The sequence below is a fragment of the Phaethon aethereus genome, assembly GCF_964289735.1.
Source record: "Phaethon aethereus genome assembly, chromosome: 11".
Taxonomy (NCBI): Eukaryota; Metazoa; Chordata; class Aves; order Phaethontiformes; family Phaethontidae; genus Phaethon; species Phaethon aethereus.
The window spans coordinates 23,501,124-23,573,212 of NC_138587.1; the positions used below are offsets into that span (position 1 = coordinate 23,501,124).

The 72,089-nt window shown below is 45.3% G+C and overlaps 1 protein-coding gene across 1 annotated transcript; it reads right to left on the bottom strand.

Annotated features, from left to right (window-relative positions):
• Positions 1 to 17,200: 17,200 nt before the first annotated feature.
• On the bottom strand, positions 17,201 to 51,811 carry WNT7A (Wnt family member 7A; the record flags this gene model as incomplete). Its single annotated transcript, XM_082004720.1, has 4 exons — positions 51,724 to 51,811; positions 50,801 to 51,027; positions 39,162 to 39,433; positions 17,201 to 17,680 (listed from the first exon to the last, which is right to left on the bottom strand). The coding sequence occupies exons 1-4, from the start codon at positions 51,792 to 51,794 to the stop codon at positions 17,201 to 17,203; spliced, it is 1,050 nt and encodes a 349-aa protein (XP_081860846.1). The 5' UTR covers positions 51,795 to 51,811.
• Positions 51,812 to 72,089: the final 20,278 nt, after the last annotated feature.

A 72,089-nucleotide genomic window follows, 5' to 3' on the forward strand; every position in this document is an offset into this window, starting at 1 on the left:
AATTTAAGAGTTACTGAATATTTTGTTCTGGTATTGAATGCCCTTCTGAGAAGCAGAAAAATCTGTATAACTCTATTTTGACATTTGCTTTTGGTTGAAACTCACCCTCCTTCGAAGGTGACTAAAAGCCCGTGCAAGTATGAAGCTCTGGTCAGAAGTACACTTTGTGGATGCTACAAGCTTTGTTCTTGAGAGTACCATTTTTGAGCAAATATCCATAGAAAAAGTTGACTGAAATGTCAATGACAGCAAGAACTCACATGGATTAACTGCTGCATCCAGTTTCACATCTAGGGCTGAAGGAGAAGCGGTATATACAGCCTGTGGTAGCTGCCTTGCTCCACTGGTGAAAGTAAGTCACTACTCCATTGCTGGGAAATAGAGGAGGCGAAGAAATTATGATTTGGTTTTCTTGTGAAAATTATTATTGTTGATCAAGGTAGATCCACCTGGGTTAATAGGAAATAGGCTTTTGGGCGTAGGACTGGAGAACGGTGTGTCCTAAGCTTTTACACAGTGGAAAGTATTGCAAGTTTTGGTTTGATCATCCACATGTCCCTTATCCAGAAGAAAGCGTGGTATTTTTGGTTCTGCAGCTTATTAAGATACACTAATGGGACATGGCTTGCTTTCTAGTAACCCAAACTCTGCACTCTCATTGCTTTCCTATTATTTGATTAGATTCATAGAAAAAGATCGGCTTTTACTCCATAAGAAAGAAAATCATAATATTATAATATAATAATAATAATAATAATAGAGGGAAGTGTGTTAGCTTTAAGAGTGGAAGAGCTACCGAAGGACCCTGTCCAAGTCTTTCCAGAAATGTTAGGCGTTTTATCTCCTTGTTGGCTCTCTTGCTGCTTCTAGACTCTCAGGCAGTTTGGTCTGCAGCTTTCCCCAGAAGCTGAAATGCCGTCACCACTTTGTGACTGCTCTCAGGGAGACTTCGTGGTGCTTAGTTGCTGGCTGGGGTTAAAACACAACAGTTGCCACTAGGCATTCATTCTCCCCTCAAGTCAACAGAGAAGTAACGCATATATAATGTGTTTCCTGACACGTGGTTGCTGGTTACTACTCCATGATGTGGGTTCCTAAGGGTGTTCTTGCAGAGAGCTACTGCATGCTCCGCTAACGCAGCTGGGAGCAGCTAGCGTGTTCATGCTAATGATTGACAGCAGTGAGTTTTCAAGGGTTCTGGCAGAGGTTTCTTGGTGTCAGGCACTGAATGTGTGTACACGTGTGTGAGGAAATTGGATTCTGACTACAAAATGCGACACTACTCAACTCCCACGAAATACAAGAGGAGCTGGGTTTCACAGATTTTCTTCGTGAGGTAGCTGCGTCGTGTGTTTTTGAAGACAAAAATCCTGCCCCCAGTCCCATTCTCTTGTTAGTCATCTTTATTTATCCAGTGGTCCCACTGGATGTGGTGAGCCAGACTGGATTTTATATGGTGATTCTGTCCGCAAATCCTTTCAGAGGATTTGAAAGTGATAGCAGCAATAATAGTTACTACAGAGTGCATCCAATTTTGAAAGCATTTTGCCAGAATACCTGTCCTAATGCAGTGTTAATGTCTTCATTGCTGCTGGTGTTTCAGAGCATTTGTAATGCACGGCCTGGCTAAAACAGAAGCTCAGTGCAGGAAGCTGCTCACAAGAAAGAGCTTGTTGGCTAGATTTCCCTGCGAGAAACTCCAAGGTGCCTTTGTACTGTAACCCTTTATTAATGATAGAAATTGAGTCAAAGTATTGCAAGCCACTGAGGTTAACCAATATGCCACTTAAATATAACTGGACTTTGTGTTATCTGTAACTGAAGAAGGTCATGGGATCTATCGTTTGCCGTGGGAGTCTGCAGTGCCAACAAATTAGCATGAAAAGCTCTGGCTTGGCATACAGAACAGGGCAATAACTACAGCCTCTGAAAACTTCTCAAGAGAGCTGCGAACGGAGAGGAACAAGCTCCCTCAAGCTTGTGATCCTACTGTCATTTATTACAACAGCCCCGCTCTTGTTGCCAGCCTTAATGTGCTTGAGAAACTGTCAGCTGAGCCTTAGAAAGCAAACGGCAGAGATGGCAATGCCAAGGAAGCCAGTGGGAAACTGAACCCACATGAAGTGCACATCTCGGTGGAGCAGCGCTACGGCCATTCACGGGGCAGACACGGCTCTGGGGGCAAGCAGACATCTCGCCTCTTTTTGCTTTGAGGATGAGGAAGGCAACAACGGGATAAGCCTGGAAGAAAAAGGACTTCTGAGAGGGTAGAAAAGAAAACCAATTTACTTTAAGAGCAATGAATTTAAGTGCTTTTGCCCTTTCTTAACAAGACTGGCCAAGAAGGAGAAAAAAGGGAGAAAGCAGTCTCCTTCTTCCCCTCCCCCTTGCAAAATCCTACATGCCCTTTTGGCAGAGATCCATCATTCACTTAATGTGTCCTGCTGAAATCAATTCATGTGTCAAGATTTGGAGAGCTAGAACAAAATTTGTTTGCTGATCCCATCCACAGATCACTCAAGAGGATTCATAAAGGTTAGTAAAAAAAAAAAAAAACACCCACATTCCATTTACTATGTAATGCATTAGAAAATTACAGATTCCAATAGGGAGGAGAAAAAGTCTGATTGTACAAACCAGTTGGCTCAAAGTCCATGAGCACCTTCAAGCACATGCAATTACACGAAAGGGATGGAGAGCAGCCCTGACGACAAGGACTTGGGGGTACTGCTGGATGAGAAGCTGGACAGGAGCCGGCAACGTGCGCTCGCAGCCCAGAAGGCCAACTTATCCCGGGCTGCCCCCAAAGCCACATGGCCAGCAGGGCGAGGGAGGGGGTTCTGCCCCTCTGCCCCGCTCCGGGGAGACCCCCCTGCAGTGCTGCGTCCAGCTCTGGAGCCCTCGGCACAGGAGAGACATGGACCTGTTGGAGTGGGGCCAGAGGAGGCCCCAGCAATGCTCCGAGGGCTGGAACAGCTCTGCTGGGAGGACAGGCTGGGAGAGCTGGGGGGGCTCAGCCTGGAGCAGAGAAGGCTCCGGGGAGACCTTACGCAGCGGCCAGGGCTGAGAGGGGCTGATGAGAAAGATGGGGAGAGACTTTTTAGCAGGGCCTGTTGCAATAGGACAAAGGGTAACGGTTTTAAACTAAAAGAGGGTGGGTTTAGACTAGATCTAAGGAAGAAATGTTTCACCACGAGGGTGGTGAAGCACTGGCCCAGGTTGCTCAGAGAGGTGGTCGATGCCCCATCCCTGGAAACATCCCAGGTCAGGCTAGACGGGACTCTGAGCAACCTGGTCTTGTTGAAGATGTCCCTGCTCACACCTGGGGGCTTGGACTAGATGGCCTTTAAAAGTCTCTTCCAACCCAAAGTATTCTACGATTCTATGACAGGAGCAGTTCCCTCTGCCTCTGCCACTGGGCTGGTGCTCTGAGACAGAGCCAGCTCCATCTCCCTCTTGTCTGCAGGCTTTGGGATTGCTCCTATGTCCAGATTTCTTCTGGGGCATGTGTGGAGGAAGTGTCCCATTGCATACCCCATTCAGGGCAGGTGGGGAATTTTGTCCTCCAGCTGCTTGTCCTCACAGACCTTAGGCAACCTGTGAAATGACCCCTGTTTTAGGATTCCCTGGTGTCGGTCTGCACTGACACATTCAACTAATGTAAAACATACTGGCGCAAAACTAACCTTTTGTGTGGTAAAACTTCAAGGGCAATGTGTGGTACAAAGAAAAACAAAGATGCAGTCCCAGTGTCCATAACTGTCTGCTAATGAGAAGTTCTCAAGATATAGGCATGAGCTGACTTGGCCACAGCATGCCGTTTTGTCTGCTGATGTGCTGAGAGGGTTCACTTCATGCTGTTGCAACAGATACAAGTAGGACCTTGCTTTTTTAAATTATTCTTAATTAAAATACAATTAAATGCATTATATAGAAAGCGGTTTTCTCTAACCTTGCATTTGAATTAAAAGGATTGCTATAAATGTTAGTCAGCAGAGCGCTCAGGAATGTGTAAGCTCGACTAACAACCCTCTTGCTCTCCTAGGTTCACACAGTTGCAGCTTAATAAAGGATATTAGATTGGTAGAGTAGGATTACACTTATTCTAACTGAAGATCACACCAACTACATTAACGTACTCACGGACTGATGAGCTATTTTATAGCCTCACTGTATGTAGTTCCTCTGGTAAATAGTGTGGGGCATGATGTCACACTTGCTTAAAGCAATTTGTTGAGTTGTAAATATCACTGATCAATTCCTATGACTGAATCCTGTGACCTTGGGTGTAATCCGTGACAGCGCTGACTTTAATGTATCTTCTAGCCCCAGCAGAAGTACTTTTAGCTGCCCTTTCCCATTAGCTTCCCATCTCACTAATAAAATACGGAGAGAATTATATTCACCACTTCTGCCAATTTTAACCGGAAACAATTCTGACTAAGGAATAGTACATGTTGCACATTGGCAAATTTGATCTGCTGCTAGCCCTTGGGAGGATCGGCAGCCACCTCCTCGGCCTTTTCTTAAAGCCAGACATACTTTGCAGCACAGGGTCACTTGACCAGGGTGTCAAACTTAAATTTAAGGGGCTTTTTATTTATGCCTAAAGCAGCACAGGGTACGTGATCTCTGTCTGCGTGAGAGGTTTTATTGTGAGACTCTTCCGACTTGAAAACTTCCTTCGCTGAGTCCAGAGTCTCCTTCCTGCTTCTCCTCCCCTCCGCCAAGCTTGCATGCAGACACCTTTGAAAATGGTTGGTATTTGTTTCCACTTTATCGTCTCCTAAAGTGGGGAAAATACTTTACAGAGTGATTTTTTTTTTTTTTTTTTTTTAAAAAGGTTTTTGAAGGGTAGTTTTGGGGAGGATGATTGAGCACAGGACATAGCAACTATCTGACAGGAAGGCTATTTGCATTCAGAGGGGTTTTTTTTAAACATCTGAGACTATTCCAGTAGCACAGGCCCACATCCTATCAACTGAATTGCCTTCACACTATAGATCACAGGTCAAAAATTGGTGCAGAGCAGCTGACCTGGCCGGGTTTCTCTGACTCAGGGCTGCTGAGCTCTGACGCTATTGCAACGCCACGCACACGCAGCGTGTGTTTGAAATAAGGGCGAGAGCTCAGGAGCAGAATGTGATCTGCCAAAATCACTCTCCCTGTCTTTCCGTAATGACATGAGAAATCTCCGCGTATCCGTTTTTCTTCTAGGCTTGTGATAGGAGCGTAGGCATGCTCAGTAGCAGACACAGCCTTGTGGGGCTCTCGATCTCTGTAGTCACCATGCAGATTTTACACCTGTAATTCTCAGTTCTGGGCTTTAACTGTCTTGCTGGCTACAGCAAAAATCCTCATTGCTTCACAACATCTTGGTGAAAACTTGATGCTGCAAACTCGTCTTTCATGTTTCCCTGTACTGCTGCACTACCTTCAGCATCTCCAGGCCTCCCGGCAATTTAATTTCAAGGGTCTTGGCACTGTAGGTTTCGGCAGATGCGTCAGGCTCGCTTTTGTGTTGTGAACACGATGGGCAAATCTGCAGCTCTGAGGGTCACTGTGCTGAGTGACGTGGGCGTGTGGGTGGCAAGGAACTGCAAGCAAAGGCTGACAAAGTTGTTGGAAAGTCTGGTCCCTAGAATCTGAACTTCGGATAAATCGTACATGCTGGCTGTAATTTAAATTCAATCAATATTCAGTTAAAAAATAAATAGAAAGCTTTTTAGATCAGTGATGTAAGGGAATGTTGGTTCAAGGAAGTAATTACATATTATGCAGAAAAAGTCAATTTAAGTTCTCAATAATTTACTTAAGTGATTTACTTGACTGATGTGTTGTCTTGACCCAGTAGGGCAGAGTAACAGACACTAAGTTATGGCATAGTTCCAGCAAAAACAGCCGTTGTTACTGTCCAACATAAATCATTAGCTACTGTCTTGTTCCAGGTGTACACAGGTGCTATTTAAAAAAAAAAAAAAAAGGTGATAAATTTTATGTTTGTAAACATAACTCTGTCAAAACTAATCCTGTTTCTGGCAGATGAAGATGTTATCCATACCTCTTGGTAAGGCAATACACATTTTCAGGAAATAAAGTTCCTAGTGTATAATTAGCTTAAAATGGCCGTCCATAGGGCAGCAGGGTTATGTGCTGGTTTTTAGCTGGATAGCTGTGAAAGAAGCCGCCCTCTTTGCTAACGGTGCACGTAAACATGGGGGACAGCTGAAAGAACGGCTCTTGGTGTGGGCCGGCGGTGGCCGAGGGAGCGTGGCACCCGCCGGCGCTGCTTCGCTGGCCACGACGGCTCCGGGGCCGAGCGGGCACAACCGCCGCCGCTTCTCGCTCCGGGCTCTGGGCTGCGATCAGGTGTTAGTGACTTTTTAAGGATGCTCTTTGGACTTTTCCTGGATTACAGACCGTGCATGTGGAAGATAGAGATTTCAATTTGTAGTCACGACAACGATGCTAGCGAATACTGCCTTTCTCTTTGCTAGCCGTACCTGTGATACACAGAGTCCTTTTAAAAACTACCTTTTGTGTTGTGTTCTTTCTTTAAAGTTGAGAGTGAGCTTCAGCCGTGGAAAAGATGAAACCCTGAGTGAATCGCCGGTGCGTTGGGTAGATGTGCTGAGCTGCTGAGCTTAGTCTTGAGCTGCATTAAGTCTAAAAGAACGGCACCGAGTCCCATATGCTCATTCCAAATATTATGTGAGACCAACCAAAATCTGAGTTCAATCCACCGCTCAGTTACACTAGAATGTCTGCTGGTATGCCTGGGTAAAGTTGGGAAGGTATGATCCAAAGTGTTAAAAAGCTTCAAGCAACCCATTAGTCACCCGTTACACACCTGTTTCCCCGTTCTATACTTATTCTCGTGAGTGCTTATAGCAGCAGTGCTAGGGATATGTCTCCTCTCGTGCTTCAGAAGTGCCTTCCCCGCGCGATGGGGACAGGCAGTGCTCAGAACAGCGGGCGTCGGGCATGGCTTCCTGCAGCCATCAGCTTCTGAACACAGTTTTCCACTGGCAATTCTGAAGCTCTGACTGTACGATGAACTAAAACAAAAACAAAAAATACCCAACCAAACAAACAAAAAACCCCAAGCAAGAACCAAAACCAAACCCAAAACCTACTTCCTTGAATATTAACATTCCATGGGTAAATAATTCAACTAGTGCTAATTCAGCATTAGCGCTAGTATTCATGATCTCCCTTTAGTTCCCACGGACTGAAGGTCAGCAGCTCTAGGAAGAATCTCTGGAAGAAGCAGAAAGCTCAGGACTGCGGAGGAAAAACAGATATATGGTAGTTAGACATGATGGTGGTGAGCAGAAAATACAGGTGCACTCTTCATTTAAAAATATGATTTTGCAATCATAACATGAAAATGTCTGTTAAAAATAATCCAGCTGGCGACACGTAAACCCAGGAAGCCGCTTTGGGGGGGGAGGGCACTAAAACAAATGTTTAGAATGTAGCAAAAATGGCTACTGACGATTTTCCACACATATTCTTCCAGTAATCAGTAGCTTAAAATTTCTGGAGCTTGGTTATGTAACTAGATCATAAAATTAACGTTTGGGACCCATTTACTGTGACAGAAAAACAATACACCTATGATCTCCCACGGGCTGGTTTTAGATTTCGAACTCCAACGGTAAATGTGGTTGATAAAGTTGCAGTTAAATTAACATGATAGCCCTGAAATAGTAGTACTATTTTGTGTTTTACAGATAAGAATAGGTGTTGAAATTAGTTCTTAAGCAATTCACCTGCACTTCAGTCCTTTCAGGTCTTCAGTCTCTTCATAAAGCCTATAAATACCACAGTCAGGGCTTATGTCATTAGTCTCTTAATGTTATAAACATTTAATGAAGTTAAATTTGAAGTACAACACATCGTAAAATCGATCTGATCTTGCTGGGGAGACAAAGGGAAGAAAATTGTTTGAGTCATTTGGAAAACAAATCAAGAATTATATTCACTTAACTTTGAGGTGGATGAAAAACTATGACCAAGACAGATAGACCCATTCTATTTGAAAAGAAAGCAGGGATCGGGAGCAGGGGAAACCTCTCCCGTGTTAGATGCCATCCGACATTTGTTACCACCACCGTCAGTGGCCGGCAGCCAGCCGCGAATCCCCTGGGAGGCTACAAGCAGCGCTTCCCCAGAAACCGGGGGAATTTCACGCTAAACATTGCAGCTTGGACGCATCTTCCCCAAAGTAGCTACTTTAGCAGCTGGAGATCTCGGTGCTTTTTGACCGTTACGTCTTCGCTATGCCAGTTAACTTACCGGGGGACAATCACCTGCTCCCAGCATTGCTCCTGTCCCCTCAGGCATGGCGTGCCCTGTTTGGCTCTCAAAGACGATGCTGCTTTCTTTGGCTGGAGGACAAAGCTATTCCTCCTGCAAATGCTTTCCTGCAATTGGCTTTCTGAGGAGTATGTTGGAGTCTGAGGTTCCCTCACCTTCTACTGAAGTGGGAGCAAGGGACTTTACTGGCAGGCAAATCAGTCTCCTAGCATGGTTTAACAGCACCTAGTGTCTCCTCAAAGCACTAAGTGGGAAGAAAAGAAATAAATAAAAATAAATAAAACCCTATTAGCAAAGGATTACTGTGTAAAAATCTAAGACAATGAACAGGAAAAGTGAAAGGGCAACGGACGTGTTAAAATGCTGCAGACAACAAGCTGCTCAGAGGAAAGTGTATTTGTTCTTTCTTTTTAAAACTCGTTATTTATTTTCTCTGTTCTTCAGGCCTAATGTCTCACTAATGAATTCCAGGGGGATTTTTGAATCATGGTGATATCATGGGTTAAACCCCTCCTCTACTTTTTGAATGTAAATTCTTTTTGACGTTCTTACTTATTGCGGAGCACTGACTTCTTTCCTACAACAAAACCAAACCCTATTTGGTTTTGCATAGTTAACATTTTGCTAATGGGTAGCCAAGATTCTCTCAGCAGCTCAACAACATTTTCTAAAGCACACTGGCGTTGTTGTAGCAACTGGTGGCTGATCTGTGAATAAAGCAGATGTCATTGTGGCAGGATAAAGAGAGAATAATCTATCACCCAGCCACTACCACTCCTGCCCAAACAAGTCATCAAAATGACAACTTTGGTGTGCAGTCATTAATTAAGGTCTGTGTATCACCTTATCTCATCTTGTTGTTATATAAACCAATGTTATGTTATAACCGCTGAGAATTTCTCAGCCCCTCACCGTGGCCTTTCTCATGGAAGAAGCGCGGTTAGGATGTGCTGAGGCACTGACAGTTTGCCAGCTTCCTTTTAGGCTTTGATTGATTTTGCACTTTCGTCCAAGTTGGTCTGGCCTAAATAAACACAATATATATTCTGGGAAGTTTTTTTTTTCTTTACTGTTTAATCTGAATTCAGCACCTGTGGCTTGCAACTAAAGACAGGCAGGCATCAAAATATTCTGACTGGTACCCAAGCTGAGTACAAAAGGAGAGACAGAAGCAGATAAATTGCCTTTCTAACTTCTCAGAAAGGCTTTAATCCATTTATTTTTTTTTTTAGCTTCTATTCCAACTCTCACAATTTGTACTTGGTACAACTCATTGACCCACGTGAGCCACCTCACATTCCCCTCCTTTGGTGGCAGAAAACACAGCGTGGTTTAGCACTGTGCTATTAAACGCTTTCCATTAGAATATTTGACAACTTTTTATATGTTTTCAGTGATGAAAGCATCACAGCAACTTGTCCCTGCTTTATGGAGACCCGCAGACTTTGCACCGAGTTCCAGCTTGCCAGAGGCTATTTGTTCCCCCTGCAGAACTGCTGTCCACATCTTCTGACTTCAAAAGCCTACGCTCTGCCACCTCCTTTGCCTCACATCTTTGTTAACCATTTGACCTAAGGAGACAAAACAGGAGACCAGGTTTCTACAGTTTTCCTGGTGCATGACTCATGCTAAATGTGGAGGCTATATTAATTACTGAATGCTTAGCATTTAATGAGGGTGAGAAGAAGCATTCCCCTCACTTCAGCTATACACAACACGCAATGAGCCTGCTACATGCAGTGAATACATTTCCAAAACACTAAAATCTCGATATGTATTTTATAAAAAGGAGGCAAATCAGGCATTGCTCAAGTTCCTTAAAAGGAGATGGCAAAAGCTGAGAAATCTGGGCTGGAGTCCTAACTCTCTCACAGACTTCCTTTGTGCCCACTGGCCAACCCTCTTGTGCTTTGTGTCTCCCCATTTCCTGTCTGCTTATGGGGACAATAGTGCCTGACTTAGGCCAGGCTCGGTGCAGAACATTTGTACTACTTGTCACCACAGCATTATAGAAGGCCAAAAGGAATTTTCATGATTTTTTTAAAAATCTAGGAAAAAACTTCTTTTTTGTAGTGATAAATTATATATCTTTCAGTCATGCGTGATGGCATTATGGTCTAACGCTACCACCTGTACCGCATCTTCTCTGCCCCTCTTCGATAACTTCTTTCTCAAGATGTCAGGTATTTAATACCCTCTGTAGTTTAAAACAGTTCCCATCAAATTTAAGTAATTTCCAAAATAAGCTATATGTGTAGCATATACAGATGTGTTGCCCATAGCGCATCTTTCCTTGGCCCCACGTGCAAAAGAAAAGTTGCTAGGAAAGAAATTAAGTGCGAGAAACAACTCACAAAACAGGTTTCTTGCTGGTTCAGTGGAATAGATGTTTGGATTTGGCTTGAGCCAAAAAAAAATTGCACTATGAGTGTGTAACAACTAGGCAGCTTTAGCCTGGGCTAAAATCTGTCCGTTTAGTCAAGCCCTTGCTGTGTTCCCTGGTACACTCGGTCGTGTGCCTTCCATGCATTGAATTTTTCAGGGCTTTTCCTCCTTATGTGTATTTTCCTCTGTTTTCCAAAGCATTTCTGGGCTGCACCCTACCTAACGTAATGGGCCATTGGCTTCTTTATCTTTCAAGTTTCTTTATCTGTCACCTAGTTAGACTAGTTCTGGTCTGAGGAACTGCTTTTCTCTGACCACACTAAAATGCAGTCTGATGGATTTTGGTAGAAATTACTTTTCTGCAAGATACTGTTGCTGTCGCTTCGAGAATCTCTATGCTCCACTGCTGAAAATGACTCAAAGTATGTGATAGTAAAATGTAACCCTTGGGACAATACCAGAAACCTCTCTAATGGATTTTTATTTAATTTATTCTGTAAGTTCTACAGGGCCAAAAATAAGTTTTGGGGGGTTTTGTCATTGAAGTGCTGGGAGCGTTATAGCTTTTATGGCCTCTTACTGTGTAAAAGGCTTTCAGGGTAAAAGTAGAAATGGCATAAAGGATCTAGGAGGGAATCTGCCAAACTAATTTGTAAAACGTAATAGTTAAAGCAGTGTTTGCTGACATCGTGTGAGTGAAGCAAGCTCAGTAACATTAAGAGAACAAGAAACATCAGTGACTGGAAAAGGGCTGTGAACAACGAGTAAATGTGATTAACCAATAATATTAAGCACTACGTATGGTGCAGTTCATGTGAAGTCCCATTTGAACTGATGAGGCTGCCCGAGGAAGAACAAAACTCAGCACTGTCTCTTTACAGGTTTTGCTACAATTTCTTGTGCAAGCTTAGCTGATTAGAGAACACCTCGTCTGGTACCCCGCTCTTTAACTTTGTTTTGAAAAAAACATCAATGCAGCTTTCTCAATAATAAACACTGCTCAGCAACAACCCAAAACATCAGCACGTTATCAACAGTTTCTCATCCCAAATCCAAAACACAGTCTCACACTGGCTTCTGTGAAGAAAACCAGCTCTGTCCTGGCTGAAACCAGGACAATAGGTTTTTGTATGCTGGTGGTATCGGGCTTGTGATGTACCGCTAGTGAATGCTGTTTGTGTCAGCAACCACAAAATCAGCCGTGGATCTGGTATGATATATACAACAGGTATTTTGGGGTATGGGGAAAGGATGCAAGCTAGCAGAGGAAACACAAAAACTAGGGTTACGTTTTCTGTGCTGAGAGTCTGGCTATGTGTTAATAATCACAGGTAAGTGGTGCAATTCTTATACCATCCTCTTTACATAATTTTGGGGGTTTTTGTGCACACACAACCCCGGAAACATTTCTCTAAGGTAAATATAATCTCATCTTCTCCCAACCTCTTTACAAAGCAGGCATCTTTCCTAACAGGAGCGTGATGCAGTGGCTTTGCTAACAAAAATACAAGATGAAAGTAAGGAATTATGTGAACCTGAGAGCACCTTGAGTAAATATATTGTGCGACACTTAGAAGTGAGATTTCTTTGGGACTTGTTTCTGACCGCCCAGTTGCAAATTACATGATACGTGCTATTGATGAATCTATGAATATGTAATAACAACGAAATGGAAAAACTAATAATTTCATAAAACTCCAAAGCATCAAAACAAGCCTTTAGTGTTTTACAGCACCACCTCTGAACAAGAGAATCATGAAGTTCTGGTATCCTTTTTCAAACACCTGGGGTCCTTTAGATCCAACTACATCTCTCCATCATTTTGACTGAATCATATGTTATTGATCGTTTGGTTCCAGAGGAAAAATTCCCTTAATTTTTGTTCAGGAATAAAATGCCTGCCTTTGAGGAATTATTGGTATGATTTAGACCAGAAGAACATGAACTGGGTTAGCAGATTAGGTCACTTGCCATAGTGACAACTATCTGAGATAACTGTGAATTAAAGGGGGATGTTTTGGAATCTAAATGAGCTTCATCATCTGAGGTTCTGCTGTGTGATAAAATCCCTGTACTTGGTTCAATTTTGGGCAGTTTTGGGACATTCAAGCCTGACTTGGACTGTATCCCTGTCGGTTGACAGCAGCAGCATCTTCCAGATTTGACCAGCCCTGTCTAGGCATGTCAGTCACTGCATCTCCAGTTTAGTCCTTCTACCAACAGCAGAGTTGGAGAGCTGCTTGCTCAGCTGACTTCTTGGGGTTAAAGTTGGGGGCGGGGGGCTGTATTCGTTAATACACTCATTCTGGACGTTCATAGCGCATATTTCCTGATATTTATTATGGTAACAAATGTAAAAATGCTGTCAGAGATACTTATGCCAAGTCTTCATTTGAATATGTGCGCTCTGACTACAGCCTGCAATGTTTCTGCATTCAGCAAATTGATTTTTAAGTGTGGTCAGTTAAAAAGAGTTTTCTAACCCACAAGATCCACAAGTTCATTAAGAGCCTTGTGTAATATGGTCTGTGTCCATTATTTTCCTTTTCTAAGTAACTATATACCCTTACAATAACTTTACCAAATGAGCCACTTAAGAGTGTGTTTTAAGGATGTTTTCAGTTTAATTATCACTGTTAAAAGACATATCTCCATTAGGTTTGTGCATACATGGCAAAGAAAACTTAATCATTGACTGATTCATGTTCTATGTAGGTACATTGAGTATTCAAGCTAATTTTATTCAGGTTAGTTGTCCTTTTAAAAAGGCCAAGAGGTAAAATCCTTAAAACTTGCTTAGGAATTCCAAGGCAGAACTGCTTCATTTCCATGAATCAGGGTTCCGCTATCAAACGAGGAAGTGAGATTTCATTAATAATAGCTTCCCAGCTTGCAGTTACGCTTGTTCTCTTATGCTTTCTACCTTGCTACTCCTCTTACTCTTCCTGCTTCTTGAATGTATGTTTTGTTTAAAAGCCCCAGCCAGATTATTAATGGGGACATCTTCCCTTGGTTAGTAGAGATGAAAAGATGTATTTCTTTTGCGAGCTGTATTGTTCTGCAGTTGTGTGCATTTCACTCCCATTGTGTGGTTCTTCACCAAGTAAAAACAGAGCTCTTCGATCCCTGAGGACAAAGAAAAAACTGTTGTTGGGGGGAGGAATATGTACAAAATCGTCTTTCTCCTTCTCCTGCTTGTTCTTCATGCCATTCAAGTCCATTTAGAGAATGACCAATTAACTCCAGACTCATGGCAGATTCTGTTGGGCCAGATTTGTCCTATCTAAGATGACACAGCCAAATTCCCAAATACTTTCTAGTTGAATGCAGCGTTTGGTTTTCTTTGCTCTTTAATTCCCAAACTGTTATTCCATTTATCAAACACATGGACATTTTCTCTAATTAACGCACTGATCATCAGCAATACTGTACAATATAGGGAAAATGTGTACCAAATTCATTTCATTGTGCATCCAGTTCTTTATTATTGTGAGTAAAACTGTTTAAAGATGTTTGTCCTTCAATAACTAATCTGCTAGCTGTACATTGCACATCACTGCATACTGGAATACACAGGAAGCAGGAGTTTTACAGATTCCTTTTCTATGGTAAAACATACTGCAAAAATAATAATTTGTAAAATAACTCTAGTCAGTGAAGAAAACACACTTTTGACTATGATATGGTATCCACTAAGTAAAAAAACCAACACAAATTGGGGAGGAGGGGGAAGATTCCAAAATTAAATGTTAGATCTGAATTATTTAAATATAATAATATAGCGTTGTAACTAACATCCATACTGCATGTACTTCATTGCATTTTGTGTCTTATCAATTCTTGATGTGTGGAATTTAAAAGGACTAAAAGCAGTGACTCAATTACTCAAAAAATAGTTTTCATATTGCTTTATATTGACAAGTCATAAGTGTGAAAGTAAAGTATGTTAATCATTTTTCTTTGATATCTCATGCTGGTGTCTGAATTCCATACAAGTTCTATTTTGTGTTAAGTGGCAGGTCTGCAAAGAAACTGTATCCTAGTTGTACGCTGCTAGGATCAGGTACTGCATGGGCTTGTGTTCTTACATAAATAACGAATGCACAAGAAGTGAGTTTAAAAAAATCACCGTGCCACATTCAGACAAGTTCTAAGGTTTTTGCAGTCTTAGGTGGGAGTTTTGCCTCAGAAAGACCAATGGACACAGATAGATCTGTACCATCTGCTCCTTGTAACACGTGCTCTTATCGAGAGGAGTCAGTGAAACGCGTGTTGGGTGGTGGTTTTTTCGTTTATTGATGCCGCTCTTCACCTCATTAAAGGCACGAGACCCTGTAGTCTGGCAGCAGGGAAGAATCTGGCCTGTCCCAGACAGCGCACGCAATATCATCGGTAGCACTGGGGCGTGTTTCTTACCCAATCTAAAACAACACACAAATTGGATTACTTTTTCATCGGTCACAAGCGAGGCAAGCAGGAGGAGCAGAATGGTTCTAAAAACAGAGAGATGTTTGCCACTCAAATATCTGAAGAAATTAGCAGTGATAAAAAGGAAATACTGTAAGGGGAACGCAAAATGGCCTAGCTGGGCTCTGAAAAACAAGTGAGCGGTCTTTAACTTTGCCTAGATGTTTTTCTGGATTTTTGAGCTCTCTGGCCTTTTGGGGGGAAAGAATAATGTAAATGCCAAAAAGAGTTGGACAAAAAGTAAGCTTTGTATCCTATCTATGAGAATCAGATGATGTGTGGCATGCTAGTTTTTACAGTCATAGTCTACAGTCTTCCACTGATTAAAATCAAATTTGACAGTAACACAATATAGAGGTTTAACTGAGAGCACACACAGCACATTTGCTAGTCATAACGCCACAGTTTAATGACTGACGCATGTGGGAAGCTAATGCGGATTTTTTTTTCTTGAATGGGATAAATGAGCATCCAGTTAATACCAATCATGAATTCAAGCCATGTGACAAAATTGATGCTACATACCCTGTTCTTGTTTTGCACATTCTGCAAATTGAGCTGCAGGAAAAGAGCCAGTTTGTACACGCATCCGGAGAGAAAGTTCATTCTGCTTTCTGACACATCCACCAATTGCAGCTGAATGTATCCAGCTTGCTGCTGTTGTGTCCACAAACTAATTACCCTTTCTCCGTTAAATAGCCTAAGAATTACAAACTGTATGCCTGTTTTGAGAAAAAGTACAGGTTGAACAAGCAGACGTAGTATAAATAAAATATTTATATAAAAATAGTCTCTTACAAAATATACTCTCTTATCCTATGGTTGATTTTTTCCAAAAGATGGAAGTTTGTCTGGATTTTTTTATTTTTAGGCATATTCCAAACAGGATTTTATTAATGTTTCTTTCTTTAATTGAAGAAAAAATCCCAAAACCTGGTAAAGATTTGTAACCCCTACCACTTGACTTTTGTTCCAGACAACTAGCAGCAAACAGGAGAAAAAAAACCCAAAAACAAAACAAAACAAAAAACCAAAAACAAACAAACAAAAAACAAACAAACAAAAGAAAAACAACAGTGTGTGTTTGTGTATGTACATATATATAAAGATGCCAGCTTTTGTACTTAAACATCTAGTACTGTAGAACATATCCTGCAAGTCCAACTAATAGAAATATCCTAGTTAAGAATTATATATACAGCTCCAGTTTTTCCTTACTCTTTCTACAAAATTATTCCACAAAGAAAGCCAGCTATCTACTTTAATTGCAGAATAGTTCCAAAAATGTTGGTAGAGTTCTTTTTAATTAAATAAATTAATATTAGTTTTATCTGAATAAATTGTTAAATATTGCTATTATTATGTCCAAGTGTCCCAAATCCCTGTGCTAAAATCTGCAGCACACACACACAAAAAAAGCAGATAAAGCAGTGTCTACAGAAAATTTCAACAGTTCTACTCGCTGTAGCAAATGGTATGAAGTGGCAAGAGGGGCAAGACCAGCAGAAGCTTTTCACAAGTGTAGAAGCCTAAATCTGTGTCATCCTCACTCACACGGGCAATTCACGATGGGGCACTGTCCATCCCATCCCATGGAAAGCCCTTTTTGGAGGATTTCTCCCCTACCCCTCTCTGCTCCTTATACACTGAAGTTTTTGACCATCTTTCTTCCAAACCAAGAGTTAGTTGCCATGCTCAGAGATTTTTCTATGACTGGTGTCTTCTCACAAGGCAGTCAATGCTTCTTGCTTTAGAGGTGCAGATTAACGGAGATGATCTTTTTCTCCCTGTTTTGTGTGTCAGGTGGCTCGGGGTGGGGTTTGCTCGGTTTTGTTTCTTGGCTGACTTTCATAAGAGTCTGAAATGTGTATCCACATAAGCAACGAAACATGAGAAGAAAAGAGAGGGCTCCATTCATCAGCATTTCTTCTGGGAGAGCAGGTCTTTCCTACAGTCTTGTGTAGGTTTGTTGAGTGCATGTGCAAATGTATTCGTGGCCAGGGACAGAGCCTGCCCAGCCACGTACTCACTTACAGGTATATACTTCTGTTCTTTCACTGCACGTGTTGCATTTTACATAGCAGCACCAATGAAATTTGCAGTTGCACTGCCACACTCTTGAGTACTGGTGTGTGTTGTAACCTCGGCCACAGCACATCAGATCGCAGCCATTGGACTGCTGGGCTGTCTTGTTGCACATCCTTCCCTGTGTTCCCACACTGCCGGTGACAGGGTCTTCTTCACAATAATTGGGAGATTTTTCTATGTACACTAAATCTGTATCCATGGGTTTGCGATAGGAAAGTGGCTTCTTTATTTTGAGGAAGGTTGGACGCTTGTTACGACTTGCTCTCACCGGTTCGACTTGAACTGCTTCGTTGTACTTGTCCTTAAGGATGTAGCCCAGCTCACGGAATTTAGGCAGGGTTGTCCAGCATGTTTTAGTGGTACAGGATCCCGAGACCCCATGGCACTTGCACTCTAACTTCATGTTTTCTTCCAGAATCTGTATTTGGAAGAACAAAGAATGATGCATCAATACAAGCTAGAGTATCTTAAAAAAAAAAACAAACCAGGATTATTTGATGCCTATTGAATGACAGCCGTGGAGGGGTTTGCTCTCCAGCATGAGTTGCCACCAGACATAAGCCACGTTCCCATCAAAGCCGGGGGCTTTGCTTGCCTGGTGATGCTGTTGTCCCAGGTAGCAAATGCTCACCAGTGACAACTGCGTCCTGCCTGCAAAGTTAATTCCCCACTTGCACTTGGCGGTAAGCAGGGAAGACAACTTTGCCTGATTTCACAGTCCACAGACCAAAGGTAAAACGGGACCCTCCTTAACCACAGCTTGTCCTCACTTTCATTTGCCATGTGATCGTACAGTGCTTCAGATTTGTCTGTTGTTGCAATTTTTGGCATACGGCTGTGAAATCAGGAACTGGCAGAAAATCACACCTTTGCATGAATGAGCCACGTGCAGGGTGCCTTGAAAGTTCAACAACAGGTACTAGAACTTGATTGTTGTAAACAGAGGTTCAAAAATAACCTGCATTTCAGTTCTTGCACCTGAAAAATGATGTAAGCTGGTGCAATGCGTGAACAAGCTGATAAACTCTGTCAATTCTTACCCTCCTGTTGGTCAACAGAGTAGAGCAGATGACAATTTATTCATAGGCATCACCTGTTCTAAATGCAAGTTAATGCTCCAATTTGGAAATCTAAGTGTTATTTTGATATACCATAGTCTTAAGTTCGTTGCACTTTCTGGAGGGTTTGAAGTGTTCTGTCTCCCCTCACGTGGATACTGGAGCATACAAAATGCCCCAGATACTTTCCAAGAAAACTAGGTCTGTCTTAGAGCATAAAGGCTAAGAGTAAAGATGAGGAATTGGTGTCGCTGTTTGTCATAAATTCTTGTTAAAAGTTTTCTACCTCCTTAATACTGTAAAAGCATCTCAAATACCTAAACATCAAGGCTTGCTCCACCCTGTCTCATGTTCTCTTCTTCGCAGGGGTCTCTCATGCTTATGCGTGAGTTGTTACTACTTTCCTTTTGAAGATAACAAGCTTCATCTTCCCTTCAACCTTCACATCCCTTGAAATTTTATCCTTGCGTCTTCTCCCTCTTGCCGTTTGTTTACCAACCCAGTCTTTGCCAAAAAAAAATGGAGACCAGCTTAGCCCCTGCTGTCTGTCCTGAGCCCTATAAGTGAGCTCACTTAGCAGCTACATTGGGTTAATGCTAGAAAACATACCTAATTCCAGCAATTAATTTCCCACTGGTCTTTGCTTGAAAGAGAACATAATAATTTTGATGATTAAATTCTGCCTAACCTGGCAGATACCAGCAGTGGAAAGCCCAGCCAGAGGGATTATCTGGGTTCAGGGAGTGGCCACATAATTTTTCCCCTGAGAATCCCCAGCTGATCTGTGCCGCCCCAAGCCTAGGCAGCCTAGAAGGCTGGAGGGAGGTCAGTGATATAGAAATTTGAATTAACCCTTTGCAGTAACCCCCCACTTCAGTTCTGGGCTTTTGGAATTCTTACCATGCAGACACTGTCTGTCTTTCCACTGGCTGCTGCTGGAAGTGGCAGCCTGCACTGAAGGAACCAAGTCCCGCTCAAAGGCTTGACTTGTGTGCTGGGATTTCAAGCCTAAAATCTCAGCACACACTGGGGGTGGCAAGGAGAAAGAGCACGTCTTAATTTGTGCAGCCAGTAAATCGTTAAGTAGTGCGCTAACACTGGCGAATATAGCTCAGTCCTCTTCTTGGCAGCCTTAAAACAAGCACTTTAAAGACTGCATGTAGTAGCTTATTATTCTCATACCTTTTGGTCTTGAGGCTGTTCCCATGTCACCTCGGCACAGTAATTGCTATCGCCTAGCCTTAGGGTAGTTTGTAGTTGCTTCTTTACTCACTGTTCTTCCTCTGCCCCTTTTCAGTGAAGACTGGGATTTCAAAGGCATTAGAATAGCTTTATTTTTATTATATTCTATGAGTGAAGCGTCAGCATGTGTGGTCTGAAAACTGGATTTAAACCCCTAGAAAGTATAGGTCCAAGATTTTGACAGGTGTTAACTTAGCATATTTTCTTAGTCATTTTTCGTGCTACTGATTTTAAATTAGTTTTTCATGCAAACTATCTAATGACTGCCCTAAAATTCAGATGTGAGAAACTTTTATATTCGGATCTACATCTTAACTTGCAGCTTGCTCAAGCTTTGGCTTACGTTTTGCATTATCTTGTTATCTTGAGTTTCTCTCTCAGCCACTGCATACTTCTTTTATTGCTCACTCATTCATAAGGTAGTACACTTAGAAGATAGATGAGGAGACGGAAAAGGAGTTATAGCACAGAAACCGGAAAAATAACATAAATTCTTTTAGCCTCATTTGTACCTTTTTAAAAGCTCTCTTTTTTTAATTTGAAACTAGCCAGGGATACATTTCTCAGTCCTAATTCACTCACCGCTCTTGTTCAAGTGGCTGGCCTTATATCCTGGTACGATGTTCAAACTTGCAACAAAATATTTCTAACTCGCCTTCCATCAGGATCCACCAAATTGACTTGAAACATTAATACAAAATACATCACGGCTTAGTGTCATCTATCCAGGTAGGGCTTTTTTTGCTGAAGTGTAGTTAAATAGCCTAAATTGCCTTTTGGTTTATTTCATTAACATCCCATTTACAGCCAACAATCTCTGACAGAATGAGTAGTGCCACCGGAAAGAGCTGAGCAAGCGGCTGGAGCAGCTCAGCAGCCGGGCGGCCTCGTGTCACGTGTTGGTCTCCTGCTCCGAGTGACACGATGCCAACCAGGACGACCTTCTGCTTTTCAGGTCTCGGCTAAGCCTGGGCACGAGCGGTTAGGATAAAAAGGTCTGGTTTTGTCTGAACATGAGAACTAGTTCAGCCAAAGTGCTAAGGGTCCTTCTTAGATAACCAAAAATGCTTGGAGAGGGATGGGTGCGGGCAGAGGGATGAGAAAGAGTTCTGTCTCTGTATTGTTCTCTTCTTTTTTTTTTTGTTTTTTAGATAGCACTTCCTAAGACTTACTGGCTAACCCTCCCTTACCTCTTTGGACTTATTGCGGGCGCGTTTCCGATACGCTGTGCTAAAATCACTCGCAATACGTCTGCCTGATTTGGGTCCACTGTACTCTGCAGTTGAACTTTCCCTTCCAGTTCTGCCTTTTCTAACCCAGCCTCTCCACCTTTCGCCCACAAACCCTTTTGTTGGTTCTGTGCTTGTACATATATCCTTCTCGCTGGTGCTGTCTTTCAGTGCGGTGTTTTGCAAATTCAGCCAGAGATGAATTGACTCTATAGCCTTTGGAAAATAGACTACATGTAACTTGAACCATCTGTCCTCAGCAAAAGCAAAAGCCTGCGATGGCGATTTGATAGTTTTATTGTACTGTGATATCAGGTGCTTGGACTATTTGTTTTGCATTAAAATATGTGGACAGTGATATTTTAATACCGTTACATTATTCTACTAGTCTCTGAAAAATCAGTGCCTTTATAAAGTCAAAACGAGAGTTGAAAAGAGAAGGACGAAAATAAAATGGGGCGTTCTTTGGGTAGGGACAGGAGTCCTCGGTCTTTCCCTTGGTTTCTGTGAGCCAAAAGAAGTGCTCTACCCCTGAAAAACTTGGTCTGTGTTAAAACCAGAAAGCGTTCTTCACCTTTCAAGGCCAGGATTTGTTTCTTTGAAGGTATTAGCCAGCAGCTCACACTTTTTACATTAGATTAAAACTTTATATACGTTATAGACTGACTTTTCATAAAATGTAAGAGCCTGAAGGGCACAAAATTTAAATTCTAGATCCTCTGTTTCTTACCAAATGACCATATCCAGCTCCGTCAGCCATGGAAAGTAAATCTGCATGCACCAGTGAATGCTCTGAACTGGATTAAATGTGAACAAAGAGCTGGAGTTCTTTTAGCTTTGTCCACTTTTTCTTTGAGCTCCTACAGTAAACTGTCAGTACTTGTTTTTCTCTCTCTCTCCCCCTTGCCTCTGGGAAATAGTTTGTGTGAAGAGAACTTGCGCTGGCTCTCTCTCTTGATGTTATCTTCAGATATAGTACCTTTGGGCACTGCCATTAGGAACCTAACATGTTTTTTCTTCGCCTTTATTTTTGCAGAGAATGCGTAGGGTGCGTCCTGTGAGGGTGGCAAGCTGTAGCTCTGGAGAGCCCTGCAGCCCAGGAGCTGCATGGGCTGGTACCAGCACCGCGGTCCTGCTGCGGGCAGCGTCGGGCAGGGGTGTCTGGTAATGGTACCCTGGCCGGGGCCCAGCTGAGCCAACGCTCCTGGTTCCCAGTGCAACCAACAGAAATTGCCGACCAGTGCGACCTTGCGCTGGAGCGGCATTTGCTTAAGAGTGCTGCCGCTGCCGGAGGTGTGCCCGCGGGGTGGTGGGACGCGTGCTGCAGGTGCTCAGGTCTGGGCAAACAGAGAGGCTGTTATGTGGCTGGTGTGCTCAGAAACACTGGACACCCTCGTGTAGAGGGTTTTCTCAGCTCAGTGCCTCCGCTCCCTGAGTTAGTGGTCTCCAGCACCCACAGCCAGCTGACTTTCCAGACACATCTGCCAGGGCAGCCTGGGACCCCACATGCCCACTCACGTGGGCTCAGGTACCTCACAGCCCTGGGTCTGGCCACCAGAACGCTAAAGCACTTGATGCCAAAGCCGTCCTGAAGGACTTGCAGCAGAGCATTGCACCTCCTGTGCGTTCTCCTTCACCAGCAGGACTTCCCATAGAAACGAAATCCGGCCTCGCAGCCAGCACGCTGCCAATACCGCAGTGCCCGAGGCCTCCACTGCTTCATCAGAAATAACTCATACTCCAGTCTGCCTGCGAAGCTGATGTAATTAGTGAGACAACAGACACCAATGCCTATCCCGCCAAGGCCATGATCTTTCCTAATTTTTTTCTGACATCAGATCATCTGGGTCAGGAAATACCTGTCTCCTACAAGTGCCTGCACATATACTTTTACTATAGGTCAAAGAAAACACAACTACTGGCAAAGCAAGAGTGAATTTTTCACTCCAGAGAAGAACATGGCTGGGCTTAGAGAGTGGTCACGACATTTCTGCGGGCTGGAGGGGCCAACGGGCAGATGCAAACCTGCCCCTTTTGGCTTGTGGCACATGAGGACTTAAGACTTATATTCCTTTCAGAGGCAATTGTACCTAGAAGACGGAGGCCCTCAAACTTCAGAAATAAGGTTAGAGAGATGTATTTTGCTTTTGAAGAAGGATTCATTGAGTAAAGATACTGTTTTAAGCAAATACAATAAAGCCATGTCATATTTAGTCTTTCAACAAATTATTTGGGAACGAAATCATATCTAGAGCAACTGACAGTGAGGTCTAGAGTGAGACTAGACATTGAAAAGGGCAGTGGATGTATATGTAGGACTGATCTGTAAAAGGACTATGTCTAATTAAAAGGACGAGGAAATTACTCTGCCACTTGCTTTATTCAAGTGTGACAGTAATCTCAAAGGGATACTTGTAGGACTGTCTTTAACACCAGAGCTCTGAAACTTGAGGAAAGTTATAAAAGCACCAAATAATACTTGCTGCTTTTTCATTGGGGAACAAAAATGTACATGAGAAAGCATAAAAGAAGGGACACTGCTGTTAAAGGCAAACCGTATGAAATCTTTAAGAAATGCGAGAAACAGCGTAATAAAAAAGTACCCAAATGCAAGTGTAAAGTTAGTAAAAGCATATTTAAACAGAAAAGATTATTTCCCATCAGTGGATGTTCACTAACTATATTAATAGAGCTGTTGTAACATGTGTTCTGTAGAAACATAACATATTTCGCATTGATATCCTATGGCAAACTAACTGTGGATGAGTTTGGAACCGATTGTGTCCCATATTAAGGGTGACTCATTCCAGACAGTCTTTCATACTTCAGTTGAACATATTATGAAGACCTTATTAAGCACAGCCAAAAGATTTTTTTTTCTCATGTTTTTGATTAGTAAATCTGTGCAAAAGAATAATATTTGAAGTCGATATCAAACAAATTTGTTGCACTGAACACTGTGAGCCGTGAAATACTGCTACCCCTGGCAGGTTGAGCTGTTTTTCTCATTACAAGAAATTTTTTGTTTCAAATAAAAAATGGCTGGGAAATCACCACAGCATGTGACCTACATCGATCAAATCACCACTGCACTTTCCTCAGAATAGAAGTCTAAAGAAAATCAGGCAACATGCTGGTCTGAGGACTAATTATGAAGAGAGCCAAAAGAATGCTGATAAATGACATAATGCTAGAAACATCACAGATGGGTGGTATTTCCCAATACCACCATCTACCTTCAATAACGGATATCCTATTTTAAAGAGCAGAAACACTTTTTCCAGATTCTAACTCATTATACCCTTAAAAAGGAAGACCTCAGAAGTTTTGCGATCTCATATGTTTAATCTTTTGTGTACTATTTCTGACTTTTCTCTATGCTGCCACAAAGCAGGAGGTTCCTTACATTTCTTACATCCACTTTAAAGGGTTTCATAATTATTTTTATACTTCCCACCCTGGAATATTAGTTGCCTTTTACTGTGGCTTTATAAAAAAAAAGTTGACCATGTGCAGCAGCTGTTTTCTAAATGCAGCTTCTATTTCCACAATATATCAAAAGAGTAAAGAAAAAAATATTTGTTAATCTTGCGGTTTGGTCACAGTACTCATGCACTGTTGTCAGCACAGACAAACTGAATGAGATGTTCTTCTCTTTCCCTGGGTAAATTGTGTAGTTTAAATTGGAGGACAGAAGACCTGGTACCCTTCATTCAATGACTGGCGCTGTGCAGAATAGCAGATGAACGTGGAAGTCCGAGAGCAAGGCCAGTAAAAGCTGAGTGGAATGCAGCAAAAAATATTTTCCCCTACATATTTTTTCTTATACTCCCGATAACCTTCATGGCTTGCCATGTATTAAATCAATTTATCAGCACTTCTGGGACCAAAAACCAAAAGAGCAGTGGAAAATAAATGTCACAGGATTCATAATTGTTATTTTTGAAGAATAGTTGGACTTAGGATAAAAAGGACATCACTGTTTTTAAAAAAAGAGATGTAGTGAGACAGATTCTCACAGAACCTAATAATGCTCTTCTCAAATTAAACCATAAGGCATGGCCTTTGCCTTTTTTCAAGCTGCTATGTGAAGTAAAACAAAGTCTCACAATACTTCAGCTTTCTGTCACTGAGGGGTCCTTCTAGGAGAACACCTTATATCCTACCACAGCTGCTCCCAGAATAAACTTCTGCCAAAGCCCTCTCAGTTTTGCAAAAGTAGCTACGAAAGTGGTTTCCATGTATGTGGCTCAGAGTTTGTATCTAGCTTGCTCATTCCTCAATATTTTTCTCTGACAGCTCTGCAAATCTAATCATGGCCCATGAAAGTCAAATAAGGTTCTTAAGTTTTTATTTATCTTCATCAAGGTACTGCTTGCAGAGATAGCGGGCATGATGTGGCAACACCTGACGCTAATAGCTCAGCAAAATCTGATGCGGATTTGAGAGGAATGATACAAGCAGCAATCCGCACTGCCACGTCAGACAGTCCCTCCTCGGAGCAGGTCTCATGCCAGGTATTCTCTTCTCCCTCACCCCCTCCCTCTTCCCTCATATCTGATAACAGCTGCAAGCTCGTCTGTGGGATTCCTTGCCTTTTTACATCTCTCATGAACACATTCCAGTTTTCCCCAAAGAGAAAGTACCTGCACCCTCCTCTCTCTCTGGTCATCAAAATGTAAATCGAAACCATTAATTCACGAGCTGGAACTGTGAGCTTGAGGTTGGATTTCGCACGCTCTTAAGGGACGTGGTGGGTGACAAAGTCTTCTCTGTAATATCAAATACAAAACCTTCTTACCCGCCCTTCCTTCTGTTGGCAGGAAGTCCCCTTTGTAAAAGTTTTTCTCAACTACAAATTGCCAAACTAATGCTTAGGTAAGTTTTATATCAGGAAATAGACTGAAAGAAGGATGTTCCTACTGTCTGTTGGCAAATAGGCTGCGAGACGGGGGTTTCCTGGTGTAGGACTTTCTGTTTTCTGAGTTGCTAATGACAAAAGACCAGTACTTGAAAGTCGGCTTGACAGTTTTTTGAGGAGTTACTGCTGTGACGGCTTCTTCGTACATCTGTCTGCAATACTGGTCTGCCTTGCATCTTGTTTTTGTGGATTTTTCTATTGAAAAGCAAAGCAAATATTTCAACAGAAAAAAATGGAAATAATTTGAAACCATAACTGTCAATGTGTTTGATAAACTACTTGTTTTTAAAAAATAACTCTTGGGAGACCCATTATCACCTAGATTAGACTGGATCAATGCAGTGCCAAGTAAGTGTCATCATGTAGGAAGTTTAAAGATCGGTCATAAAAAGGAACTCAGAAAAAATAGTTCTGAAAAAAAATTGGTTTCTTTTAATGTGCTTTCCAATAACCCACTGTTATTGGAATATAGCAGAATTGTCTTAAAGACATTCAACATGTTATTTTATATTCTAGATTTGTTTAAGTGAAAGTGTGACTTCCTAGCCCCTTACTGAAATGGGATTGTGAGATTAAGGGAAAATTTATCTCGGATCATTATTTACTGCTTTCCAAGCAAAACTGACGCTGTGGGCATGATGGATTTTAGCTTGTGAAATACTGAATAGTCTTGTTGTCTGGCCTACCTGGGCACTTTGTACAGTGAAGCTAAAATAGACTGAAAAGGGGGATGATGTTACAGAATTACAGATAGAGTTGTTGGTTATATTACCTAATTTACCTTCCTATCACTACATAAGTTTTCTACAGTACATATCTTCCTCTCCAAAAAGCTAATGGATAGCATGCTCATGCCAAAAGTGAATAAAAGATGATGATCAAGGAGTTCTGAAAATGAAGAAACAACATGGCGTTCACTGACACTAAGGCAATTTACAAGGAAAATGAGACAGCAATTTTTCTGGATTTGGACATGTTACCAACATAACATTTCTTCTTAAATCATATCTATCTTCCTTAAGTTCTGGTCACAAATTAAAAATCACTCCAAAATACTGCTACATCTAAAAGGCCTCTCTAAAATAGTGATCTGTGCAGTATTTTGCCATGCATTAAAAAGATTACAAACGTCCATTGTTAAAAATGCCATTTTCCCTAATCCCTACTTCAGTCTAGGAGCTCAGTCCTACAGTCAATGTATGGATCAGAGTAATGAAGTCAATGAAATCTTAACTGCGTGAAGTCTGCCAACCTGGACCTCTTCGAAGTCAATATAATTCTTCTAGAATCCTACGTCTAGTATGTCTATTTTTAGTTTTGATCTTGGGACAGTAATCTTCATCCATACTCTGGGTTTCTAAATGTCAGTGCATCAAGTTGTCATTAAAATGTAGGATGGACTGGGTTTTTTTAAAAAAGAAAGAAATTAATTGTGTTTATAGTTTATATTTTAGCATGCTATTTCTGAAGAAACTGGAAGTACTCCCAGATAAGATGAATTAAAACTTATTTATGCTCCTTGGTTTGGGAACATAATGAGTTAAAGCCTTGGGGTTATTCAGGCAGGGATGTCATTGCTGCCTGTCACTTTGGGCTATGTCATGGAGCCTGAGTCATTCTTCACATTAAAAAAAAAGTAGGGAAAAGAGGAAATGACACAACTGGAATTCATCCTCATCACAGCTAATGTACACAGAGAGAGGAACGGTACAGGGTTGACTCAAACTTCATCTTCCGTGTAAGTCTCCCCACTGGTAGTGAAGCACTCAGATGAAGTGGTGCTGGCATTGTATAGTAAAGAATTGGGAGCAACCAGGTAGAGCATTTTGACAAACGCTTAAGCTGTTGAGAGAAAAGTTTCCAAGGAGTGATAGAAACCAAAATAACAGTCTTACTTGTTCCAGACAACTCATCAGAAAACACCTCTTGTGCTGAACTAATAAAGCCAGGTACTGGCAGGAGTACTAGTTGCAAAATAATATCACTTCATATTGCTTCCAAACATTTTTAACCAATAGCCACACACAGTTAATTATAGGTTCATTTAGTTGCATACCAAACTATGAGAGTTAACCCTTAGGTACTTGGCAGATAATATGATGCAAGGCATATATCTCGTCCTGAAAAACTTACCTAAATTTTAGTTCTCAAAGCCAGCAGTTCTAGTAAACAAAGGATGTTTTTCCTTTCTACCAAGCTTTTCAGGTGATTTCAAAGTACTTGTACACTAATTTTTCAGTACTGCCTTTATAAAAATGCTATATTTCTTAGCTTAACTTCTTTGTTAAGTCCTTTGGTCTAGAAAGAAGCACCAGGTATCTTCATGTTTGATTCAGAGAGAAACATCTTTAAGCTTCAGTCCTAATACCTAACATACTTTTCACAACTTGGTAGATGACACTGGAGGTGTACCCATTGCCCGCTCTGCCTACCTACCATTTATTCAGCAGGAAAGAGCACCTGAGCTATCTCAGGCTCACTTCCATTCCCTTCAGTCACACTGTTTTGCAGAGATTACACGACCTAGACTGTGGCAGAGGCTTCAAGCCCATTGCCAAGGACGGTTGTACCCTGGGTGGGATACCACCATGCTGGCCTGTCAAGCACCAGCTGCTCAGGAAAGTGATAGCTGTTCTTGTCATTTTAAGAGAAATTTCGCATTACTCCTCCAGCTAATCAGCATGCAATTATTTTAGTTATCATAAGGCAGAAACTTGATCACAATAACACATTGTGTTTTGTGAACATATATCCACACCCTGTGTGTTTATAATTAAAAATATTCACATTATCATAAAGTAATATGATTTTGGTGTTAATTGTAATATTCTTGTGAGAATAATTATTCCACAAAGATGACTTTCAAATTAAGTTTTATACACAAGAGTTTTCCCCCTCCAGTTGCAGTTGGGACAATAGATCCACACTTCCATGTTTTCAAATAGCTTGCACTTATCAGAGATAAGATCCTACCACCAGAGCCTATCTCTTCAGCCTAGCAGCTGCCAAGATCAGCATGCCCGTATCCACGCCAAGAATTTTAACAAGGATCTTCTGGCCTGTTGTCAATGAAAATTTCCTCCTATACAGAAGAAAGTGGAATTTCCTAATTTTATGCATAATGCCTAGTGCGGCCTAAGCAAACCTCTTTGGCTTTCTGTCTGGCTTACCTGGCTTATTAGATTTTCTCCTTTTCATTCTAACGGGTATTTTAAGCAACAGTTGAAGCTTTTGTCTTACAGGTGAGCAATCACGTATTGACAGAAATTTGCCTTTAAGGTGCACCACATTGATGCAGGTAATTCCCCTCACTCAGCTCACCCTCCAGACCAGACATAGCTGTTGCTCTTTGTTAATAGATCTACCTGTTTACTACTTATAGGTGAGTTAAGTAACAAGATCCAACAACAACCATTAATAGTTCTTCTTTATAAGCCATGTATAAATGAGTCTTGACATCACGACTGATGTTTTTAACAAAGGGTTAACCAATTGCTCTAGGTCTTTAGTTCAGAAGGTCATGGGATGCCTGTAACAATAGCTTCTAAGCATCAGTTTCACCAGTACGTAAAACCCATCAATAAAAGAAACCGTGCATGTCTGTAGCACACGTTTAATGTATTAATCAGATACTAATTTTATAAATCCCTATTTAAAAGGAACCTTAACATAGAGTATAATTCTGTTAAATAGAATTACAAAAAGAATCTTAATGCTAAGGTGTTCCTTAGCATAGTTATTTAAATCTATAATGTTCTGGAACATATTTTAAGACTTTGATTACACCTTTTAGCCTAAATTTGCTCCAGCTATAGCAAGGCAGACTTCTCAGGTTGATTTCCTGAGAAAATGAAGCCTCAGTGCTTACTTGGTATCTGTCTCCCTTCTGCCTTCCTATCTTCTCATGTCCCATTAGTAATGGCCACACCTTTTTAGTAATTTCAACCAAATATGACAAAGGGTAGACATTTTGAAGAAAATTCTGTGAAATAAAGGACCACAGGGAGGATACTCCAGGTAGCAGTGTGAACACTAGTGCTGTTAGGTCCTGGGCAATTCACAGAGTTTGCTATCGCCTGTAAGACATGCTTTTGCAGGAGAGCATCTCCACTGTTTACATTTCCCAGAGCTTTTCTTTTTTAACAATGTCTTAATCCAAGCCTTTCGGACACATATTCTTGACTCCTTATTGAACTTCTTTACACGCTAACTATTGTGCCACCTCAATAGTTAATTGTTCTATGACTGCAGGATTTATGTACCCAAAGATAACTGCATGTGCCATGACTCAATTAAAATCTCATGTGGGAACAGCCCTGCAAGAGAATACATGGTTGTACTCATAATTGTGTATGGTCTTATAGTTAGTATAAGACCTCATATGCTTAAAGCAAGGCTAGTTTCCTTAGTGTAGGTCACCAGCTGATGCTACCACGAGAACCTATTCCTGGAGCACTAGCAAGAGATGTTGGCCTGATTTAGGGTCTGTGAATACTGACACTTCCCTTCTGTTTGTCCCATGGGACCAAATGTAGCCCATTAGGTGCAGCTCACTTTTAAGTACCAGAAGGCTCAGGGTCATTTCAATAATCAGTTCTAATACAAATTAATACTAGTGCCTTTTGGCACTAATGGGGTATGCAGAGCCAGACATCCTCTCTGCAATTACCTGAGACCCTTATCCTTTAATAGATCCATTTTACATTCTTCCAGTACCAAAACAGGCCTTGTTTGTGTCCTTGGACTAAAAGGTTGGTCTCTTCATTTAATTGATTTTTTAATTGTTTACTTCAAAATACCTGGAAATTCTTTCCATTACAGCAAAAGTCTGTTCCAGTTGTACAGCAGATGCTAGCAATTATTGCTTTTGGTGAATGTTCAGGGCTTCATGACTTCAGAGTTTTCTGCCACTAAGTGTATAATAAAGCATTTGAATCAAACCTTGGTTTAACTTTCATCTTTACCAAAACCTCTATCACCTCTTGTTCCAAACATCTCTACTTAGACCAAGTAACTGAGTTCACGTTACTGACTCATCATGCAAGGCTTTTGAAAAAGTTCCTGGAGATACTTTCAGCTCAGACTCTAGCGGTTCGGGTTGTAACTGCAGAAGATTGCAGTTTCTGTCCCCGTTGACACAGCACGGTAGCAGAGATTCAACCCCGCAAACCTAGAGTTACATAATGAATGGGATTGTCAGAGATGTAATGAATGAGAGTGCACAGTGCTAGATCTCCAGCGTAATTCAGTGTAAACTTTATGTGTAGTATAAACACTGCCTGTTTGTGTATTAAAAACGTCTTCAGTAAATAGCTTGGCCTAACCATTAGTTTCCTGCTAACTTGACCAGTACCTGTCTTCTGTAGTTTTTTGCTAAAATTGCTAAAATATGGGGACAGAAATGTCTACCTTCATGCATGTAAATCAGTCTTAGGTTTGGAAACCTAGATTTGAAGTGTGACAAATGTCATCTGGGGAACACAGGATAAGCAGAACTGTACTCATCAGCCATTTCTGCAAATTTTGCAATGACTTAGGCCTAAATTTAGATATGAAGCTCAAAAATTTTGGATTCTGATTTAATTTCTCAATAAAACATCAAAAAAAGGTTAAGAGAAATAATTCAAAGCAAAACAGACAGGCTCATAAGTCAGTTAAGGTGCCATGCTTTCTCTTTCTTACAACTTTTAGCACATGATCAGCGTAAGTTTTACAATACCCAAACATAGCACGTATTTGCTTTGAAGTGATTAAGTTTTTGTGGTAGCTACATTTGTTTCAAATTAGTAATGTTTGTTTAGAAATGAGGGCTTTTGTTCTGTAACAGGAGAGACACTGGAGGCTCTACCAAGGGTCCCACGCAAAGGTGCTGAAAACAGTGGGAGAACTGAATAATCTATGCAGCAACTATCTTCATGTAGGTGATGGTCCCCTCCGAGTACAGAACGACAAGTGTATGCCCTGTGGGAGATGTCGTTAACTGTCTAAAGAGAAAGACTAAATTAAATTAGAAAATGTCCAAAAATGAGTGACCCAACCAGTGGCTTTGCTGAGCAAATTAATCGTTATAGCAAGTATGTGATTATTTCAGTTATAAAAGGTGCATGATATTAAATTCGGACTATGAGATCTTTGTTATTTATTAACAGACCCTGGCCCTCAGTCTCAGCTATCTTTGTCAGCAGCATGACAGATTGTCAGCTCTAGTAATCATATACATGAAATGCATGTTTTGCTCATAATGCCAGAATCCTCTAAAATTGCGACTGCAGGTAAGTGATAGCATTTATCATGCCCTAATCTTCAGCGTAAATCAGGAATTCAGTTTTCAACCACATAAGATATAGGAGGGAGTTGAAAGCCAAAATACAAGTAGGACCATGTATCACAATTTCTGATTAGCTGAAAGTGGAGGACAAGTGGAATGAAAATTCATTCTTGCGGATTACAGTTCTTGTGCAGTCCAATTCCCTCTCATAATTTAGACTAACATTAATGTTCCCTTTATCTTTACTCTGGGCTGTTGAGAAGATGCAGAGCTTGTCTGTCAAGTTTGGACTTGTTTTAAGACTATTATCTAAAAAAAGTAGGAAAGCCATAAAATAGAACTTTGATCCTTTCAAATACAAACAAAATACTGTAAGAGTGCACAGGATGTATTTTTTGGTTTTTCACACCTAGGAAATTTGTCCAGCAGAGTCTGGTTGTGCACTGCAAACACTCAGTGGGGATGGGGTTTTGGGAAGCACTCAGCTATGTCCTCTGGTCCCACCAACCTCAATGGGAGTTTTCCCATTCAGTGAATTGGACTTCCTCCAAATTCAGTGCTTGGCCTTTCTGGAAATCCTGCTGCCCCCCAACAAACCTGTGATGACGAAGTTGCCGGGAAAGACTTTGTTGCATCTAACGCTCCTTTTCTAGTTGCATTGAACTACAGCTGTGGTGCCAGGCCTTGAGGCTGGATTACTCGGTGAGAAGGGAGGTACTCTGAGCAGGAGGGCTGTGAAGCACAGGAACTGTAGGGTGGGACAGGACTGGGTTTACCTCGGATAATGTGCTATAACGGGACCCGGGTCTGTGGGCAGACACTCCTTCTCTCTGCCTGTACCTTACAGCTACGTCAGTGAGATTGGTCAGTCACGTTTTTCCCATGTTCCATCTGGTCACAGTGAGGAACAAGCCACATGTATAAACCTTCTCCTAAACCTTCTCGGTCTGTCTGGTTTAATCTAGGCAAAATATTGTACAGCTTAATTGAGCAAGCCAGCTACCAAGACATTCTACATAGGCCTATTTGGTGAACCTAATACCAGATTTTCTAGATGTTACATGGCGTTTTAGCAGTGGAGGTGCATTTTTGATTCGTTAAGACTACTGTTGCTTCTTCAGTGGAAGTGCTGTGTGCTGCTTTGGCTTTGGAAGATAGTTTGCGCAGTTATCTCCATTACAGTTGTGCCACTGCTCTGCCCCATTCTCCACTGCCAGGCTTCATGTTAACATGTCTACCAACCTCATCTGTCAGGGCCTAAACAGCTAGAGTTGAAGTCTGTCAGAATTGGTACTGCCACTATCTACAAGGGGCACCTATTTGCCAACAGATTGAGCTCCCCAACTTCCTATGGGAATGGACGCATAGGCGGCCTTTTCCTGGTCTCTTATCAGCCAGGAAAGAAACCTCAGAAAGGGCTCAGTCAGCTGTGTGTTGCAGCTGCAGCGCAGGGCTAAGCATTGTGTTTAGTTGCTCTTATGCACTCAGCACCTCTGTTGACAATGGAGGTCCAAGTGAGGGAGTAGTAAGGGGAGCTGGATGTAAATGAACAAGCTCTTGAGCAAGCGGGCATCACCACTAGTCCTGGGTATGCTTCTCTCTTCAGGATCCCTCACAGGAACTTGTAACTACAAGTGGAAAGTTACTTCTGAAAAATGCTTTCCAATTTCAAGCCACTCTAAATCAGCAACATACCACAGCTATGATCGTTTCACAAGTAGTCAGTACCTACCAGTAAAGAGGAAAATCATTCATCAGCTTTGTATTTAAGGAGCATCCCTAACATTAAGAACTAGAAGCTTCTGAATACAAAAATCAAGAACATTTCTGTGCCCATGCCAAAAAAAAAAAAAAAAAAAGTGAAAACCCATTCGAAAACGTTAAGTGCAACTGCAAGAGCACTGTTAAGTTCTGAACTCCAAGAAACTCGTGGCTGTGCTGCTGATACTATAATACCACTTGATTGCTGGTGCCAGGAGTATCAGGGCAGCCTCACCCAGTTCTGTTCTGCTCCAAGCTGGTCTCCTAGACTCTCTGGAGTCTATGGTAATTTTCAGCAGCTCCAGACACAGGCGAGCTTTTTTCTGGTGTGCGTATGCCATCAGAGACACACTTTACGAAGGAGCTGAGAGACAGCTGAATGCAGAAGTGCATGGCTTTGTTACTATGAGCCAGTTGCGCTGTGTGCAGAGATTGCTTAGGGCCAGATTACAGCTGGTACCTCTACGTGGGAAGGAATCTTTTGGCTCCACTATGGGTCCTGTGTCCTCCTGGCACGTCGACTGTACCCTGCTAGCACTGCGCTTGCCAGGCAGTATGCATCCCTGGTCACCTTCTGGAACAGAGCTCCCACCAGGAGCCGCTGGACTGCTGGGGTCCCCCGGAAGGTTGTGGTCTTCCTCGGGCAGGGCCACCCCGCAAGCCCACAAGCTGCACTCCCTCTCCACTGCAGGCAGCTGAACTGAACCGCGGGTGCAAGCAGGAATAGTGCCGTGTTTTCACATGCTTTCAGACATAGTTTGGGCAGCTTATTAAATCTCCAGAATTTCATGCCTATATTCAGAAAAATTATAAATGTTAAATTGTTTGGCAGCCTCTTATGAGTCTTGTCTTTTTTCTAGCAACGCGCTAGAGGTTTACAACCTGTCAAGTGGTTCATCTGCAAGAGCTTGTGTTCTGTGCTGCTTCTCACAGTCAGGCTAACAGGCTAGTTAAAGTAAAAGGTATCTTGAAAGAAGTAGAGATAGCTGTCTCCTCTAGAGGACAGTTAAACTCTTGCAGTGGTGTGGTGATTGCACAATGCAAGAACTGGAAGAAGTTCAGGAAAGTTATACGGCAGCAATCTCCTTCTGAGGTCAGAGATGCTAGCAAGTAAAGGGGATGAGTGTCATAAGCGTAGGCTTTACAGGAGGGCTTGGGAGGGCTCCTGAGCTCCATGCTTTCCAAATGCTGGTGTTTCACCTCAACATTGCTACAGTTTTCCCTTAAGGATGAAAATACTAAACACGTCAGTCTATTATGAATATTGCATGATCCACTTCAGAAACACCTGGTTTCTCATAGCTTTGCTTGATATTTGCAGCAGCTCTGTTAGGCACGTACTGCACTTCTCCTGCGAGCCTTAGAGCTGAAGGGGAAAACTGAAACGCTACTGATTCGGAGGGTGAAGATACATTGCAAAGTTAGTGCACCTAGGTATGCCTCCAAAGAGAAAAGCTGAATAAAAATCCACCTTGATGTGCTCTTGAATTGCAAAAGCCTTCTAATGCAGCCTGTGCCCATGATTTATAACAATGACTCATAATATTGCATTATACTTAATATGATGTAACGCTGATGCAAGATGCCATTCGTGGAATTTCAATGTCACAGAGAAAAAGAGAGGAGAGAGCAATCTGGTCATGTACTTTGCCGTGCTGTCAAAATGAAAAGTTTACAGCCAAAATATGTAGCACCTTTCAGTACCTACTTTGCTATTTTTTAGCAGGCTAACTCGGAGGATAACTTTTTTATTTCCTGGAGCATAAGTATCTCTCAGACATACCATACACTTGCAGTAATTTAATTAACTTTGTACTTGAGAAGACAAATTTGCTAACAGACAATTCAGCCTTGCAATTATAACCCCTCACAAGGAAGTTTGCAGGGCAGATCAGGATTATGCTTTTAAATTAATTCATGCTTTATCTCTCTTTTCTGACCCAGCTGTTACGAATTCTCCTCCTGTTCTCTCTGTACTGCTTGCTTCTTCCTGCAGTGAATCAGCATTTCAGGAAATACTAATACAAAGAGGAAAGACACCCTAAACTCTGTTTCTGGAGGTCAGAAATAGTGGCTCTCCAATAGGTTCGACAAATCATGTGAGGCTTCTCGGGCTGCTTGGGGCCAGCCTTGTAGGGTGGATGCGACCCGTGTTCTGAACTCTGCCCCTTACCCTCCGAGTAGCCTGGGAACTTTGACGTTGTGCCTCTGTGCTACAGAACTGAGTCCTGTGGTTCGTGGCCAAGACGGAGGGAGAAACACGGAGTTAGCCCTGTCCTTTAACAGCAAGGAAAACTGTTCCTCGCTCCACCCCGGCCGCGGAGGCATCACGGGCGCTCATTCCGCAGGAACCGCTCCATCGTCTGCAGTGTGGGAGCCGCTGGAAACGGAGACGTTCCGCGCGTGCTGATCTCAGGTGGGATGCGCTGCTGCGTATGCACAGGGATATTTTTCAAGCATTGCACTAGCAAGGCTGTTCAGGAAAGGAAATAGCAGCTTGGATTTTCTCCACCTATGACCTCTAAAATCCTCCACGTTTGACACAGTCAATTCTTATTTGCTTCTAGAAAGAGCTGCCAGATGCTCGTACTATTGCTCTGACAGATTCATGCGTTCAGTAGGTTCACTGAGACTGTTGTTGGCACCGCAGGCAGCAGAGAGACGTCTGCCTAGGTAAGACAAGATTACGAGAAGGTGGAAAGTCTTGAAATTAGATCTCAAAAAAAGTTTGGATCAGGCTTTTCCTGGTGGTCCTCTGTTGGTTTGTACCCCGCAGTCCCACCTGTGCTCAGTTTCCCCGGTAAGCCCCGCAGGCCTGCCCACTGCAGTGTAAAGTCTGTCATGTCTTGCTCACCAAGATGGAACAGATTCATTTACTAGTGATTCTTGAGAAGACAACTAGATAATAATATATGTATGATTTACTAGAGTGCATCCTGAATCATCTGCAGCTCGCGCCATCCTAAAGAAGGACCTTTTCACAGATCATTCGTGAGCACGCAGGGGAGTGGGCATAGCACACGGTGCGGTTTCACCTTGCAAGACCAGAGAAGTAGAGGGGACTGACTTTTGAACAGCATAGCGGTGCCTAGAGGTGAAGATAACAAATCAGTAAGAATTGAACATCTAGTTTATTTTTGGAAGCCCCATAGGTGCCAGTCTGTCTCCTAAGTGCATAAATATCATCAAAAACCTAGCCATGGGCGAGTAAAGCTAGACAAGAATTTGTAGCCCAGAGGAAAGCCACCAAGAATAGATTGTGTAGAGGCCGATAAGATCCTTATTGCTCCAAAAGGGAGAGTACCACCTCAAAACAAGACAGTCTTTGTTGTGAAAGGGTTAGGTTGTGAGAGACCTAGCTTGCCAAATACCCATAATGGCCTCCCTCTGCCAATTGTCTTTAAATACTGTGATCTTTCACATAAGAGCAAAGCCTGAAAGGAATCTCTCTAGCAAAAACATCATTTATTCATTCTCTACAGGATGGTGGAGCAACGTGCCTCTTCTCAGTCGTCTTACTCTTTCTTTCCCCTAAAGATTTCAAACAGAGATTTGTTCAAACAAAGATCAGTAATTTTGCTCTGTAAGGGATGCAGGAAGAAGCGTAGAAATATCTCTAGATCAGAACAGTTCCTGAGCCTGCTGGAGAAATGGCCGATCGCCAGAGATAGCACGCACCACTGTTCTCCCAGATAACAATGCGTAGAGCTGATCTTCCAGGCATAATCTTTTAGGACAGCAAATTGTGCAAGTATAGGTGAGAAACACAAGGAGCTCATGTCCTCAAGGAGAGGCTGATGAATGCTTTGCCTTCCCACAAGCCAGCTCCAGGACTAGTATCGCTCCTCCGCTACCCTAGGACCATATCTGGGTGATAACAGATCCAAGAAATGCAACTTCTGGTTTTTGTCTATATCTTCGAGCTTTGTAATTGAAAAAAATTTCTGAGGTAGTGGGCAGTTCCATCTATGTCTGCAGTCCTCTATAGGCTGCTGTGTTGTTTCTTGGGAATGTTTTACTGCCAGCGCCTATCGAATAAAAACAGACCTTTCAGGGAAGTAGCTTTCCCACAAAGGTGAAACTCCTCTGCTATTTTTTATTTCAGAGGACTTGTGCTTGTCTGTGCAGACTGTGGACCTCGGTGTTTTACCAGGCTTTTCAGTATGTGCCTTCATGCTACCAGAAGCCAAGTACTAAAGATACTGAATCTCAGATCATTTGATTAGCAAATATCACTGGTTAGTCGCTGAGATATTCTCAGCATGCTGTGTTAATTTTGCTAGTGTTTTGAAGTACCATGTTTGCACTAGAGAGCCAGACACAGGCATTTGCGATACTAAGCAGAGTAAAAGCCATACTCCAACCTATGAAACTCCTACAGCAGCATTAAATAAAAGTTAGGCTTCTGTTTCGGGTGGAAACGGCTTTTCTTCAATGCCATCTGCTTGGCTCCAGCGTAAGTGGAGATGTCTCAGAGCCTACAGGTAATTGCCACAACAAATACAGTATCCACAAATTACCTGCTGTTCCTGACTTCCTTCTCCCATTTGCTTGTAAGTCACACTAGCACAAGGCTAAAATCAGTACTAGCGCGCGGGCTTGCAAACGGTGGAGGAGGTAAAAGAGAGAGCTAGGAAAGCAAGAGGATTTACACTCGTTCTGTAAGACACGATCAGCAAAACGGTGTCTCCCGCAGGGAAAGCAGCGCTGGCCTGTACCCGCACACGGCTGGATGAGGAACCCCCGGCCGGAGCATCTGCAGCGGCTGCCACCGGCGATCAGAAAACCGGCCGAGCGCAGCCAACGGCAACGGTGGCAAATCTGGGGCAGCCCCCGAGCCCCCGAGCCCCCGAGCCCCTGCCTTCCCCGGCGCTGGCTCTGCAGCAGCTGCTTTCAGCCACCCGGTCCCAAACTGCGGGGAGGGAGCGGGAACCTCGCTGTGCGAAACGACAAACCAAACCCACGGGATGGGGTAGCAGCGCGTCAGCCTGTGGCCTTTCTGCTAAAGGCTTTTTCTCCTTGTGGAGGCAGCCCTCGCACAAAGGGCAAGGTTTAAACAGTTGGGTGAAAACGATCCCTTTTCAAACGAGTGAGAGGTTCATGTCTGAACCTGACGAGAATCCCATTCACCCGCACAGTAGCAAGCAAGCTTTTTATCCTAAGTACCGTCTGGCTTTCCAAACAAAATGTTTGTTTCCTTTCTTCTTTTTACAACGAAGTTACAAGAGTAACGTGGAAACGAGTATTGGGTGGACAGATGGTCCAACGAGCTTGTATAACTTGCAAAGGTGCCCGCTTGTCTACTTCGAAACGAGGTGAGCGTCAAAGCGCGCTGTCGTTCCCACGCACTGCACGCGACCTAACCCCATCCCTGTTCCCGGCCGGAGGCGGCCGCGCCTGGGGGGACCAGAGGTACCTACCTTCCGCCCGGCCTCGTTGTTGTGCAGGTTCATGAGCGTCCTTGCGTTTTGCTTAATCTCCCGGGCGTCCACAAACACTTTGGCGAATCCTATTCCGTATCTGATGTCAGCGGAGCAGCCTCCCCACTTCCATCCTTCCTCCTTATGGTACTGCCCTTGTTTTTCTTTGTCACAACCACAGTCGCTCAGGTTGCCCTGCGTGCAGGCAGCCGTGATGGCATGTGCTACTCCTGCGGCAATGATGGCGTACGTGAACGCTGCTTCTCTGCTACCTGGAATTAAAACAGCGCCGTAAGTACGCGATGCAGCCTGGCGACGTTAGTTAGGAAAGGACGGGCAAGTTCCTGCGGCGCAAACAGCAGAAGGCTATTATTAGAAGTGCCGTAAATCTGCAGGCATAAGCAGGTCTCTACTTCTCTAAGTATTAATTTTTGTGGATGTTCGCTCTCTAAAATGATAGCTTTCCATGAGGTAGTAGGAGATAAAGTATTATTTAAGCCACTTCATATATATATTTTTCCAGATGCTATTAGAAGTAGTCAAACTAAACTTTATATAGCAGAAGGGTGGGGTGGCACATGCTCTAGCTCAAAAAGAAAGAAAAAAAAAAGAAAATAGTGGAATTGGGGGTGAAATTGCTATAACATACCTATTCAACTTTTTAAAAATCAGCTCAGAAATGGGATTTTGTTTAGAAATTTAATTCTACACTAAAAAGTATTTTTACAGGAAAGCAGCCTCTGTTAAAAATCTTGTTCTGAAAATATTCTAGCTGAACTGGAACATTTTTTCACATGGTAGGTGTCACAAAGTTTCCAACATGGACATTTGTGCAAACTCAGTGAAATAGGTTTTGATTTTAATTTCAAAATTTCTCATAGGATGGCAAAAAATATCCTGGCCTGTTGTAGGTACCATGACAAAAAGCAAGGCAAAGTAACAGCCTCACCAGAGGGCTGTGAGGAAGTGGCTACGCCAACATTATTTTGTGCAACATGGCTATAATGACAGGCTTCTGTTCGTTTGGGGGGTTATCACTTTCAATCTATGATTTAATTTATCGTCTTGGAGCTTTCTTGCATTCTGGTGTGTCAATTTTTCATGTGTGGATCCTATGGGATCTGCAAGGCTTTTGGAACCAATTCTGCTGAGAGAGGGCCTCTTCAAAATGTCAGGAGGTTTGCAGAGGTTCATACAGGTTGTCCATGTATTTCAAACAGCCCTTTAAAAATTCTTGGATGTCCCAGACCAAGAACCTACCCCTATTCTTATCTCTCCAATGACAAAATGTATTCTTGCATCAATAGGATCAGAATCAGGCTCTTAATTAGGAGAGGGCAGATGGGAAGATCAGCTTCCCTTCTCCAAACACCACCAGTTAGGTTCTGGCAGACCCCAGCGGCTGGCAATAGTTTATTATACATGAAACAAGCACATTTCTGCTGTTTATTGGATTTCACAAAAAAATAATCACTTGGGAAAGAAATCTCACAAGCACATCGTTCTCAGCTACATCACTTTCACATACATGATCTGGATTTCTGTACTTGTCACTAAATGGTTCTTTTAAAGAAAAATACTCACTTCCTGATGGCAAGGAAGTAAAATGGAAAACAAGGTGACATAATCAAAATCAGTTAATGGGCAACCTTGTGCCCTTTTATTAACATAGGCAGTATTCCCATTGATACTGCTATGCACTGTGTTTATCGAGGAACTTGTAGTCAAATATCAGGCTTCCTTCTTGCCTTCCCCTATTTAAAAAAAGAAAAATCATAGAATGTTAAATCGTTATGACTGTGGACTTTGCTGATGAGGCTTTCTAGAGCCTTTTATGAAAATCTGAATGTTGGATAGAAATCCCAGGATTTAGGTGTATTTGGAGTTGTGCTCTCAGTGCCTCTGTGTGGCTGTGTGGGGGCCAGAGGAGGCAGGTGAAAGTGGGGTCCCACTCCAGAGTGAACCCGCAAGGACCAGCCAGGGCACCTTTCTAGTTCCTCCTCCAGTTTATCCTCAACAATATCCTCACTATTTTAAGCACAACGCTATGAAAGATGCGCTGATAACCAGGGGAAGGTGCAGTAAGAGGTCCCGGGTTCTCCGCTCAGAGGGGAGCAATGCATTACGCCAGACTTGTGTTTCATGACGCAGCAAATGAGACATCATCAAAAAAATATTTTCAGCTGAAACTGGCATCTGGTTGTGTTTTCCCTTTGGTTGGATGGGTTTTTTTAATCTAGCACAAGTTGTTTTCACGATCTAGAATAAAAAACAGTGGGAGATCATTTTAATCTGACACACTCAACATTGTAAAGAGTGAGCAGCTCTTTTGCTTCTTAGAGGGGAGAAAAATGCAACGCAGAGAGCATAAAACTAGCACAAGCAGAATCAGAATCCAATGTCGGGTTTGATCATAAAATATGTTAGAGAAATTAAGTTATTTTACAAGTTTGTTTTGTTTGGGGGAAAAGTTTAGCAGCTTTTAAAAACTAAAAGTTAGGAGATTTCAAGGTAAACAAAGCAAGGGTCTGGAGGAATCGATTTAGGTAGGAAGCACCTTGGCACTTGTGAAGTATTGAAAAAGTGGCACGGGCTTGTCATGTCTTCATCAGACTATCCCTCTTTTCCATAAATGATTCACTTTTTCAAGCTTCATTACCCTCATCTGGCTCATAGAAATGTCAGCATACGGGCTAGGGGTAAGCGCAGCCCATTTTGAGCCTCTTCAGTGACAAGGCAGTAGCTACCAAAACAGTGCAATCGGGTTTTTGTAACCAAATGGGATAACGTGACTACCCGTGTTTTCCTGCCACTTTTAAGTAGCAAATACTAGTCCTCTACTTCTCCTTTCAGCAGGCAGTTGAAATGCCTGGAGGATCTCAGGAAACGCTGCTTTAATGACGTACGCTGGGGCAGCTCCTGCTCCTTGCAGGCAATGGTTTGTTTCCTCCGAGCTTCTGCTGATGCTCTAGAGCAGGCTGACCTAGGAAGTACTGCTCCATATTCAGTCTAATCTCAAAATACGGGTAGGTTGAAACCTCATCACTTCTCGATTCCCAAAGATGAGCAATTTGGGAAATGACTTGATACAATCCTCCTTTATTTTCTTTCTTGTTTATTTTTCAGCCTACGCTTTTTGTGTGCATCTGACAACCAACTTAGACCTGTGCCTTACTTTCTCTCTGAAAATCTACTAGTAAAAAATTCAGGATCTTAGTGTTACAAAAAGGTCAGGCTTTGATATCAACACAATACCAAGACTCTCTCATATTTACTTTAAGCTGCAGGTGATGGTGACTGTAGCATCACAACTTCTGGTTCAGCAGGAGACAGAAAGTTAGCAAAGCAGGAGGTATGGTACAAAACATAGAGTAAGGAAAGAACAGAACTGGCAGCAATGCATCACACCATATGAGAGGCAGACCCCGCTTCGGCTAATGACCAGAATAAGCAAAACACTTCTTTCCTAGAAAAAATAGGTAGTTTAGTAGGCTGATGGTAACATCAAGGGTTTCACTCTTCTGTGTAACTAAAAGAGTGTGGAAAAACCTAATCTGCAGTCACTACCTTCTCTAGATGGCTAGGGAGATCAGACAGTAGCTGGAAGAATAAACTAGTATGTTTTCAGCAGTGAGATCAGAGAAGACCTTTTGGAGAGAGTTTAAATAAAATGTACTCATTGGCACGAGCTACTCAAACTGTCTCTTGAACAATTTTCTGACCCGTTCGCTAGATGCGTTGGGTGGAGACCCAGGAATTAAATCTTCTGGCAGTCAGTTCCCGCTGAACCCATCCTTAAACTGCAACTGGTCTTAAATCTGTGATTTTTTTAAAAAATATTTGGAAAAAAAGTTAAAATTTAATTTAAAAATTCATACAATGAACAAATCAGTTGATCTTTGTAGGAGGATTGGTCCACATCCTGATCCCAGGTGCTGGGCCAACTTATGAGGTTTTTGTGGAGGCTTTTCCACCCAGTGACTTGCAAGGGTGCACATAGAACCACTTGCGATGAGTAAACTGGCAGAAGAAAGAATGACGGACGCCCGAGACCTACAGGAGTTGTGGAGAAAGGTGGAGATAGCTACATGTGTACAAGAACTGTCCCTTCAGCTCTCGAATGACACGTTCTTCTCATTGGGCCGGGCAAGCGAAGGCCGAACGCACACCAGAGCCCAACTCTGAGCACTAGAAACTTCAGAAAAGGACCTGGCCGTCTCTCGGAGGCTGCTCCGGCCATTTACAAGGTTTCTCGCCGTGGCAGCATTTCCAGGTGTAACCGCTGTATTACCATAAGCTATGCTCAAGCTCAGTGCAGACGCGCTGGGGCTGGTGGGGAGGGGGCAGGCACCCCCGTGCCCGAGCCCAGCAGTGCCCCCATCGCCCGGCAGCGGGGTGTGGGCTCCCCCCACCCAGACCCGGGGCTGTCCTCAGCCTAAACAAGTGCTTCAGTGCTGCACGAACACAGAGGCCTTTCTTCACGTGTCGGACGTAAGTATCTCCCCGCTCTTTCTGTCTCTTTCTGGACCTCAGGAAGGTTCGCGGCGTGTCGCAGCTCCGTTTGCTTTGATGGCAGGTAGCTTGGCCTCCAATGTTTCTGCAGCTCCACCCTCTTGGTGCAAATCGTCCTCCAAAGCACCGGAGCCCTGTCTTTAGACCCTTCATTGGGTGGCATGTCAAACCACGACACACAGGTAAGTGCAAACATAACTGTTTACCGGCACGGGCGGCTCTCCTGACGCCGCGCACAACTCTACGTGCAACTCGTGCGCACCTCGGAGCGCTACTCCTGCACTCACGTGCGTTTCGTTGCTCTCGCGCATAAACGTCGGTGAGACCGGGCTTTGGCTGAGCAGCAAGTGCCTGCCCGTGTATCAGCTGCAGAGAGTGGTCTGCATTCTGGTTTTAATTTAGCTAACTTAATATTTTTTAAGTTTAATCTTAAAATTCGGACACTTGGTAAAAAAGCTTCATTCACACCGATTAGAAATGAGAACTTAGTTTTAAAAAGAAGCACAATACCTTGATGTTGCATGGGAAACAGGACCTAAGCCTGCAAGACACAGAGTGGATTTACCTGCAGGAACAGCAGTTCGGTACCTCTCGGGATCTAAGTGTGTTTCTAAATAGCTTGGCCCGCCCTAGCAGTCCCCCTCATAAATTGACTAAGCTGTGAAATAAAAAAGACAAATTTCTATTTATCTCACTGGAATACATGGGTTGTATTTTCTGCTATTTAAAGCCAAAGGGTCAGAGAGGGAGTTATCTGCAGTGACATGAGCTGAAATATGATTGTGAAAATATAAAGATGGAAAATACAACATACTTTGCCAATTATGTGCCATAGCTAACATTACTTCACATCTCTCTATAGAGGTCATAACTCACAGCTAGGAAAAAACGAAGAACAGAACTCATCCCCTGCCTACTTTGGGGTGTGCCTCCTCCTTCCTTGGTGGACTATGTATGGTCTGGTGGTTTTTTTATTTTTATCTTTCTTTAACCTATCATGTGTGATTAATAAAAATAGTAGCTTAAAAAAAAACACTGAAGTATCCCCTTCCTATTTTTCTTCCCCTTTCTGTAATGGTTCAAACTTTCGAGGGGTTTGGTGCTTTTAAATATTGTACCGACTTGAAATGAAAATGACAGTTCCCTATAAATTGGGAGCACGTTCTTTGCAAAGATTAGTACCAATAAACAGAATAAGCGGAGTTGCTCTAAGAGACATTTGAGATCTGGGGGCTTTAGTCACTGCCCACTTTCACGAGCTGAAGTTTGTTTCATCAACGTCATGAAATTCTTGGAGAGGATACACTCCAGGTATAGTGCTTATTTTTGAAAATACCCTGTTTAAACTTACAGTTACTACTCAAGGTATGCACATTACAAAAATCGCAGCCAGTATTTTGGAGTTCAAACAACGGTTTCCCCTTTTCAGACTGCTCTCATGCCTCCACGCCGCTGCCTTACTTTAGAAAACCCCACGTACTGACCCTGCGACAGGAGATAGCTCTTCTACCTGTCTAATGAAATGTAGTCTTTTTGTTTCTCTGAAACATGTACTCACAAGACACATCTGAGGGCAGGTATGAAAACCTCCTGATGGGAATTCCAACTGCGGTGACCTTGGGGCAATGTTTTATCTTACTGTGACAGTCCCTGCTGAAAAAGATTGACTTTTTGGCATAAAGCAGCATAGTGGCTTTTGGATGTTCAGGCCGTATTTCAGCCTGCCCTCTGTTTTGCCTGCAAATAACTGTTCTCTGCCATTAAAAACTGGTTGTAAGGGCTGGAAACTTAGCACAGAAATGCAGATCCTGACCCTGCTTGAGTAGATAGCAAGACTCGTGTTAATACAGTAATATTTCTTTTCTGTGTATCTATCTCAGGGGTTTTGTAACACCACTGGTTCAGAAAACAGAGTATTTATCAATCCTTCTTCTAAATATTGACCACACTGAATAGTGCAGCAGCACTTGGAACCTAGTTTCCCACAGACTTGCACAGGTAATCTACCATGCAATATAAAAAAAGCAAGCATTTTCATGATGACCTAACTGTGGTTGCTTACTTGGTCTGTTATTTTGTAATTCAAAGAATCAGACTTTAAGACCTGACACAAGAGACCATACCAGAATTTAAAATCAAAAAGCTCTAGAAAACGGTTGAAGAGTAAACCCTTCCTTGAACACACCTGTACCGGGATGTTTTCAGAAGTGTTTGTCTTTAAGTCAGTGACAAAATGAAGTTTTACTGTATTATTTTTCTTTTAACTCTTAACTGTTTGTCCACCTTTTAACCAGGTACAAAAATGAGCTAGGTCTTGTTCTCTGTTGCATCCTAGCAAAAGTGATAGTTCCTGACAGTTACTGAACAAGCTAGTTGGAGTTTGGCTTGTAGGATAGCTGTCCTCTTTCACTAGGCAAGAGTGGGAACGTCCCCTCTCCCTTTCAGCTGTTGAAGCCGTAGAAGAAAAGTTTCTTTCAATACATGGGAAATAAATCACTGCTAAATTCAGTCCAGCGAGCAGTCTAGAGCTAACAGTGTACTGTATAAAGGCAAGCTAACGGCCTCTCCTGTTTTTAGCGTGTACATCTGGGTACATCTGTAATGATCCCTGAGTCAAAGGCACTGTGCACGATGTTCATGGGTGCTGACTTGGCCCGCTACGCTCAAACGTTTTAAGACTCGGTTGTCCATGTAGATTCTTGTTTTGATTTCAGCTTTCCTTATTCACATGAGTAACGTCAGATGGATGACGGTGATTATATTTTTTATATATATATAAAATATATTTTATATATACAGTTTTGTATTTTTGGCCTGTGATGCCGATATGGTGCTGTCCTCTAGATACCATGCAATGTATGCATATCCTAAGGCAATTACTTGAGATAGATAGTTACTCCTTGGCTTGTGATTACCACAAACAGCAAAGCTACCCTTGCCTACCCGTTCACAAGGTTGCACACTGCAAAATGTGCCTGATGAAATGCCTTTGCCATAGCACCTGCTCTTGCTGTGATCCATCAGAGCTCAAATCTGATTTTCAGATTCCACCAAAGGCATCTCCGGTTGCTCAAATGTTTAGGCTGGAACCGCATTTCACCTGAAGAGAGGTGGGCAGGAGTTTTTTGCCCTATCCTGCTTTAAAACCTTGGTTTTGATTGTGGCTGTCTTCAGGAACAGAACTGCTGACCACTGTAACGAATATGTTTGTTTTACAAAGTGTCCATAATTGCAGCGTTGCATCATCTCCATGGTTATTTTAAAAATTCTCTTTGTGACTTTACATTATTAATAAGGTGTCTACAGAATTGTCGAGAAAAAAAATCCTTGTGTTGGTCTTGGTTGCAACTGTATCATCTCCTGTTGTAATTGGACCAAGTCCGCAGCTGGAGTAAACTGATGTCACTTTTACTCTGTTATTTCTCTTCATGTTATTGGCACTATTGTCACCAGCTGTCACGATAAGATAGCCCCAGTGTGTCAGTAGGGAAGAATCTCTCTTTTGAAGGACAAACTAGATAAAATGACACAAGAAACGGAGAGTATATGCTGTGCGCCGGTTGGAAGCATGCTATAATGAGCTGGAAAGGCAAGTCTGAGATCACAAATATGCCATATGAAACATGGGTGAATTTAAATGGTTGCTAACTATAACTCTGCAACTAACTTATTACTGCAAGACAGATTATATGTGAATTTGCCAAAAAGCAGATATACACATGCTGCAGATTAGAACAGGACAGTTTTGTTTGATGCTTTCCTTCTACAGACTTCAAAGTGCGTCTCCAAGGCTGGTGTCCCTGTTGCCATGTTAAAAATAGGAAAAGAGAAGACAGCGGAGGAGAGCACCCAGGATCCCTCAGCCACACAACAGCAGAGCCACGAGGAGAACTCGGGCCTCCTGAATCACCCTGCAGTGTCAACAAGAGGATTTAAATAATGAATTTAAATTGCGAATAACATTCAAAAAACAGATTACCCAGTAAAAGTGAAAATAATGAAACCTGTTTTTGAAGAGATTTAGCTTGCTGTGCCATCAAAATCATGGGTCGGGAAACAGTTCACAAGAATCTGTGCTATCCAAGGGAACTTATTTATATGGAATAAGACACGCAAATCCTATTAGCACAAGAGTTATTTAAGCACATCCTCCCAAATTGATATTAGACTTTGCTCGCTGCACGCGTTCAGCAGTGCAGTGGCAAGGCGAGCCACATTACTGTCATTCTGAAGTCATATCCTAATCATAGAGCAAGTACATCAATGCCACTCCAGAGGCAGAGCGAAGCCTCTAACCGAGAAAGCGGAATGAGGTCATGTGTGGCCCACTGACTTTACTAGAGGTAATAACTTTGAGGATGCAACTGGCCGAGAAAAATAATCAGTCTTTGAATGCTACAGAAGGTACTAATGTGTTCATTGCTGTTTGAATAGTATTTTGTAATACACTCTGTGTCAAAAGACTGAGAGTCTAGAGCTGCTAATTAAAAAAGCTGCAAGGATACAGTACCTTTGCCCTAATGTTAAAGATTAATGTAAAACGCCCTGGATTGTTCTTGTGCGTAGTAACCTTAAAATATGTCCTGTAGGGTATACGGTCCTTCATGTCACACCTCTCTCTCTCTCTCTTTCCTGTTTAGGGTAGGGCACGCAGGCCTGATCTCCTCCTCTTTGTGGGCATCAAATTTGGCTTAGGGCTTTAGGTTTTACCCTTTTTAACCAGAGTGAAATATTAGCCTCTATTTCTCTGAATGGTAACCTAGAGCACACGCCGACACAGAGATCTTAGGGAAAGAGGGAAAATGCAGGAAACTGATGCTTTTTCCTTATAGCCGTAGAAAGATGAGCTGTGTCAGATATTCTAGGTTTCTATCCACGCTGATAGGGAAGAATTGGAAGAGCAAGGAGACAACCTGAACAGGAGTAGTTACATTATATAATATCTCATGGTGTTTGAGGGTCTGAGTATATCCTTGAGACACCATGCATGTCTTGTGCGCACGTAAAATTCACCATTGCAGACTTCAAACCTGTGTGACTTTGATAAAAGTTTATTTTCAAATGTTAACGTATAACCCCTTTGAATTTGAAGTTTTTGCATATTCTTTAAATGAGTTTTATAAATTTGGATGCCATTCAACACTTGACTGTGTTCCGAAACCAACGATGAATTTGCCTTATCCATCTTAACCTCGTAATGGATAGATAGAACGTATTAAAAGTTATCACCTCAAAGACAGATCAAAGTCTACTTCCTTTAATATTGACTTTCTTTAAAAGGACCTAAATATAACCCTCCAGCTAAATAATTCAATTTTGGGAGGCGGGGAGGAACTGAGCGCATGTTTATACAACAGACCACAATAACTCCGCAGTTTTATGATTTGTTGGAGACGAAGAAATCCTTCTCACGTTTTCTGTTTAAGGAAATGTTACTCTTAGACTAAATGAGCCCAAACCTGTCAGCCATCCAAATGGGCTCTTCACGGGCATAAGTGGCAAACACTTGCATGGATCACTGACAGGAACAGCTCAGCTCAAGGAATAGAAACAATGAGCTAATCTGAATAAATGGTCCATTTTCAGATGTTTCACAACGTCGTGCAGGGTGGTTTTTACATTCCCTACTTGACTCACTCTGTTTGATTATCAAAGGTGTTGAAAGATCGGTAACTCACACGGGGCTTTCAAGTTTAGTCGTCTTGTTCCCTTTCTGTTCTTTCCTTAAATATCTCTCAGTTTTGGAAAATACACATATCAGTGTGCGCACATGTGATAAAATATATGTTCAGTTAATTCCAGGCATTCTCGGGAGTTCCAGAGCTGAGTGGCAAGGCTGTATCTCTGCATTTCATGAGAATGCAAAGAATGAGGTACTAGGGCCATATCCTGCCATTTGTCCATATCTGACTAAACGATGCCTGGAGCCAGTCCAGTCCAGAGGGTTTCCCAGTAAGCTGGAAGCCAGGGCACAGCTGCCATACGGCCGCTCGGGGCTCTCCTGTCTTCAGCCACTTCCTCCGTTCTCGTGAAACACCTGTGTTTTCTATCATGCTAGGCATCGTTTGACTGGTTTGCTTGTTTTTGGCATCTGCATTTTGGATGGGGAGGAGGCAGAAAGACCTGAAGGCTGGAAACCACAGATCCCAACTTCGACTTCTAGATGCAGAATGCCATACTGTGAGTTATTAGTTTTCAATGTAGGCTCTAAAAATGGCTAATACCTGTATTTGGAAAAGGCTTTTCCTTGCTCTCTGTATTTTAAGTGCTGTGGAATCAACAAACATTGAGTAAGCTCCGCTACTATGTGTTTTGCAGTACAGGGGTATGAGAGTTTTAACCTCTGCTCTGGTTCCTCAGGTATTTGTGTTTGTCATTATTACTGCTGTTTTAGTTAAGAATCACGGAGTATTTTGTACTGTTGCAATAACTGAAAAAAATGGAAACTGGAGATGGGATCTTCTGCCTGCTGATTGGAACAGTTTTTGAAAACACCCTGACATCTCAAACCAGAACACACCCATGCTTTCTGGTGGGAGTGAGGCCACTAGCTAGAGTTGCCATAGAATAAGCATTTTATGTGGTAGAAACTTCTTATAATGAGACTGATTACTAGACCTTAGTCCCAACAGGTAGAAATATCAAGCCAGTATCACTGGTGAGGTGCCCGCACCCCGGAAGCGCGATTCTAACCCCGCTCAGCATCCCGTCTCTGACGACTACCTTTAACCAGAACCAAGGACTTTTTCCTCATCCTTAAGTACCTGAAGAAGGCTGCTGTCCTGTGCGCACACACGGAAAATCTTTCAGAAAGGATTTGAGAGCAGGACAGTGAAATACCACGCTGGAAGCCAACGCATGTGGAAGTGCTTTCCTGAACTGCGGCAAGGGCCACGGCAGGTGCCCTGCCAGGAGGAAGCAGGGATGTCAGTCACGTTGGTGACAACAGCCACAGCGTCCAGGTGAACGCGCTCGAGGCGACAGCCCTGCCCTGGCTGGCACAAGTGGTGCGAGCTAGCTGGCCTTTCCCTGCGCCAACAGCTCTGCCCCCCGACACTCCCCACGCGCCCCTCTTTTGGAGTCACGCGGGCGGGAGCCGGTCAGCAGCGAGCGGAGAGACAACGTACCCACTTTCAGCTCCTTCCCGAAGACAGTTCTCTCTCCCAGGGCAGAGCAGTTCCAGCGCCCGTTGCGAAACTGGAACTGGCACTCGTTGATGCCCATCTGGGACCCTTCCCCGATGACGATAATAGCGTCGGGCCTGCTCTGGCAGATCGCCCGCTGCCGGGGGGCAAGGCCGGGGATCTTGTTGCAGATGATGCTGGCTCCCAGGGCCACCACAGAGGAGAAACCCCTGCAACGACAAGACACCAGGGGTGGCTGGGGGGAGGCTCATCCCGCAGGCGGGCGCAGCACCCCGCCGCCTTCCCGCGCTGCGGGGCCCGGCTTTGGCAGGTGTCCCCGGAAAACAGCCGCCTGTTCCCCCCGCTCCCTCTCTCCAGGGCCAAAGCCGAGATAAGGAGCCGGTGGGCTCCGGCCAAAACGGGACCCGACTTCCTCCTTCCTAAATTAAAGCGCTTGCAGCGGGCGGTGCAGGGTTCTCCCTCTCCCCTGTCGGACCGTGGGAGGGGGTTGCCCCTGCTCCCTGCCCCCGGGCCGGGGACGCTGCAGAGCCGGGCAGACGCTGCCCGCCCCGTCCCCGCTCCTCCGGCTGCGGCCGCCGAGGGGCTTCGGCGCCGGGAAGCGGGGCCGCAGGTAGCGGCGGGGCCGGGCGGGGACCGGAGAACGGCGCGGGGGTCCTCGCGCATCGCCGGGGCCGCCGCCAACCTCGTCCTGCTGGAGGCTGCGCCCCCGGGGCTCGCTAGAAGGTGCGGGGGACTCTACCTTCTCTTTTAAGACATAATCGTGATCACCACCATCATCACGGGGGGGTTTTGCGTCTTCCCGAGTTAAATAGTAACAGGTCTGGGCAGGTTAGGCGGAGAGCGAGAGAGCGCGCAGTTGTTAGAAAGGGAAGGGAGAAAAAAAAAAAAAAAAAGAAGTTACTCACCCGATCTTGATATAGACAATCCCCAGGCTCAGGAAGATGTGGAAGATCCAGCGCCTTGTTTTCCTGTTCATATTCCTTGCTTGCCGTGTCTCAGATCCACACGCGAAACGACGGCCGCCGCGGGTCAGGGCAGCGCGGCCGGGAGGGGCAGCCCCCGCCGGCGGGCACTCGGCATGGCCCCGCTCCGCCGCCGGCGGGCTGCGGGCTCCTGCCGGGCGCTGCCCCCAGGCTCCACGTTAACTACCGCTTTCTCTCTCTCTTTTTTTTTCCCCCCTCTTTTCCTCCCTTTCGCTCTTCTTCAGCTACTTGGGCGTGTTCTCCAAAGGAGGGAGTTGTCCAGCGGGGGGGGGGGGTGGGACGAAGGCGGCAGGCGGATCACCTGCCTGCACGGAGGCTCAGGGCGGCCCTGCTGGGGCGGGGAGTGCGGCCCGCGGGGACGCGGCAGGGGCTGCGGGGGGTGTCACCGGGGGGCGCCCCCGGGGCTGGCCCCGGCCCGCCGGGCGGCATGGGGCCGCCGCGCTCGGCCCGCGCCCCGCGCCCCGCACCGGCCGGCACCGGGGAAGGGGGGGGGGGCGGGAGCTGAAGTTTTTACTCCGCGATAGCCGCCGGTTCGCCGGGGCTGCCGAGCACCTGGGGCCGGTTTTATGCCTTTGCCCCGGTCCCGACGCTCCTCCCCTCGCTCTGCCTCCCCGCCCGCAACGTGCTGCCGCTGTCCCGCCCGGCGTCCGAGCCTAGATGAGCCGGCGCGGCGGGGTGAGCCCCGGGCAGCCCGCAGCCTCCCCGCTTCCTCCCGCACCCGGCCGGGTGAGGTGGTACCGGCAGGTACGGAGAGGCGGCCCGTCCCCGCCACCGGGCAAGGGAGCAGCCCCGGTGCCGGCCAAACGCCCGCAGTGCCCTCCCCGCTCGTTTTTCGGTTCAACCCTCTAACGACAGGGACAGGGACCAGGACAGGGACCGCTTCGCCGCCCGCAGCCGGGCGTCCCGCCGGACCCCTGCGTGGCAGCGGGCTCACGTCGGGTGTCTGTGGGGCTTGGCCGCCACGGGTGCGACCCCACGGGGGAAGCAGACGGCTGTGCGGCTGCCGGGGCCTTCCTGCCGCGGGGCGGGGGGCGCGGCCCGGCCGAGAGGAGTATCCCGGCTCCTCGTTGCGGGAATTCACGCGGATATGGTGACTATTTTATTATCCGCTTAAAATATTTCAAACAGGGAGGTTACCTAAATGATAACAGGGGTGTGGTGCGGGAATTGTTCTGCTGATAGCATTTTTCTGAAAACAAATAAAATAATAAAAAAAAAAAGTGAAAGGCCCTCGGACCCGCGCTGGGAAGCCCCTCTCGCAGGACAGCGAGCGAAGCGGGGCGGCCCGACACGCCGGAGCCCTCGCACGGCCCCGCCGCTCCCCCACACCGCCCCAGAAGGGGGGTCCGAGAGAGGGGGCAGCCGGCCATGGCGGGGGGGGGGGGCAGCCCTGCCCAGCCGGGCCCCGCTGGGATGCCCGGGGAAGGGAGGGGGCTCTTCCCCGCCGCCCCTTCTCCCGCCTCACCGCTCGGCCTCTCCCGGCGCGGCAGGTGCTTCCGCATCCCCTTCACGCCCGGCAGCCCCCCCCGGCGGGCCGCGCTGCCCTTCCCCCGCGCCGCCCCAGGCCCCGCGCGGGGAACGGGACGGGGCGCGGGGCGCTGCCGCGGGGCAGCCGCGGCGGAGCGCGCCCGCAGCCAACTCTTTGTCAGGGCGCCACCTGGCGGGCGCGGCGGGCGGCAGCCGCGGGCAGCGCCGGCAGAGCGGGCAGTGCGGGCAGCGCCGGCGGAGAGGGCAGCCGCCGGCAGTGCGGGCAACGTCGGTAGAACGGGCAGCGCCGGCAGTGAGGGCAGGTCCGGCAGAGCGGGCAGCGCGCGCAGGGCCGGTAGAGCGGGCAGCGCCGGCAGTGCGGGCAGCGCGAGCAGCGCCGGTAGAGCGAGCAGAGCCGGCAGCGCTGGCAGGACCGGCAGAGCGGGCAGCGCCGGCAGAGCGCGCAGAGCCGGCAGTGCGGGCAGCGCGGGCAGGGCCGGCAGCCCCTGGCGCCAGCAGGGCGTTTGGGGGCGGCGGGGGTCGCTGCCGCAGGGCTTTTGCAGCCGCAGGTGGAATCAAGCAGGCGCCCAGCCCCGCAGCGCGCCCAGCGCCAAGCACAGGCCAGCGGGCGGGGCGCACACCCGACGCGCGTGAATATAAGGCCGCGTATGTTCACGAGAAGTAAATTCAAGGCTTGGGGCATATCTTCTTTGGGTGGGAGGGAAACCCCCAGAAAAGGAACGTGCCATAAGAGATGGGCAGAAAGGCGTTACTCCAGTTTGCTTCGGCTGTCATCGCCTCAGCCCAGCACGGGACGCGCCGCGTCGGTGCGAACAGTGAGCCCAGCCGTCGTGCTGGGACAGGCACGCCGCGCTGCGCACCGGCACGAGCGCCGGCTGCGTGTCTGGGGAAGGAGTGGGAACAACCGTGTGACAACCAGAGGATTCTGGAGGAGTGGGGCACCCTGCGCACAACCCGCGCTCCTAGAGCAAATACATACAGCGATGTTCACCTGGCTCTTGCGAGGGATATAGGCCAGCGAGTTTAGGCAAGTTGGGATGGTCCTGCGTGAAGCAGCGATATAGCGTTAAGTTTTATCAGTTCTGAAAGGAAACGGGGATGTGCTCAGCGCACTGTCCCCTATCAAGCAGAAGTTTCCCAGGTGTCAGAATGTGCCCTGTCACTGCAGCCAGTCACCAAAGCCATGGATTCTGCCTGTGTGGATTTGTGAATGAAGGTTTCTATTTTTTTGCTCCATGCATCTGTACAATGACCTCCTGATCCACCACTTGGGCTCCTAAGGGTCAGGGCAATCCAAAACAACTGCAGGTGAGCAACAGACCTGCTGCTGAAGAGGACTCTGGGACACACGGTGGAGGTGGGGTTTGTTGCTTTTTTTTGTTGGTTGAATAGTCCTTGAGCAGAAAGGGGGCACAAACAGTCTCAGGAGTCTCATCCTGAAACTAAACCTGCTTTCCAAAGAACAAATCTACCCCAGAGGGAACCTCTGAAAAAACTGGGATTTTGAATTTGCTTCAGAGTTTCAGTCCAGGGGGTTGGACTAGGTGACCTTTAAAGGTCCCCCCAAAGATTCTATGATTCTACGATAGCGATCTGGCACCTAAATATGGCCCAGGAGCTCTTTTGGCTTTTTTTTTTTTTTTTTTTTTTTGCTTCTTTTGTATTTCTGATGCTGGAGATAGATATGTTTTGTCTAATTCAACCCCAGCAAGTCGGCTCTTTAACACAGCCCAGGGGTATGGGATAGGTCAAGGCTGAGTAAATTGTTGTCTTAGGGTTCAGTAAGAGCGGAAAGTGGCAAAGCCTCCCAGAAAATGAAGATAAATAATTTACTGGACTAATCAATGACTTTCTCTTAACACTGTTTGTCCCTAAAAAAATTGCGACCTAGATATAATGTGAGCGTGTGTGCATGTGTGCGTGCGCATGTGAAGCATACATAAAATAACATTCCTGCGCAGATTACAGAAGGGTAGTTTGTCTTGTTTGGCAAAGTTTCTCAAACATTTTAATCACCGCTTAAAATGTCGTAGACCTTAAATGGTCCTTCCAACCATGTGGTCTTTCCAGTGGTCTGTAGTAACTAATCTTTACCTACCACCTGTTTTATGGTGCATGAATATCCAGCTTCCTTTTTTACACTGTATCTTTATTACTTTCTAATCTCAGCGTAATAAAAGCAATATGAGGCATTACGATAAATCATTCTATTGGTCTTAACAGAGCGCAGCAGCAAGTTGTAGGCAAATCGGTAAATTAACACAAAACTTGGAACAACGATTAGAAATTAATGACAGAAAAGCAGGAGTCGGGAAACCGCCTGTGGCAATAGAACCGCACTTGAAATCCTGTTCTTAACAGGGTTACAGAGAAATCCTGGCTCGTAGGAAGATGTCTGCAGGTGAAAATCCAGCTCTCCGGATTCTCCGCTCGGAAGCCCCCCGCCGCCCCTTTGCAGGACCTTCACTAGGCGGCTGTCGCGGCCGCGGGAAGCGCAGTCGTCCGCGTCGTCGGAACGTGGCAGAGCTGCTCCAAACAAACGCCTTCGCCCGGCTGCCCGAGGGAGCGAGCGGGAGGCGGCGGGGGGAGCCAGGCTCTCCCCGCCGCGGGGGTCGCGCCCCGGCCCGCGGCCGGCAGCCCTCGGCGCAGGGCGGCCACCCCAGCCCGCCGCCCGGCCCGCAGGCAAGCGGACGCCGTGCTTCACCCGCAGCCGAAGAGGAGAAACCTCGAGAGGCTGTTTCATCCCGGGCTATGGCAGAAGGAGGGTGGGTGCGCGGCAGCTCCTGACTCGCAGCCCGCCCTGGGCCGTGGGGCTCGCCTGCCTTTGCCGAGATGCTGGCTGCTATGAGGAAACATACCCTCAAGCAGAGCGAATCGTTTTATTCCAGATATGATCTGTTCGCTCTCACCTTTTACTACCCATTTCTTTATTTAGCAGCAGCAGCTTTCTTCTGAACAAAGACTGGGCCCGAGCTACACCCTTGAGCCATCCATCACTTGTTGCCACAATGGTGTTTCTATTGTTAATTGTTTGTCAGGGTTGCTTTTTAGGGTTAGGCAGTGCAATGATTTAGTGCCCTAGCTAATCAGCTCTGAAAATGTATTCTCGAAATAAATTAGATCGAAAAAAGACGCTTGAAAAGCCTGTTGGTCTCAGCACAGCCCTCCCGGACTCCCTCAAAAAACCACAACTGGATCCAATAGTTCCTTCCAGTCGCAGAGGTCCACCGCTGCCGCTGGTCTCCGCGCTGAGGTGGGTTAGCGAAGCTGAGGAAGGAAGGTTGCACCGTGCCTGTCAGCTCACTGTGTGCTTCTGGTCAAGGTTATTAGCATCTCGTTTTTCATAAACATAAAGAAATGCAAGAAACATACCCACGTAAAATGAAAAAGAAAGGTCGTCTGTCTCTTTTTTTTTTTTAAGAGGGCCTCTGATAACAAGGGAGAATGTGGTTAAAAGCCCATTTTGTAACTAGATCCTAGATGCGCATACCATGGGTACTCCAACCCTGGCTCCCTTTTATCAGGCTAATCATAGCTGCCCTGTTTTGTTGTCAAAACATCTCCTGTAAACATCAGGCTAGAGAGTCCTTTCAGTAGCAAAAAGGTGAGGTTAATATACCGTCACTGGCTGTATTAAGAATCTCCTACCTCCTAAAAGGGTGTTTAAAAAAATGCAATAAAAAAATAACATTCGCCAAGCCGGTTAATTTCCTGGGCTCTTCTTGGCCCACTCCCGCAATATGTCGTATCATCGGCAACCGCAGTAACCTCTCACTTTACAGATGTATTCACGGGACTGCAAAACGAGCGATAAATAGCCTGCCGCAGGGTTTCTCTCTGCAGGGAGTAAATTACGTTAGGCGCTGCGGCGGGTCAGAGCCTTGTCTGGTTTTGGACGTTTGTGGCAACGTAAAGGTGACGCACGCCTCGTTGTGACCATCCGCCTCGCCATCGCGCCGCTCGGGGATTTAAACCGGTGTCCGGCAGAGAAACCCAGAGGGGGTTTGCACCCGTTCAGAGGGAAGCTCAGACCCCCAGGTCCCGCCGAGGTGGGCTCCAGGTGGGGCCCGTCCAGCGAGGCGGATGGTGACCTCAGCAGTTAATGAAAGTAGTTTGGGCAAGCGCGGGTGCCTGGGAGCTAATTACCTGCAGCTTCATCTAGTTGGTAACTGGTGGGCGCAGAGTGCTACAGGAGCTAGACGAGGAGAGAGGGGGACGGCTGGAAGCCACGAGAAGATGTGACGCAAGGAAAGAGTTGTTCTGTCTGGATGAACCGGGTGGCTACTGGCTCTCCAGCGACTTGGGAGGTGCAGCTGTTTTATGCCCGTCTGGCGCGGCGCCGTGCCCGTGCGCGAGCACCCCGGCGGGCGTCCCTCTGCCACAGCCTCTAACGTGTCTCCTGGCTTCTGGAGCCGGATGCAGCCTGAGGAGCTCCTGAAACCAAGGTCTGTGAGTCCGGGGGCTCTCTGGGTTTGGGTTTGCCCAGGCTTTTTTCATCTAAATACGGAGGAAGGAATGCTTTACATTAAAGATAAAGTAACGGGTTGATGAAGCTGCCCCAAGCCTCAACTCGTGAATTCAGCCTAGCCTTGTTTCCGGGGCAAAATTGTAGGTTTTGGGTCTCGGAGTTGAGAAGGTGTCCTCATGAGAAGACATGATTATTGATCCTATTGAGTGTTAAAAAAACACAGGCAGGAGAACTTGGAGGTTGTTCATGTGCTGTTTTGAAAATGCCTTGATTTTATTTTTTTTTTTTAATTTTCTGTGCTGTCTCAAAGATTAGGTACTTGCTGTTGTTGCACTCTTGAGTGGTTTCCCATGCTCCCCTAGGCACGTGCACGCGCACACCAGGCCTGGTGTTGGGGCTGTATTCCAAAACGTGATGGGGCTTAACGCTGCCTACGGCTGCAGCTTGTGCCCCCCTGGGTACCGTCTCAGCTGCTTGGAGTTTGGACCCTGCAGTTGCTGCACATGCCAGAGAAGGAGATAATGATTAATGCACATAAAGTAAACTGCTCTCTCAAACAGTAATCCTTAACATCTATAGCAGAATCCGAGAAACAGACCTTTTTTTGTCGTTTTGCACGAAGAACATGAGTCCCACTGGTCTGCATCTCCTATTCCCTCAAGCAATGCGCAGGTGCCACCAGGTACCCGTTGCACATCTCACAGAGACCTCCAGATCTACAAGAGCTCAGGGTTTTTTTCCTCTTTTTACCTTTTGTCCCGAACAGGTATAAACACAGCTATTTATTCACAGGGATGCTGCTCATCCAGGCTGCTTCCCCCCCCCACAGGTTCTCTGGAAGACTTTTCTGATTCCAGCCCATAACAAATTACTCATTACAAACACACTGGGGAATATGTTGCATTTGCAAAAAATAATATTGCTCAGTTATCACAACATGCGCTTAAGCAAATACTATTTTTGCCTTTTTTTTAAAAAAAACAAACAAACAAACTGACATTTCCTTTACACGTTTATTAATGGACGCAGAGGTGAAAAGATGAACTGTCAAAGCAGATTATTTGTTGCCAGAGAAAGGTCTTAAACACCATGGATCTCATCCAGCAAATACGACACAGTCTTCCAGGCAGCGTTAAGAACCAGAGAGCTACAGATGCTGTTAAAAGAAGGTATTTCCAAAACTCTCAGATCCCCCCACCAAGTCTACGGAGAGGCGGAGTAGCAATAGCACGCGCGGATGCGCGAGCGGGATGTCAAAGGCGCATCTTTGTTAGCCGTGGCCGGCTGGCGTGTCCTTTGGCTACCGGCGATCCGTGACAGAACACGCTGCGCTCCGACAGTCGTGGCGGCCGGCGCTGGGGCAGCGAGGGAGGGGAAGGAGGCCGCCGAGCTGCGCCGGACGCCGTCGCCGCAGCAGCAACGCGCGCGCTTTGTTGGACGGCTGGACCGCCAGCGCGGCGATGCGCCACGCGGCCGGCGCGCGTGGCGGGGTGGAGAGCGGCGGCGTGGACAACGCGGGTGTTGTGGGTCCCCTGAACGTGCGCAGGGCGGTGTCACAAAATCGTGCGTGGGAAGGGGTAACAAATAGCATGAGGAAATCGTGTGGCGATCAGGGGAAGCGAGCTCATGTTCGCGGCAGGAAGGAGAGAAGGGATGGAGAAGGCGGAGTGGCGGGGAGGAAGGCGCAGAAAGACACGGGTCTACTTTTTGTTCAGACGAAGACTGACCGTGGGCTAACACATGTTTACAAACCTGACAATCAGCAGGAGACATTTTGAGACCGTTAGTGCTAGTGACGAGATTAATGTCGCTGCAATTATAGCTATAGTTAAAACAACAGGACTCGAAACCTGCCTCTCGCCAAAACGAAGCTTCCCTTGTTTTCCCCTCTTCAAAGGTCTGAGATGCGCTTTTGCAAGGCTGATGTCAAGGTGTCACTAGAAATGCACGAGGCCATGGTGATGTCATGGTGCGAGAGTGAGTGATGAGCAAGCCACATACGCTTTATGAAATATTGTAACTTTTTTCCCTTCCGTTTTAGCTATTGCCTAAACTGTAACCATAAAACTGGCCTTAAAATAGCACTGCAGGTTTAAAAAAAAAAAAAAAAGAAAGAGAGAGAAGGAAAATTACTGAACTAGATTTTGTTTTCCAGCCAAGTTTGTTCAAACAGCCTTTGCTAATAGCAGAGCTTTGGGGGAATTCTGTGAACCCTAGGAAAGGGTATAGTATTGCAGATATCAGGGTTCTTATCAATAATTTCCTATCTCCTTGCAACACCAGGAACTTTTTCCTATCTACCTAGGCAGAGACATGTTTTATGTCAAGATGTAAGGCAAAATAGGCTTGCATTCAATATTTAGTTTAAAATTATGTAAACAATATTAACTGATCTGTCAAAAATGCATTCGTGGGAAACGCTTGACTAGGCTAATTTGCGTTTTTGGAAAGGTTGCTTGCACAGACACTTAAAGCACATCTGTTTACCACGGGCCTGGTAATGTCTTCTGAGCGAGCCACGCAGCCCTCCAGCTATATATTTCCTGACAGTAATTGTGGAGTAAAGAAATTGAGGTTATCCAACATATAACTGTAAACTGTTGGGGGTCTAATGGTACAGAAGACGGCGTGATTGAGTCCTAGCAAGGTTGAGAAGATGTAGCATGGAGGCAAATCAGTACCAGGCCACAAGGGCTAGGGGTTGTCTGGGGAGTGGGTGTCTAGGCCAGGGTTTTGGTGGCCTCACTGACTTCAGCAGAGCTTGCTGGCTTAAGCCAGACGAACCGAGTCGGCATCAGGAAACCCAAGTTTCTTCATGCTGCGCTAGCGAGGCTGCCCTGTCCTCCTGCCACAGCTCCTGCGCAGGATGTCACCGAGACCAGGGCTAGAGGTAGGGTCAGCAGGTGAGGGTACTCAGCAGCTTAATTATTGTTTCTAGCGTCCATCTGCCAAAACGGCCAGCTCTTCTAATGAGTTGCATGTGTTGGTCCAACACTGTCATGTAGTCACAGAGGATAAGCAAAATTCTTGGTGTCAGCTCTCTGAGCTAGGAGTGACTTCCAGACGTAACCTTTGACTTGTGGTTCAGGTTAAAATGGCTTTCCATCCCTGTCCTCGCTGGTCTGGTTCGCGTGAGTGCTCTCCTCAGTAAGGGAGGTTGCTGTGCTGCTCGTCAGAAGGGCAAGCCTGAAAAGACACCAACAAATTCAGCGATTACTGGGGTATTCCCGGGAAGCCTTTGGGAGCCGTGGCCAGGGGATGTGTAAGTGCACACACAAACCCTGTAGACATCTCGGAAGTCTATGCTCTTGTGAAGTTATTTTCTTGCGGAGCAGAGAGTGAGGGCCTTTTGAAAGGTGTGGAGTACAAGTACAAGCATTGTACTTGAACTGAGTAGAGGGCACAGAAAGGATCCCTGGGAGGATTTATACCTTTGATAAAGGATGTGTGGTAGGAGAAGACTGATAATTGCATCTGCCACAGATCACTGCGCTTTGCAAGCCAGCGTTTCTTGATAGTGAGTATAGCCCTACCTATTCAGCAGGTTGCCTTTCTGCAGTATCATCTGCAAATGCAGAAGAAAAAGAAAGGGTCCCACCCCCCCAAAAAAAGTTGTTATGCGAGTAGAAGATGAGGGTGGAAGACACGAGAGTAAAAAGGGAACCGTGCTCATCAGTGTGGTGAGCAGCTCCTGTGGCTGCAGGAGAGGGTGAAGGGCTTTGCAAGTATTCACAGGGAGCTCTAGGTGGGAATTCGGCACCCAGAAAGAAGAAAGATGCTTCCTTGGAAATACGACGGTGAGGAATAAAGACGACTGTAGTGGGCCAGCCATAGAGCAGCTTCTTATTAGTGAATGACAGTGTGTCGTGAAGGGCCCCGAAAGCACAGTCAAGTGACTTATGCTTGATGCTAAAGAGAAGTTGTCAGAAGAGGGATGCGAACGGAGGAGCGTATGACAAAAGGCCAGTGACAAACTAACTCTGCGGCAGAGCGTCGGGTTGCTGTGAGCAAAGCAAGAGTAAAGCTGGCAGGCTAATCGCCGTCAGGCAGTGAGAGCTCAAGCGAGGGGACCATTGGGAAAGGCTGCCAGGTCTTGGGACCCAATGCAGAAAAACTTCAAGAGAGTTAAACCTCATTCGGAGGAGAGGTTTCATAAACTGGGCATGAGGAGAGAGATTGGAGGCCGTGATGGGTTGTGGGGTGACTGACACACGTAGTCATACCGCCAGCAATGAAGGAAAGTGGGGTTATATGGAGGCGTGGGCAGGAGCTTTGCTTCAGCCAGGAGCAACCTGAGTTAAAAGCAGATCTAAATAAGAGATGACCTTACAGAAAGTTCTTTTGTTTTTATTACTTACTTTTTATTTGGATAGAAGGGAGAGGTCTGGAGTTGAGCAGTAAAACAGGAGGTGTCTCCAGAGGTGGCCATTGAGCTTGTGCACGGAGACAAGTTTGGGATTTTTGTTTTGTTTGGTGGGTGCTTTTCTCCTGGACATGAGATGATAGGAGGAAAGAGACCAAGACCTGTTCAAGGCTGGCAAAGAAGAGTACTTAACAAATGTGCTGAATGAGTGACAGGAGGCAGAGGATGAGGGGTGCCGAATGCAGAGAACAAGATATCAAGACGACTGTGGTCAACAGTGCTAAAAGTAAATAAAGATAAAAAGGAAGCGTCTGACTAAAATCTTGGTAAGACGAAGCTATGAGAGACCTCGAACAGAGAAGTTTCAGTAAGATATGAGGGGCAGAAACTGTTGGAGAAATACCAGAATACTATAAACAGCAATGAGCTATGAGATGGAACAGCATCTGGAAGGCCAAGAGGGAAATCAAAGACCTTTTGGTACATCTTTAAGGAGAGGCTAAAGGATGTTAGTGAAGAGGAAATTGCAGATTTCAAGGTTAAATGAGGAGAGTTAAGGATAATTAGAATTAAAAGGGATGAAAGAAATTGAGATGCCATGGAGATGGTGTTGGAAGGGAGAACAGACCAGTGCCATACCACAGAGACAAGGACAACCAGCCAGCTCCTAGCTCCTAGGAGAACAGGGGAGACGGGAGAAGAAAGTAGTTGAGGAGTGAGAAGTTGCATTAGCCGGAGATGCAGATATACTTCTTTAGATTCAGCTAGATCTTACAGCTGCTTAGCTGGGAAGGTGACAGTACGGAGAGGTAGAGAGAATGAATTTGCTGCTGTATTAATAGCTTCAGGAGAAAAAAAAAAAAAAAAGTGAAATGAAGTCAGTAGGCCAGACTCTGGGAAGGTAGTCTAGACTGGACTGAAATGAAGCTTGAAAGCAAATGAGCAATTTTCAAATTGAGAAAAGGACGGGGAGGGGGAGGTCTCCAAGCAGGGGAGGAAAGGAAAACTAATTGAATTACCTGGATGAGCAGTGACCAGAGGGGGAATCTGCACAGTGGAGAGGTGAGGAAGAGCGGTGCTAGGTGAAATACATAGCGGATTAACCATTTCAGAGCGACTGAGAGAGTCAAACAAGAGCTGCAGATCAACTGAAGGCACAAGGATACAGAGATACAGCAAGAAACCGGGTGGGTTGTCACCTGGGAACCCGACACCTCCAAGAGTGGTTGTGGGAATCTGGGAGGAAGAGAAATAACTTTGGATCAAGCATGGCGGAGGAGGAGGATGGGGAGAGGCTGGGCAAGAGAAAGAGCCTGGAAGCAGCAGGAACAGGAGGGATCCCCAACCATTTGCACCATGTCTGCTCCTGATCCAGGAAGCTCAGGGAAAGGAAGATGCCCAGAAGGGCAAGAGAGCACAGGTGAGGTGCTGAGAGCTGGAGGAGCTGTGGGTGCCTGGGGTGAGCACGCAGAGCCCAGAAACAGCCGGGAGGGGAAAGAAATGCAGTGGTGGCTCTGAAACGCAGGTGGAGCTGAGGGGTCGGTTGTAGCTGGGCGGAGAGGGTGGTACACCAGGAGGACAGGGACTCGATCCAGAGTTGTCAAAGGAAGGGATGAGGAGCATGGTGGGAAGAGGATAGGCTTGGCATGGAAAATGGGCAGGCGTAAGGAAGATAAGGGCCAGACGCTGCTGTGAACAAAGGGTGAGGTCAGAGCGATGGCTGAGTGGCAGATGGACGCATGTACAAAAACAGAAAACAAGAGGCAGCTCCTGCCTGTGGTTTCTAGGTACGGTGTTTGGCTGCCTGCAATCAGAAGTGATTGATTACAGAATTAGGCTTGTGCTATTTCGGCCCTGTGACTTCAGATGCTGTAATCTAAGCCCACTGTGTGCTTATCCTTGCAGCGAGGATAACTCTTTAGGCATAGGGATGCTTCTGGGGGAGACATGTCAGAAAGCTTTTCCCCAAACCGCGTCTGTAATCCTGCCACTCCTCTCATCAATCATCAAGCTAATATAAAACTGGCAGCGTGCTTCCTGTTAGAGTGTTGTGAATTTTCAAAGGCAAAGTGCACTATTGTTTAATAGCCAATTATTCACTGGCATTGATAAACAGGCTCTGCTTGTGATTACTGCAGCAATTACTCACTCTCCTAATTTAGACATGAGGAAAAATTAATTCAAGCTTCCAGTTGATCATTTATATCTTTGGCTTTTGTAATACACAGCACACTGAAAACAACCCCACCATAAAGGAAACTGATCTGTTCAAATTGATAACGTGTTTTACTCTCTCTCTGTCACCGAGAGGGGCATGACTGCGTCCAAGCTGACGGGCTGTGGCTGAAGGTGGGGTTTTCGGTTTTGTTGGGGTTTTTTTGCAGTTTGCGGACATAAAAATACGAAAATCATTTTGCTAAACCTTAAATTAAAAACAGAGGGGAGGGATGTTACTGTGGTCAGAAGGGAACTCCATGTACAGCTAGACAAGCAAATAAAACAGTAGGATGTTTAAGTAACTTGACCTCACCTTACCCTCAGACCACCCTTCAAGTGCTGATGGACCCATCTCCAAACAACGGGCATCCAAGGTGTTCAGGGAAGGCTTGCGGGGAGAAATGAGAGGATGCTGGCTGCCTAGTTCAGAAGGAGGTGGTGGCAGAGGTATATAGAACTTAACCGTTTCAGCAGTAGTAAGTTGCAACCACCATATTTACTCTTTCTCATAATTCAGGAGCAGTGAGATGGAAAGGCATCCACGTACCATTAAAACAGGGAAATGCTTTTATTTTTTCATTATTATTGTTAATGCAAAGGGCAAAAGAATTTTGTGGTAACTGTAGGCTCGAGCCCTCGATACCTGAGCGAAAGGGCAGCGCCTTGAGAAGCACCTTCTCCAGGTTTTCTCTCCCCCTCGGTGCTGTGGTTTCGCTTTCCGCGGCTATCGCTGCCTTTGCTGCTGGCAGGCGTTCAGCTGGTCTCGGAAGAGCCTTTCCCCGGCGTACGCCGGCGCGAGTCTGGCAGCGCATTCCTCGTAAGCGCAGAGTGCGTGCAAGGTAGAACCCCTTCCGTGTCTGCCAGGAACGCGCACGGGCAGGCACTCTGTATACGGCAACCTCTGCCCCCAGAGCAGGGCACGGATCGCCTGGCGTTTGTCTTCCAAATTCTGGTTTATTTACCCCAAACGGTGTCGCTGCAGCAAGGCTTTTCTGTCCAAGTGCAGTACAGAGCTTGAGTGAGCCCAGGTGGGTTTTTCGCTCCAGCTCTCGCCCCAGGACGCGCCTGCCAGGCATCGGCACCAGGCAGCGTTCGCAGAAGTGATGCCACCGCGTTTGCGGCGGACGGGGGTGAAGCGCAGGCGAAGCCGTGGCAGCTCTGATATTCGAAGCGGACAAGGCAGGTGACTGGTTGAAAAACTGAAAGGCAGCAAGATACTGTCCCCTCTCAAGAGATCAGCTCTGACTGACAACATGGTGGCTAGGACCACTTAGCTAAGGTAGCCAAGGCTGCACACAAGGTTGGCTCATTCACAAAAATCTGAATGTTTTTTCAATAGGGAGACAGAATTCATAGAATCGTTAAGGCTGGAAAAGACCTCTAAGATCATTGAGTCCAACCACCAACCCATCACCACCATGCCCACTAAACCATGTCCCGAAGTGCCACGTCCGCACGTTTTTTTGAACACCTCCAGTGATGGTGACTCCACCACCTCCCCGGGCCGCCTGTTCCAATGCTTGACCGCTCTCTCAGTGAGGAAATTTTTCTTAATATCCAGTCTAAGCCCGCCCCGGCACAACTTGAGGCCATTTCCTCAATTAGGCCTTTACTTTTTCCTCCTTCAGTGCAGTGAATGTTTGAGTAGCAGCAGATCATTGCTACTCATGGTTTGCCCGGGCAGACGTATCTGCCTGCCCCTGCTCCCCGCGCGCCGGCTCTGCAGCGGCCGGAGCTGCTGCCACCTCTCCCGTCCCAGGTGGGCGGCCGTGTCCTGTCCCTCTCGCTGCCACCGTGGCTCTGCCTGGCTTTGGGGTGCCCGAAGCTCCTCTGAGCAGTTTAAGTGTCGTGCGAGCAGAGCCATCCCGACGTCTTCAGGAGGGGGACACGGCTCTGGGGACGGGGAACAGGCACCGCGCTACAGCTACCGTTAACGGGCGCCAGCGGGGCCGTGCGTGACGCAGCCGTGGGAGACGCGTGCCAGAGACGCGGGCAGGGGCTGCGGCACCCTGAGATTCCTCTGCTGCGGGTGTGGAGCAGTCGCAAAGCACGGGCCGTTGCGTGATAACTGGGCTGGTTGGGGGAAAGAAAAGAAAACTATCATTTGGAGTTCATCTTATCTGAGACTATCATGCACGCTCAGGAACTGTGTAATTCAGTTGCCCTTGCTTAGCCAAAAGCTAAATAGTTTCTAAAGTTTATTTCCTGCCTTTATAGCAACTGTCTGTCCCTTTATTTATTTTCACTGAAAGCTACTGGTGCGCTAAAAATACTTTTGGGAGCAATTCTTGTGTCAGATTGTGTAACAATCGCAGGCTGAAGTTGGAGCAGCTGGGAAGCGAAGGATGCTTCCTTGACCAATCTCTTCTTATGAACTTCCATAATTTTTATTTTTGTGTTTTGTGCTGAAGCATTTTCTGTTCCTCATAGTTGAGAAGAGCTGACGGCTCGCATTGTTGTTACCTTGAAAGGGCAGTTATCACGGTTAATCCACCCTCCAAGGTTTTTCCTCAGGATAATTATTGTTTCGGTGATTCATCTTGCAGACCCTGCCCTTCCTTATTCGCACAAAATATCCTACTCCCTGCAATATTTCTGGGTCAGGCTTGTGCCACACATGTGATTTCCTCTTGGGCATGCAGACAAGACAAGATGGATTTAAAGGTCAGCCATCGCTGGTCTGGCCAACCTCGGCGCGCTACGCAGGCGGCCTCGTGTGTCACCTGTGGGTCGTTATCAGATGGGTGAAGGTTGGCAGATGGACGGGGTGGTAAGGTAGGTCTTGCCTGCGTTTGGCGTGGGGCGGGGGAACTGTGCCTCTCTTGTTATGCTGGAAAATTTCACTGCTCCTGTCTTCAGTGGAAAACATTATCACCAGCACATCCTGGCATGTAATTTTGCCTCATTTATTATTGTCTAGCATTGGCTTAATGCTTATGGTGCATTTCTAAGGTACTTAAGAGAGGGTTGTGGTTTTTCAAGGAAACATAACTCATGGGGGACAGGGGAGGGAGAATCCTGAAAGTTTTTGGCACAAATTGAGTCAAATTTTACTGAACATGAAAAATATAACCTGTGCAGGCTTTAACATGAGTTCTGCATGGCCCGGAGGCTACGGGGAAGGGAATATGCCCAACAGGCAGGATTACCACTCGGGAGACCTGGGCTCTGCTTTTCCTGCCAACCTGCTTGTCAGGGTCTGTTCGTACATCCTGTGCTTCCCAGCTTGGGTGCGAGCCACCACATCTTGCAGCAGGCAGATGTTACCCAACGCTTGTAGCTGTCTAATCTCAGGTTCCTTCTCGGAATACAGAAGGTGGATGAAACCCAGCGATGCCACCAAAAAAGCGCATCAGAAGCTTAGTTTGGGTTCGTTCGGGAGCTTCTATGAAGAAAATTAACTCTATCCCAGCTGGAACCAGGACACACCACGACACCCTCCAGCGCGGGGCTGAACTCAGGGTGCGCCCAGCTCTGCGGCCGCCCCTCGCCATGCTGAAACAGCCACCCCACGGCTCCACTGCTGGCTGCAAGATCACTGCAAAAGGCAGCTACTATGCCTCTCATCTCAGAGGCGTAGCAGCCGAATTGGTGAGATCGGTAAGGCAGCTTCAGGTCTGTAACTTCCAGGTAGGGTGGGAAATGCATCCTAGTAGGGAAATTTTTTGCAACGTTGCTGTTAGCGAAGACCAGCAGAACCTGATGGCAGTTTGGCAAGCTGCTACCACCACGTTCACTCAGTTTTACTTGGAGGAAATCAAAGTCTTGAGTGAAGCCCCTCGAGGGAGAGAAGAAATGAGGGAGAAAGAAACATAAGCTTTGGACTTCATTTCTTTGTACAGTGAGCATGTAAGATGAAGGTAGCAACACTTGGAACTCGTCCTGCTACCCTTTCAAAGGGTGTGAGTGAGTTCTAGCCGGTTCACAATACAGCAACGTGCTTGCTAATAGGAGCTGTGGTCTTACCAAACCCACCTCTTCTGCGCTAGTGGCCCGGCCAGCTGAGCTGGCCCTTTGCTCGCACCTTTCGGCCCCCGAGCGCCTGCGACGTCATCGCGCTGCTGGGACTGGGGCGCTTGCTGCTGGGTGTCTCCGGTAGCACGAAGCTGTGCCTGCGCCGGTTGCCTTCAGCGCGCGCCTGTTACACCTCCCCTGGCCAAATTCACCCGCTGGATTGTGTTCTGCCAAATTCACCTGGTGGATTGGCCGCGTATTTTAACGTCACCGTATCGGTACGCTCACGCAGCGGAATACTCTCCCTGTGAACCTTTCGCGTAGAGGTGGAGCACGACACCCAGCTCCAAACACGGGCGTATAACTGTCAGTGTCAAGAAGTGACAACCAGCGCACCCAGCGTTGACACACGCAACGTGAAAACCTGCACAAGCACCAGCCAAAACAGATCGGTAACGTGTTCCTTGGGGAGTCTGAATAGCCGTAGTCTTGCAGCCACTGCCGGCCAGTAAATCATGGGCGGTATGAAAAACCCGGAGCTGTTGTGTGAGGTGCCGTACCTAGTGACCAGCAGTCAGTTTATGGGATCTGTATGGGACAGAAGTGGTTCCTCGTGACTGATGTTCCTATCTTCAATACCAAATTAATTTTGTACGTGATGGTGGTCTTACTACCCTTCATTGCACAGGATATAGTTATGACGTCTTTCATTAAAAAAAAAAAAAAAAGTGGAGTATTATAGTGATTTTTATTCTCATGTTTCCTTGAGACAGTTAACATAAACAATGGTTTGTTTTGAAAATTCTCCCCCAAGCCTACGCTTACGTTTACAGTTTCTTTGCATGTGTAACACCAATGGTTCAAAGAACCGGGGCTTTCGTGGCAGAACAGAGATTCAACCTGTTACTGCTTCCTGGATAGCAAAAGATGTTAAATACTTTGAATCGTCTTTAGCACGTCTAAAATCTTTTTTGCCACAAGAGTTCTGGAGCAACGCTTCAGAGGGCCGTTCCCGTGGGCAAGTAAGGCTGCTTTCACTGCCCAAAGCCTCAAAATCAGTTTCATTTGGTTGTACAGTGCTAAAATGAAACCACTCATGTCGTACAGGTACATCTTGCATAGATTTGCTTAGGTTGATATTACTGTACAATAAAAAATACCCAGGTAGCATCCCTGATAGTAGGCTGGTGACTGGACAGACACACGCACTACCCAAGCAATAACAGGTCCAGTAAATGTCTCCACTAAAGAATCTAAAAATCTGAGGGAGGGGAACTGGAGGGGTATATTCACCCTGGTTTAGTCTTAGGCACTAGAGGAAATATTTTTTGTTACTTTTCTCACGGTAGGTAACACTTTTCAAAATGCTTAGTTGGAATTAATTGAGTTTTGATGAAGCTCTCGAAGATGCATAGTAAAAGAAGCTGCCTATTAATTTTAGGTTAGATATCAGATACAACACTTTGAAAGACTTATATGCAACTGTCGCATGAATTCAGGATGCAAACCCACGTTGGGGTTTCTTTTAAAAGCTTTGCTGACCGTAAGCAGAAATGTGGAAACTCAACCAATCACCTCTGGAAAAATGGCATCTGTGCGTTATATTCTCAGAAGACTAAAAATAGACCTCTGTCTGCTTGTTTTTCTTTATGAAGTGGCTAACTGTAACACTCCCTTACCAGCCCTAAAAAAGAATTTACATAAAAGACGGTGACGCAAAACCTTATCTCGTTAGGTCATCTATGGTGGTGAAGAAATGGCATAATTCCTAAAGTCTTGTTCCCATTTCCCCTGACCATGAACCAATTTGAGAAAATATTTATGTGCATGTCTGCTTGTTACCTACCTATTAATATTGCAAATCTGGTTCTTGAACCTACAGTAAAATCTCAATTGTTAATCATCCATAACACAACACTGCGAGAGGGAAACTTTCACACATGCAGTCATTTAATACTACTTAGTAATACGCTGTCTAAAGGGCACGGTATTTTTCCGGGTGTACTGAGCTCCACATCTTTAAACACTTTGCTGAACAAAGCTTGTGGAGAATCAAACCTTCCAGTTCTATTTAATTATGTTTTGTTTTCTAACTCGTGTTTTATTGTAGGAAAAACACTTGTCATGGCTTATCTGTCTGACAATGAACACGTTTGGTGCTGGAAAGTTACCGTCTGTCACTTGTACTGATGGCACAGTTACAGCCTGGAATGGGCGAGGGGTGAGAAAGTACACGAGTTCACAGATTTTTCTCTTCCCTTAAAAATGAAATGTAAGGCCCAAATCTATCCTGCAATACTTACGCCCTCGCCTTCGTTTTTTACAGAATCCTGCTCCGCTTAGGAAACAACTATCGCGACCCGAGCACGCTGGCTTTCAGCAGGTAGTATTTCACACCCTAAACTCATTCCGATTCAGATCTAGTGAACTCTGCTAGAAACAAAGACGGCACGGGGCAGTTGTATAAAAGCATGTAAAGATACCAGTCACTCAGTTTTTCTAATGTCTTCGTGTAACAAAATATTCTCTCTTACACAGAAATCTCTAGATATTTGGGTTGCTGATCACCATATTTTCTTCCAGGGCTCGTAGAAAAAAAAACAACGGTGCATCAAGGATGTACAAATATTTTATTGCTTCTTGATCTGTCTCAAAATAAAGACAGGAACAAAGAAATGTGGCAGTTTTTATGACAATCCACACTTCTCTTTGGCTGTTGAAGGCTTTTTGCACAGGAGAGGTCTAGTAGTCAGCTAGTCACAGAATTTGTACTGAAACTAAAAGCAGCATTTGATTATTTTCTGTTGCTGATTTTGATGGAGGAAACTCTGGATCAGAGAGCGACTACACAGTGATCAACCCGGTACTGCTACCGAGTGAAAGGCTGCGTTCGGTATCAAATTCGCTGCTCAGCACTTTGGACTTCTTAATTTTTAATTTCTGGCAATTCGTTCCTGAACACTGACATTGACGCTAGTCACCCTAAAACTAATAAACACTATTCAAGAGCAGCTTAGATTTGGCTACTGTCACAGCTGCATATAAATGCAGTCTTAAAATATCTGGGATATCCGCCTGTGAGTCAACAGTGAAATGAATTGGCAGAGAAGGTAGGAAGCTTTGTGTACAGCTGTGCTACACGTGGATCCAGAAATGGGACTCTGAATTTCACAGGACCACCATGCTGCCCCAAAAAACAAAGGAAAGGGAGTAGAAGGGGATTGGGGAGGGAATTTTAGTTTCTATATTTTAAGAGAAGTTGACAGGAAAACTCCTGTGTTGCCTCTACTTGGAATACAACAGTCTGCGGTCACTGAATGAGATTTGAAGGGCAAGCAATACAGGGGATATTTTTTCTTTAACAAGGTAATCTTTGGAAAGAAATTCTTGGCTGTGTGTCAGAATTTCTGAAACACAATGGAGTGCGCTGAGTCATGGCAATCCAGTGGGGACACGGGTCCAACCGGGGCTGAAATGTGAAACAGAAAACAGGTATTTTATTAAGAGTAAAAACTTCCTCACACACCTAAGAATATTTTTTTAAACGCCTTTGAGAATTTCATATGGTCTAATTCACTTCGGTATGAACAAACTAATTATTTTGCGATCTATAACTCTGTATTATGATGGTTACTAACTGGCATCTTCCAGTTCTCAGTTAGGGTAGGCAGACGTGGTCAAGCTCCTCAAAGGAAATGCCGCTTCTGAAAGTCATCGCAGTCCCGCAGCACCAGCGAGGGGCAATCGCCCACCGAGCGATCCAGGCCTGGCAGGGAGACTCTGGAGAAAAGCTTGCTG